Source organism: Lathyrus oleraceus, chromosome 5 (genome assembly GCF_024323335.1).
Source record: "Lathyrus oleraceus cultivar Zhongwan6 chromosome 5, CAAS_Psat_ZW6_1.0, whole genome shotgun sequence".
Lineage (NCBI taxonomy): Eukaryota > Viridiplantae > Streptophyta > Magnoliopsida > Fabales > Fabaceae > Lathyrus > Lathyrus oleraceus.
In genome coordinates this window covers 624,383,392-624,455,480 of record NC_066583.1, presented here as the reverse complement: position 1 = coordinate 624,455,480, position 72,089 = coordinate 624,383,392, and the positions used below count along the sequence as shown (strand labels likewise).

General features: G+C 38.9%; 2 protein-coding genes and 1 long non-coding RNA gene across 5 annotated transcripts; 1 reads left to right on the top strand and 2 right to left on the bottom strand.

Moving 5' to 3' along the window:
• The first annotated feature begins 34,286 nt into the window (after window positions 1-34,286).
• LOC127087234 (uncharacterized) lies at window positions 34,287-35,383 on the top strand. The gene is made up of 2 exons (XM_051028096.1): window positions 34,287-34,504; window positions 34,621-35,383. Exon 2 carries the CDS (start codon window positions 34,645-34,647, stop codon window positions 35,194-35,196), a length of 552 nt encoding a protein of 183 aa, XP_050884053.1. The 5' UTR covers window positions 34,287-34,504; window positions 34,621-34,644; the 3' UTR covers window positions 35,197-35,383.
• Window positions 35,384-35,939: 556 nt separating this feature from the next.
• Window positions 35,940-40,954, bottom strand: LOC127087235 (zinc finger A20 and AN1 domain-containing stress-associated protein 8). Its single transcript, XM_051028097.1, has 2 exons — window positions 40,642-40,954; window positions 35,940-36,835 (listed from the first exon to the last, which is right to left on the bottom strand). Exon 2 carries the CDS (start codon window positions 36,820-36,822, stop codon window positions 36,304-36,306), a length of 519 nt encoding a protein of 172 aa, XP_050884054.1. The 5' UTR covers window positions 36,823-36,835; window positions 40,642-40,954; the 3' UTR covers window positions 35,940-36,303.
• A 1,044-nt stretch (window positions 40,955-41,998) lies between these two features.
• On the bottom strand, window positions 41,999-44,437 carry LOC127087233 (uncharacterized). Of its 3 annotated transcripts, none has more exons than XR_007789807.1 (4): window positions 43,949-44,437; window positions 43,445-43,849; window positions 42,949-43,259; window positions 41,999-42,813 (listed from the first exon to the last, which is right to left on the bottom strand). It is a non-coding gene; the product is annotated as an uncharacterized LOC127087233 (long non-coding RNA). The 3 variants fall into 3 exon arrangements; XR_007789808.1 differs by having other exon boundaries at window positions 42,929-43,259; window positions 43,957-44,436; XR_007789806.1 differs by having other exon boundaries at window positions 43,957-44,435.
• Window positions 44,438-72,089: the final 27,652 nt, after the last annotated feature.

Here is a 72,089-nt window from a genome sequence, read left to right as displayed (position 1 = left end):
CAAGGAGGGGATTACATCTACCGGTTTGTAGGCAGAAAACCACGGAAAAGTAACCAGTCATCATCGGGACGAGCACAAAGGGTTAATTCCAACAAGGGGAGGAAAGTGGGATTTTACAACTACCAGCTAGTGGGTAGAAAACCACAAAGATAGGACTTACAGCTACCGGTTTGGTGGTAGAGGCCAAACAAATTCCGCTGAGGATAAGATGAATGAGTGTCGGTTAGTGAGCGACTATTCATTTATGCCCCAGGGAAGTACAGGAGACAGCCAACAGGAAGCCAATTTAGGATCGATCCAAAAAGGCAGACTGAAACAAGACTCATCCTAATGAGGAAAGAACTCAATAGGGAAAACCCCTCCCAATGTGTGTTGGGAGGGAACGGAAGCAACCGTCATCCACGAGGACGTATCTCAGTGGGGAAATGGCAGGAAAAGATTGACACTTTCTGCTTAAGGGGTAGACTCTACATGGAGAGATCGGACACACCCATATCTGCTTAAGGAAAAAAGACCCAAGCTGGCAAGACGCTAATAATTGGGGAGTAACACTGCTGGGGATACCCACTCGACTGAGGAATCACTTGTTCGGAAAACACCAACCTCTCGACCATGCTGATGAACCCAATTCTGAAGCCGATCCAATGGCGCGATGCTAAACTCTTTCCAACAACCCAATCTCGGCTGGTCACCACGGCCTAGGGCTAATGGATATGCTTGCTATGTTGATGCATGAGTTTTTTCTTGTTTTACACAATGCCCCATGATCATGGAAATGCTATGCACTAATGATGCAATATGCTATGCTTATCTAAATGATGAACGCATAAACACACGTCTCCTTCAGAGACAACACCGGGGAACTCCAGGAACTGTGCTGGGGATCCTATAACCATGTCAACTTCCATCCTGCTGGGGAAAGACAAACTTTTGCTGGGGAAGAACCATCAACACAACCTCTGCTGGGAAGACAACTTCAGACTTGGAAAACAAACACAACTCCGCTGGGGATACAGATATCAGTCTACCACAGAAACCCGTCCAATCCACTGGTAGGATGAACTCTGCTGGAGAAATAAATACTACTCCACTAGGGACGACCCAACCAATCCATATGTAGGAGAATCACTGCTGGAGATGTATTTCAAGAGACCCGCTCCACTCGGGGAACTTGCTGAGGAAAAACCACACCATTCTGCTGAGGAGAACGATCCTAGTGGAGAGAACAACAATAGTGGCGAGAGTAACAACTCTGTCGAGGATGATAGCACGTCATATCATACTGGAGATGAATTCCCACAAACCTTGCTTGGGATAAGCACTCACGGCCACACTGGAGATGATAGCGTCACAAAACCAATTGTTGGGGAACACACCAACGGTCTACAGATAAACTCCACTGGGGTGCTCCCGAGGAAAATAACTGTCAGGCGCTCAGCAGGGATTCTCAACTGGGGAAATCCGCAAGCATAGGCCTGCTGGGGAGAAGCAATCCTTAAATCTGCTGGGGAAAGAAGGTACTGTCCACAGGTATCTCTGCAGGGGAAAATAATTCTGATAGCTTCAATACTGGCTTGGGCTGGGGACGTGACAACCTTCAGGCTTGCTGAGGAGACAACGATCTCGAATCTGCCAGGGAGATCACACTCTTAATCCTCTGGGGAGATACAGCCTGTTTGACGGGGGTGTCGGTCGACTCGTCGAACACTGGTATCCATCATCCACCCATAGTGTTGACTTTCCACTTTTAAGAACTCTCAGACTCTTCTGGACTTTTCTGCTCCATCATCTTGTATTCCAAATCTCGTCCGTACTCCACGGAGGTTTGAACTCTTGGGATTCAGACAAACTTTCCAATCATCAGACTTTGAAGAGTCTTCTTGATTAACTTTCCAGGACCGTCGTCGTAATCCTTCACTGTCTTTTCACCGTTCAACTATCCCCTGCCCCTGGTTGGACTCTGAGGGGATCTCTTGTCAAAAAGGTTCAAATTACCACTGGTAAGTGAATGAAGATGTCTAACTGCACTTGCACCAGAGGTCGTTAGATAAAAAAACGTGCCCCAGGTATGCCCCATGATAAGGCTCAAACAGCACTCTACTGGGGATGCCCCACAATAGAGCTAATAGGGACTTGGAGGGAGAAATGTTGCACTACTGGGGACATGAAGATGAACATCTTCAAACAACACTGCGTCGGGCAACTTCACTGAGGAGAGACCATACGAGGTTCTGCAGGACAAAGATACAGTCATGCTCGAGATACGAACAATTGTCTTATCTGTTGGTAATCATACCACCCTTGGGAGAGCACTGTGGGTCTCCTCAGTATCTTTCCATCATTGTGAAGGTTCACTTTGTTTAAGAACAATTTTGGGAAAAATTTGTTTATTTTGAAAACAATGATACTTTATCAATTAAAACATGCAAAACATCTGTTGAGTTGAAACAAAATAAGAGTGCAAATAATTGGATAAAAGCTCAAATTGATGTGATGGAATGGTAGTCTGCAAAGGGCGAGACTCCATAGATCTGTACAAATTTGAAATCGGTGATATATATTGGAGAGGGCTACATTGAACATAATGACCTTTCCTCTACCATTCTGAATTTTCGATGTATTCAAAACTTCAGTCGACGACAAATCGAGAATTCCTGACGGATGACAGATATAGAGCACAGTCTTGTCAAGATGCAGTTACTTGCCAAATCCCTAATTTTTGCCTAGATTGCCCCAGTGTGAGGTGCTCAATCTAGCGGGATGCAAATTCTTTTTTCAATGTCTCTAACTTTTGCCTGGATTGCCCTTTCGGGTTTTCAATCCACCGAGACGCTCCTTTTTGCCTAAGTCGCCTTTTGGGGTGTTCGACTTAGCGAGCTTTTGCTTTTTTGTCTTAGGCGAAGTATTTCTTGACTGCATCGGGATTCACAGGACGAGTGAACTTCTTCATCCATTGTAGTAAGTGTTAAAGCATCGCCTGAAAAGGCTCTCTTGACAACGTTCGGACGTTTGTAGCTTGTGAAGTCCACTTGCCCCTGGAATCGGGTGCGAAAGACAAGACTTTCCTGAGCACGAGGTCGCCTTCTTGGAACACACGAGGATTGACCTTCTTGTCGAATACTTTCATCACTCTCTGCTGATATAACTGACCATGACACATGGCAGTTGATCTCTTCTTTTCGATCGAATTCAGCATCAGCCAACTTGGGACTTTGAGGGTGCTATTTTTTTTTGTTTCTTTCTTTCTTTTTCTTTCTTTGATTTGGATTTCTTTTGATTTTGCACCCTCTCTTTCTTTTTTCTCTTCTTTTTTTTTTTCTTTTCTCTTTTTTTTTTTTTTTTTTTTTTTGATGCCCCAGTTGGTTGTTCTGGTGATTCTCGAGATGCAGCTGAGTGATCTTCTTTTCTTGCTCAAGAAGTCGGGAAATCTCGTCAGGAATCCCTTCAACATCATCTTCGTCCGCTTCGAATACAGGGAATTCAAAATTGGGAGATGACGTCCGATCATTATGTTCAATGGGTTTGAGAAACAACCTGCATAAAGATTTTGATATGAAAAGCTCTTTGAAAATCAAACAAGACAATCGTCATGCAGATGAAAAGATTGCTTTTATTCTTGTTTTTAAGGTTTTTTGTGATCACCAATTTCATGCAAAAAGCGAAAAGGGAAAACAAATGGAAAAACAAATGTTTTAACATGAATTATTTGAATGAAAATATCATTGCACAAAATGTTGCTAACAATGTCATCACTTCTCCTTTTGGCATGGGAGAAGGGTTTTTAAACAAAGTGATTATTACAAGGACTTATGAACAACTGTAGGAACGCCCACAGTGACCCAATTGTGATAGATCCCACCAGGGATGACAACTGTCAGTATTTCTTGCATTAGCAGCTTCTGCTCTCTGAACAACTCTTCTGAAGAAAAAGTCGGCGCCAGCCCGGGACTTGTTATCTTCAAGCTTGATTAGCATTGGGACCTAAGTCTTCCAAAATCAGAATACCTGACCTCACAAGGTCTTGAACCTTCATCTTCAGCTGGAAACAACTGTCCACATCATGACCAGGAGCACCCGAGTGATACACACAATGTTGTTCAGGCCTATACCACCACCGAGGGTTGACGGGTATGGGTGGCGGGTCTCTGGGAGTAATCAAGTTCCGCTCTATCAACGAGGGACAGAGCTCGGCGTAGGACATGGGGATTGGATCAAAAATGATCTTCTTCCTCTCATTACTCGTACTGGCTTGCTGGGAAGCCTGCTGCTGAGGACGATGTTGTTGATGCTGATATTGCTGAGTTGACCTTCTCTGCTGTTGTTGAGGTTGAGTTGCTGGAATAGTCACACCAACAGCCTGACGATACTGTCCTCTGTTCACACTCCTCCGTCGGTGCACAGCATTTGTTTCAATCTCTCCCCTTTTGGGTGCCCCAGAGGATGGCTTCTTAGTACTCGAGGAACTTGAAGAGCCAGGATGGCGAACCGGAGCGCGGGTTGCTCTGACATTAATAGTCTTTGCGGCAAGAGGCCGTTCACTGATTCTGATCCCCCTCAATTCATCACCCACGGCATAATCATTGACGAGAATAGTGGCAGCAGCATTCTCATGAACGGGTACATCCACTGGTGGAGCACGGTGGACCGGTAGAATCACGGCTTCCAGTCTCTGGGCTAAGGCACGCAGCTCCTCTTGCCACTGAACAACTCCTTGTATCTTTGTCATGAACTGGGCCATGTTTGCCTTCATCTCAGCCAATTCTGTCTGAACCTGGTCCATAATCCTCTGATGATTCAATCTGGTTGAGTAGCGGTGTGGACGACAATCAGCAATCCTGTCTCAGTCAAAGTGAGAACTCTCTCCCAAACATGTCTACGATGCAAGGATGTTATGTGCATGATATGCATGATATGGGTACTATTTTGTCATGAATGATCCTGATAAAGGATATGCATATGCAAGTTAACTTTTCTTTTTCATGCATTACTTTTTTTTGGAAAATAAACATGCTATGATGCAAACGATGCAACACGACTGGTCAGGCTGTGCGTCTCAAGGCACAGGGTCAAAGCTTCGGCTTGAACTCTGATCACAAACATCTGAAACCCAAAGTCAATCTGATCAACTGGCATCTGAAACCAATCTGAGGAACCAAGTCACCATAAATCCGACTTGGGGAGTTCCGAAATAAACGAAACTGGAGATTACATCACTATCATCACAGGAACATCCATTGAACGGATGACAACCAGCTCCTCTGAACAGGTACTTTCAAATTCAACCCGGGGATCCGAAATAAACGGAACCCGCTGATAAACCACGGACAGAACTCCGGCGTCCCAGAAATAAATGTCCATAATTCACAGTCACCATCTGTACCGAGAGTCACCAACTGTACCTGTTAAAATGATCAATCCCCCCCACTCACGGGTGTCATCTAGGCCAGGGTAAGGTCGAGAGAAACGCAGCATAAATAACCTTTCGCAGAATATCATCCTGTGCACACCCGATGTATGCACCGATAATATCCCACCAGGGTCTGAACTGCTCGTGATATCAATGTTCCGCTAAGTGGCGCCATACCACCCGCTTCCCATGAATCACTCTATTCCTAGGTTTCCTAGATTTCACTCATAGCCTGGGTATTGGGCCTTTTACCTCGAGTAACTCCCACCCCCAAACAGAGAAACACAGACAGCACAGCAGATGAATATGAATGAAATGCAAACATTAATGCAAATAATAAATGCAAACAATAAATGCACATATATACAATGAATGCAATAAAAAAACAGCACAAAGCAACCAAAACCCTAACCTAGAGAGCGCTAGGAGAGACTCGCTCAGGGAAGATGGACCAGCATAGGTCAACTTCTCTATGATCCCCAGCAGAGTCGCCAGCTGTCGCATCGCGCGAAAAACCGGCGGGAAAACAAGAACAACAGAGCCGCCACCGTGCGTTATTTATCCCAAAAGAGGGAAAGGAAACGCTCAGAGTAAACCTGGAAAGAACATGGTCTCGCGACCAAAGAGAATGGGTTCGGGAGTCGGTTATGCGAAGGGAAGGTATTAGCACCCCTACGCATCCGTAGTACTCTACGGGATCCACGCACGATAGGAAGGAATATTGGTTGCTAAACACTGCTCAAACACACACACACTGGCTGAAAGAAACGCAAGAGACTGACTGAAACTGACTCGGCAGGATACCGCATCCTGGGCCTACTTAGTCTATCAGGCATAGACATCAGAGTCGAAGTAGTTCGGACTGGGGAGACAACACATGCTCGCTAGGATATCGCATCCTATGCATACGTATCTTCTCGGACGAGAGAAGAATCAGAGCATTCGTAGCTCGGCTGACACGCGCACAAACAAACAGACAAAGGCAAACGTGGAGCCCGAATGCCAATCACTGGACTTACATCAGCATCCGAACCAAAACACACACAAGAAGGCAAACATGGAGCCTGAATGCCAATTGCTGGACTTACATCAGCATCCGGACCAAAACGCACGCACATTGGAACCCAAATGCCACTCGATGGACTTACATCAGCTTCCAAGCACACAACAACAAACAAGTTAGTAGGGAGTCGGGGACTCGAGCCTATAACTGTCAAGCACACACTCAAACAGACAGACAACAAATTGCTAAGGAGTCAGGCACTCGAGCCTAGCAACTGTCAAACAACACACACAAAAGAAAAAAAAGGGCGCCCGGAGAGATCAGCTCAATCTCCTGCCTACATACTTCATCTGGTGTGAAGATCAGGGCGATGTAGTTCCCCTACGGAGGGACACAGGACTAGCCTAACCAGATAACAGAGGGAGACACAACTAGGGAGACTACGACTCGAGCCTAGATGTTATCATGCAAAATCATCCCTAAGTTAAGGTTTCTAGCTAACTGGCACAGGGAGCCAGCCTATCCTAGACATGACTTGCACAGGAAGCAAGCCACACACTCACTTAACTTGCACAGGAAGCAAGCCAAACAAAACCTAACTTGCACAGGAAGCAAGTCTAAACTAATCCTAACTTGCACAGGAAGCAAGTCAAACAATCCTAACTTGCACAGGAAGCAAGTCAAACAATCCTAACTTGCACAGGAAGCAAGTCAAACAATCCTACAAGCACAGATAGCACACACTATACACAAACAAGTGGCTCAAACAAGGGTTAGGTTTTAGTCAAGGGGTCATATCAACCTCAACAAACAAACCTCTGGAACTGGGTGGATGTTGCTCTTAACCTTGACATTGAGAGCCAAGGTGAAGCAGATGAAAGGTGAGTGAAGATAAGACTTCACAGCTCTTATCCCTGGCCTGGGAGAGCTCAAGACAAGAATGTGTGGGTTCAGAAAGTGGGAACCCTTCTACACATTTAAGACTGACTCAACTGTGCAATTGCACAAGATCTTGGGTTTTTATCTGTAATGCATCAACACAGTGGTGTGAGCAAAGCAGATGACACACTGAATAGTGGGGGATAGATTGCATATCCCTACCTTCCACCAATTGCCTCTTCACTTAGGAGGTCTTTGACTCTATGCAAGGACAAAATTAAACAATCACAAACATTGCCTCTTAAGGAGGACTTCAGACAGTTGCCTGGCCAAGTAACAGGCCAGGTCTTCCAGACTACATGAAGAAGAGGAGACATACCTCAATGCAAATTGCTTATACAAGCAAAGCAAAGCAAAGTTCACAAGGAACTAAAAGCAACTAAAGTACCTGAAATCAGTCAAGCACAGTTAGTATACAAGTCAAAGTTAAATCAAAATGAAACAGACATCAACCAGTTAATCCGGAGCAAATGGATGTGCAAGGCACAAGGCTTAAGGCATGTGAGCCAAGCCACCTACAAAACAAACAAGTTAGACAATGATATTTAAGCAAGCTCAATCAAAAGAATTGGTCTCAATGGCCATTTGATGGTCAACCTGAAAACATGAACTCAAAGGTGAGTAACAGGACCACTAGGGCAAGCCTAGGGTCCAAAATGAATGAGAAAGCCAAAACAGCAAAGGGAAAGCATCCAAAATCATGTTCAAACAATCAAGGAACAAAACCAATTGGGTTCACATTCATATCAATCACTATCATCATTTCATAAGCAAAAGAAGTCAAAGCATGGCAAATGAGAGCTCATAGAAGTCAACAGCAAGACTTGCATCAAAACCAATCTTAAACATTTCCAAAAATCATCAAATAAATCATGATCAATCACAACCCACAGCATGGTAAGCATGTCAAATTTCATCTCATTTGGACGAGTGGAAGGCAGTCAATGAAAATCAGAAAGTCAAAGCCAATTTGAACATGCTCAATGAAGTCAACCAAACATGCATCAACTTAGAAAAATCATAAGTCAGAGATGGTGTATGATAAATGAATGGGACTAAAACCATGGCAAAGATGAGAATGTCTAGTTATCACATATCAAATTTCATGTCCATCCAATAAAGTATGAGAATTTCACAAATGAAATGGGAACAAGTGTCACACAAGGTCAACATTTTGGCTAAGCAGGGGAGAAAATCTCAAACAATTAGGAAATGCCACAAATAATTCCAAGAAAATTCACATGTAAACTAGACATACAAGAGTAGGTTCATGCAAAATATTTGGGTCAATTAGAGGTCAAGAAGCATGGCTATGAAAATCATGAAGTTGGACATCAACGGTGTGACACAAATTGTCACACCCTAATTCAAAAAATCATAACCCTCAAACCACAAATGATAAATTCACAAACTCTACACCAAAATCACCATGAATGTGTCTAGTTTGAGCACAAAAATTTTGGGAGCCATTGGATACATTCTCATCATTTCACAAATGTTTTGGCAAAGTGTACAAAATTTGGTCACATGTCACAAACCCTAGCAACATTTAAAAACCACTCATCCAAAAATTCTGGAAAAATAATGATAAAAAAGTAGAGATCATGATGAACACAACACAAAAAACCCCATTCAAATTGGATCAAATTGGGCAATTTATGATTTTTGGAAGTTCGAGTATCAAAGGGAAATAAAATGAAGAAATAAAATGAATTGATAAAGCAAGAATGGCATTTTGGTAATTCTTGAATCCACTTATTGAAGTGCTGCCGTTTTGGCCCAGGAATTGGAATGTTATGATTGGTTGGAGGAAGAAAACCATGCATGCACGCGTGAAATGAAGGAAAATCTGGGAAAATGTATTTTGAAAAACTAGGGTTTCAATGAACAGTGCTCATCCATCCCTCCCAAAATCGAATTTCACAAACTTGCCCAGAAATCTCAATTGAGGACATCAACATGATCAGCAAGCAATGGCAAACAAGAATCTATCATTGGTTTTCATTAAAACACAAGCACATTCATGAATCGAGCATAAACATATTTCATCACCAAACTTGTTTTCAAAATAACTTCATGCACACACAGCCATTTTCAAAAATAAGAGCATCATGGCACTCAGCATAGAAAGACCTATCCAAAGCATGTATCAATTTGACAAAAGAGGGAGGTCGAATTTTTACCAAATTGGGAAGGCAGATGAGATGCAATGGCTGTTTGATGCTTTTGAAGTGAAACAGTTGAAGCTTCAGCTATGCCTTGGTGAATGATGAAGATGCTTTGGCTTGTGGATGCTTGGAGTGGAGTTCAATGCTTGACTGTCATGGAATGGTGGCTGCAAGAACAGTGCTGCAAGGAGCTTTTATAGGTGGAGCAACATGGTTGCAACAGGTCCACAATGTTGCTTGGACATTGTTTTAAGCCAGGCAAAGTTTGTTCTTTGGAGGTTTGACAGGTTTCTTTGATAAATGCTAAAGTGAGGTTTTTTGGAGAGTGATTTTCTGTGCTATAAGGCTGCTACTTCTGTTTACAGTAGCAGGAAATCATGTCCTGATGTGTTGTTTTTGTGGCAAGGCAATGTCTTGGTTCTTTGATGTTTAGACTGATTTCTTGCAAAGGTGTCAAAGTGAGGTTTTTGGAATGAGTGATGTTGTTTGTGCTATGTTGGCTAGCAGGGTTTGAAAGCACAATGCAAGGCTCAGGTTTAGTTCATTGTGAGCTTTGACAGTTTTTTTTTGGTAAATGCAAGTGAGGTGAGTTTGAATGAATGAGTGAAATTGGTTTTGTGATCTGGCTGCAAGTAGTGACTGCTCATGACAGAAAATGATGCCTTTACCCTGCTGTCTTGTGGTGCTGTTAGTGAGGTTTGGCCATGACAGGAAAATGAGGAAAAGGCATGTTGTTTTATGTTGCTTGTGGTTTAGAACTGAATTTGCAATTTTGTCCAAAATGCCAAATGAGAGAGAGTGAGAATTTTAGCATGAGTCAATTCTGTATTGCCATGTGTTTTTTTGATGGCTGCTATTTAGAATTTCAAAATGATGAATAGGTGTACTGTTATGCAAAACCAAGCTCAGTTCATCATGAGTTTTTTGGCAGACCTTTGAAATACAACAGCAAGGCGCAATTTTTTGAGAGAGTCCTGTGCAATGTGGGCTGCTGCTGCTACTAGTGTCCTTAATTGACAGGAAAATGATGAACAAAACTCTGCTGGACGGTACAAGGCATTGTTAGAAGTATGGAGTGGAAGTGTCCTTTTGTTCCAAAATTTAAGCAAGCAAGGAATGGCTTTCTTTTTGCTGTTGGTCTTAGGCTGCTACCTGTGCTTCAATTGACAGCAAATGATCATGAAAATTTGCTGCTAGAAGTACCAAGCATGGCAAGGTTCATGGGAGTATGGAGTAGCATGGTGAAACTTGTACTTTTTCAAATTTCAAGCAACTAAGTAATGGCCTCATGTACTGCATAATTTGACTTGGCAAACATGTTTTAAATGATATTTCTGAGCTGTTCCAATTGGCCAAATGTTAGAAAAATGTTTATATCAAAAAGTCAAACATTGGTCAAACTTGCATTTAAATGAGATAGGTCAAAAAATGCCATTTTGATTGGTGAAGTTTTGGCTCATGAAATTTATATTTTTGGAAAGAGGGGATCAAATGTGACTTGTAGGAAAAAACCCCACCAAAATTGGCCAAATGGTTTGAGAGATATGGTCCTTTGAAGTTCAAGATTTTCTGAAATCGATTCGATCATAACTTGCCAACCACACATGGGAATTGAGAGTTCTTGGACTTTTTGGAAATGGGAGAGCAAGATCTTCAACTTTCATGTTGGGCAAAAATTCATTTGAAGCTTGTATCATGATGTAAGTTTGAGGATCAAGACTTTCCATTTTTGGTAAGTTTCCGTTACAGGTCCAGTTTCCATTTTTGGAAATTTTTGCTCTGGCTTCAAATTCTTCCATGATGGTGTTTGACATGATGTATGAGGACTATTTGGCCATGAATAAACTCTCTCAAACCATTTCCATTCATCAAATCACTGATTAAATGGACAGTTGACCAACAGTTGACTTTTAGGGTTTCTGACTGTCTGCTCATTGACTGATGACTTCCAAACCCTAATTCCTTGAGAATTTGACTTCAAATGATGTCCCAAGTTGTATGAACTCTTGATTATTGATCATGGTGCCCAAATTCCACAAGAATGGCCACCATCCACTACTTTGACTGACTGTTGACTGTCTAGGGTTTTTGACTGTCTGTGTATGAACTGATGACCTCTGAGCCTTCAACCCTTGACTTGAACACTTCAAATAGACCTTCAAGTCCTGTGAACTTGTTGGACCAACCCTAGGGCCTTGGCTCTTTGAGAAACACCCTTGCTTGCTTGGTTGACTGATCTCCTGATCAGTTTGACCTAATTCCTTGATTGGCTTGCACTTTGAGGCAAAAAAGGCAATGCAATGCTATGCAATGGACCATGATATGCTATGACCTAGTATGAAAATGTTTGTACAATGATAGGTGCAAATTTGAGGTGCTACAGGATCAGTCAGAATCGTCTTGTTCAGAAGGAAGGAAGCATGGAGAGTCTGAGGACATATGGGGTGTAACCGAGTTGGAACTCGATGAGATCGTGGATTTCACGTTGCCATTAGGATTGATTTTTCCTTTTGTGCAATTACCTCTTTTCAGGAATTGCTTCCTTTGTATTGCTCATTTGAGCCACACTTTTTTCAAATCAATAAAATGCATATTCAGTCAAATAATTTTGTTTTTTGTTTTCATTACCGCTTTGATTGCAAAAACATCCAATATTTTTGATAAAGAATGTTGCATTTTAAGACATACAGGTCCCTTCCAATGCATGTTTATAAGATGGAAAGCTTGAAATCTTATTTGGAAGGTTGAGTGACCCAAGTGTTGAAATCTTGACACGCCTGGGGCACGGTTTTATCTGACGATCTGTTTTGCAGGAACTGTTAGGTATTTTTTTCACTCACTTGCAGGTTGTGATGTGGAAGCTGTTGATGAAACAAATCCCCAGAGAGTTCGCTCAGGGACGAATGTATGAAAGAAGGACGAAGACGTTGAGATGTACGACGATCCTTGATGATAATCAAGAAGACTCTTCAAAATCGGAAGATTGGAAAGTCTGTAGAAATTCCCCGCAGGGTCCAGTCAGGGACGAATGAATGAGAAGGGATGAGGAGACGTCGAGACGTACGACGACCCTTGGAATTAATCAAGAAGACTCTTCAAAGTCGGAAAATTGAAAAGTATGTATAAATCCCAGGAGTACGCTTTCCGTCGAGCGCGGAGCGATTGGGAATACAAGATGATGGAGCAGAAAAGGTCCAGACGAGTCTGGGAATTTTCAAAAGTGGAAAGCTGATACGAGATTGGGAGGTGGATACCATGGTTCGATGAGTCGACGGGTGTTCTGTACCAACTTTTCTCACTTCCCCCAGCGAGGTCCCCAAGCAGAATTAGAGGACCAACTCTCCTGCAGATCCAAGGTCTGTGACTTCCCCAGCCGAGTTAGGATGGTTATCCTCGGCAGGTAAACGGTGTTTCCTCAGCAGCCAGGCCAGAAGGTTGCTAGTCCCCGAGTGGAGCGGGTTTCATTGAAATATATCTCCAGCAGTGTTCATCCTACCAGTGGATTGGACAAGTTCCCGTAGCGGACGGATTTTTGCATCCCCAGCTGAGTTGATTCTACCTATGGATTGCATGGGTTGTCCCCAGCGGAGTAGCATTCGTTTCCCTAGCAGGGTCAGGATGGTTATCCCCAGCAGGTTTTAGATCGATGCTTCCCCAGTTGACAGAACTGGAGGTTGCTGTTTCCCAGCGGAGTATCTGTGAGCATTTCCCCAGTGAAGTCAACAGGTATCTGTGAGGATTTCCCGAAGCAGAGTCAGGATTGATATCCCTAGCAAGTCAAAGGTTGTTGTATCCCCACAGAGTGGTGGTGGTGCTTATCCCCAGCAGTTCCTCGAGCGGATTGGGTGCAAAGGAGGTTCTTCCCCAGCAAGGGTTGCATTTTCCCAGCAGCAGTGCTATTTCCCAGCAGGGCGGAATCGGAGTATTGACGAGTTCCTCAGCAGAGTGTCTCGTGCTCCTCAGCAGAATCCCTTGAGGGGGACATTTTTATACATGCATCATGTAAATAAGCATGGCATATTGCATATAAAAATAAATAATCGCGTAGCATTTCCATACTTATGGAGCATTACGTAGAAAAATCAGTCATGCATCATATTACAGGCACAAGCTAGTCTCAAGCTGTGGTTACCGTTTGGGAGGTGATGTTGCATCAAAGTTTCTGTCGAGCGAGGATGGGAACGATAATCCAGAAATTTCCGGTGTTCAGACCGAAGTGGTGTTCAGGCCAGTTTTCCGGTGTTCAGACCGAAGTGGTGTTCAGGCCAGTTTTCCGGTATTCAGACCGAGGCGGTATCCAGACCGAAGTGGCATTCAGACCAATTTCCGATCTTCAGATCGAAGAAGTTTCCGACGATCAGGTCGATGTACTTATGGCATTCAGGTCAATTTTCCGGTGTTCAGACCGAGGCGGTATCCAGACCGAAGTGGCGTTCAGGCCAGTTTTCCGGTGTTCAGACCGAAGTGGCGATCAGGCCAAGTTTCCGGTATTCAGACCGAGGCGGTATCCAGACCGAAGTGGCATTCAGGCCAATTTCCGATTTTCAGATCGAAGAAGTTTCCGACGATCAGGTTGATGTACTTATGGCATTCAGGCCAGTTTCCGATTTTCAGATCGAAGAAGTTTCCGACGATCAGGTCGATGTACTTATGGTATTCAGGCCAGTTTTCCGGTGTTCAGACCGAAGTGGCGTTCAGGCCAGTTTTCCGGTATTCAGACCGAGGCGGTAAGCAGACCGATGTGGCATTCAGGCCAATTTCCGATCTTCAGATCGAAGAAGTTTCCGACGATCAGGTCGATGTACTTATGGTATTCAGACCAGTTTTCCGGTGTTCAGACCGAAATAGTGTTCAGGCCGGTTTTCCGGTATTCAGACCGAGGCGGTATCCAGACCGAAGCGGCATTCAGGCCAATTTCCGATCTTCAGATCGAAGAAGTTTCCGACGATCAGGTCGATGTACTTATGGTATTCAGGCCAGTTTTCCGGTGTTCAGACCGAAGTGGCGATCAGGCCAAGTTTCCGGTATTCAAACCGAGGCGGTATTCGGACCGAAGTGGTTTTCAGACCAAGGAAAGAAAATTCCGGGGTTCAAGAAAAGAAAAAGAAATGACAATCCCCAGCGGATGTGGTGATCAGGCCATGGTTATCCCTGTGTTGCCATTTATTTTGGTATCCGGGTCGACTGTTTCGGTATTCAGGCCGGCTTTCTCCGTACCAGACGGATTTCTTGTTCAGAGGTTGTTTCTACGCCGATCCTGACAGGCATCGTTAATTATTTTCTCATCAGAGTGCAAATTATTCGTCTGTTCTTGGTATTCAATCACTCTTCATCCTGATCATCTGAAAGCCGAGGCTGTTCATATCGACAGGTTCACAGTGGATTGAATAGGGGCAGCTGTAACACCTCAAAATTTGCCCTCCTCTCTTGGGACTAGCATAACATATTACAAATCATTTTTAGGTCATTAGGCATTGCATATTGCATATCATGTGGTTACATTGTGCAAGTCATCCTCACAAGTCTTGATCAGGAGATGAAGAGGTTATGTGCAAGCTAGGGTTTCAGTGGACTGGTCATTAATCATCTGAGGATGTGGAGGTCCAAATTAGGGTTTTGTGATTCTCAAGGAGATTGGTCTTCATCTTGTTTGAAATGATTCATCATCATCATCATGGTTTGTCATCATCAAGTGTTGGAGCATATTCCTTGAGATTAGGGTTTTGACCTCTGGTCAACCCTAATCAGTTGCATTAGGCCAATCAGGGCATGATCAGGAGATGGGGTCTATGATGTATATGGGGATCATCTCATGGTTGTATTGAGGTTATTGAGGCTAGGGGTTCATCCTTGAGCCATTTCATCAGAGAATTGGGGCTCAGCTTGATCAATGCATTGCCAAATTCATCTATCAGTTGAAAAAGTCAACTGTGGTCAACTGTGCTTGATTTTATGGATTTGGAGGTGGAATTGAGTTAGATACACTTCATTCATGTTGGAACAAGTGTTATTTGACATGTCAAAGCTTAAGAATGGAGAAAATAAAGTCAGGACAAAAATTGCCAAAAATAGAAAGTGACTTGTAATGGAAGTTTCCAAAAATGGAAAGTTTTTGACCTCAAAATTACATGTCCAAGGAAGCTTCAAATGAAAATTTGTTCAACATGAAAGTTGTAGATCTTGGTCTTACCTTTCCAAAAAGTCCAAGAACTTGAATTTCCCATGTATGGTTGGCAAGTTATGGTCCATTCAATTTCAAAAATGACCCTTAATCAAAGTGGCATAACTTCCACATGGAGTGTCCAAATTGAGTGATCTTTTTATGTGCAAACTCCATTTGACATGTAATTTCATGGTGCATAATTGGAATTCATCAAAAATGGTCAATGCAAAAAGTCAATTTTCAAGTGTACAATTAAAAATCCAAGGGCAAAATGGTCCAAGTTGAGAAATAATGGGAATTTTGGCATGGGGATTTTTGCAACACCTCACAAATGCAAATTAGAAATGGTTTGAATTGTCATAAACTTCCAAGGTCCAATATTTGGTTAGGCCATTTTTAAACTTGCACTTGAAATGCATTTTGTGGCATAGCATAGTGAAAATGAAAAATACAAAACCAATTGCCATGAGACAAGTTGCAACACATCACAAATGGAATTTGGAGAGTGTGTGAGCTGTCATACAGCTGTCATGGGCCCCAGGGTAAAAAGACATTTTTGCCCTTGCTTTGTAAATTGCACATTAAGATAATTACATCATTTTGGTTAATTTGTGATTAAGGAATGTGATTAAGTGGAAGTATAAGAGCTTAATTGTAACTGAATTTGATCACAATCACAATTCTCAAAGTTCATAACTGATTTTCCCTCCATTTTCTCCCAAATTCATCAAAAACCTTCATCACATTTTTGACCAAAACTCCATCAATTCTCAATGAAATTGCAAGATTCTTGATGATTCAACCTCCATAAACCATAAGCTTGGACTGTTTTGAGGAATTGAAGCAAGAAAGTGTCCAAATCGCAACTGTTCACATCATGCTCAACAATGGAATTTGAAGATTTCTTTCATTTGGATCAACTTTGAGCTTAGCTACAAGTTCCAATCAACTTCCTAAGCCTTCTCCTTGATCTGTTTTGGACTTTGGCATCAAGAAACACGCGCATCCATGGCGTCCATCTCCAAGGTGTGAAAATTCGAATCTCGTTATTTCTTAAATTGTTATATGCTTTTGAAAGATTGTTCAACATAGAATACGATGCAAGTTGTGGTTTGTGGATTGGTTGATTGTAGAGAGAGATATCGCGTTTTTTAGTTTTGATGTCAAACCTTTAACCGCTCGATCCGTGAGATATAGTGAGAGTTAGGCAAAATCGTTAGCATATTTGTGATCTACATGCTTAGACCTTTCCAACCATATAGAGTTTGGGAATTTTGGTGAGGATTTGAGCATAACCGAATTGGAAGGTTGAAGAGCTATGAACACGATGATGAGCGTCTCAATTCTGGAAAATTCGCTCCAGATCCGTGTCGTGTGTTTCTGTTTTGAAAAAGCTGTTTCCCTCCCAAAAACAACCAATCAGCGCGTGACAGCACATTAATGTGCCGCGCACCGTTTTGCCTTGGCTAGTGATAATTACGAATGTGCCACTGGACCTAATAATTTCATTTTAATTCAAATAACACACTTAATATTTATTTCATTATTTAACAAAACTTATAAAATTCATAAAAAATTAATTATTAATCCAAAATTAGTGAGAGTTTTTTTGTTGGATCCCAAATTCTCTCTAGTTTTTTATAGGCATGATACCTTAAGTTGTGCATGGAGAAATTTTGACCTTGCCTATTGATCTTTGACTTGTGTACATTTTTTGCATGTTTTGCCATTTTTAACATGGAATGCTCATACATTTAAAGAAATGATTGAAATTTTTTGTGCTTATTCTGGACATGTTGATGGTGATTTCCATGTAAAGTTTATGATTTTTGGATACCTGGTGTTTGAGATATGATTTTTTGAATCTAGGTGTGACAATTTGTGTCACACCTAGCTAGGTCAACTTTCTGGTTTTATTTGCATGACCTAGGATTGTTGAATTGCTCTAATTTTTTGCATGAATGATCATTGATATGTCAAGATAACATGTGATTGTTTCTGGAATTTTTGGTTGCAGTTTCAAATTGATTGATAATTTTCTTCACTGTTGGTTCATTTTGCAACATTGTGTGACACATGTTTGTATATCTTTTGTGAAATTCTCATATGGTTTTGGATGAATGTGAAATTTGATATGTGGATTGTGGACACATTATAGGACATCATGGTTTTAATCCCATTCATTTCTAATATGTTGTCACTGTTTTATGAATTATGGAAGTTGATGCTTATGTTGATGTCTTGGTTTGGCTTGAATAATTGTGTCTGGATTTCTTGATTTTCATTGACCTACTTTCTTTTGTCCAATTGAGCTGAAAATTGACATGCTACTTGTTGATTGTGTCCTGTTTAGGTGTGAATTATTTGAGGATTTTTGGAATTGTTTTGATATGCTTTTGATTGAAGTCATTCTGTTTGGACTTTTGGTGTTGTATTTGACCTAGTTTGTACCAAATTGTGCATGAAATGATAATGGTGAAGGATATGAGCATGGGACCAATTGCATTTGCTTTTGAATTGTTTTAATGTGATTTTGGTTGAATATTACTTGCTGTTTAGAATTTTTATCACTTTTGGACCCTAGGCTTGGCCTAGTGGTCTAGTTTCTCACATTTGGTTTGACTTTTCAGGATGAAATGCACAATGCTTAAGGAGATTGCTTCAAGTCAATTAAATTGAGATTTGTTTGATGTTTGAGAACTAATTTGACTTTGTTTTGTAGGTTCTGAGGCTTGAGCTTGGGCTTATAGCTTGCACTTATGTGCATTAACTTGTGTTGCATTGTACAGATTAACTGATTAACAATTTGTTGTTTACTGTTTGTCTGTCTGAGTACTGATGATACTTGATTGATTTCAGGTACATTAAGTTGCTTACAGTTCTTTAAGAACTTGCTTGCTGCTGCTTGGTTTTTAAACCACTTGAGGTAGGACTTCTATTCTTCATGTAGTCTGGAAGACCTGGCCTGTTACTTGGCCAGGCAACTGTCTGAAGTCCTCCTTAAGAGGCGATGTTTGTGGTTGTTTACATTTGTGCCAAGCAGGTAAAGACCTCTATGAGGCAATTGGTGGATCAAAGGGATATGCAATCTATCCCCCACTATTCTGTGAGTCGTCCCTCTGCTCACACGGCTGTGTGTTGATGCATTGGGACACAAACCCAAGATCTTGTGTTGTTGCACAATCGAGTCAGAGTCTTTGAGCGTAGAAGGATCCCTCCATTCTGGACCCACGCTCCTTTGTCTGAAGCTCTCCCTGGTCAGGGATAAGAGCTGTGAAGTCTAATCTTCACTCACCTTTCATCTGCTTCACCTTAGCCCCGCAATGGCAAGGTTAAGAGCGAATACTACCCATGTACAGATGACTTGCTTCGGCAGTCAAACCCATTGTTTGAGCCTCACTTGACTGGTTATAGTGTGTGCTATGTGAATATTTGCTTGAAATGCTTGTTTTGATCTGTATGCTTGTATGCTTGCTTTCTTCCTGGATAGGATTAGCTTGCAGTTGTGCAAGTAGGTAGAAACCTGAACATAGGGTAATGATGCATGACAACACTAGGCTCGAGTCCAGCTCCCTGGTAGTGTGTCTTCCCTTGGTTTCTGGCTAGATTTTCTTTCCCTTTCGGGGGAACTACATCGCCCTGATACTTGTTCCAGACGAGGTATGTAGGCAGGAGGTCGTGCGAGACCTCTCCGGGCACTTTTTTTCTTTTTGTGTGTGTTTACTTGTCATCTGTTTGTGTGTCAGGATATGGACGTAAGCCCAGCGATTGGCTGTACGTATCCTGATTGTGTTTGTTTGGTTCGGAAGCTGACGTAATTCCATCGAGTGGTTGTCGGGTTCCCTGTTTGCCTATGGGTGTGTGTGTCTTGTTTGGCGTGCGTAAGCCGAACTACAGTGGCTCTGATTCTCGTTCCAGACGAGATATGTAGGCATAGGATGCGATGTCCTATCGAGCTCCCTTCTCTCAACCCCACCTGCGTTCCCCTGTGTGTGTGTGATGTTTAGCAACCTTTTCTTTCCTTAGAACGTGGATCCCGTCGAGTACGACGGACGTGAGGGGTGCTAATACCTTCCCCTTGCGTAACCGACTCCCTTACCCTTTCTCTTTGGTCGCAAGACCATTTCCTTTCCAGGTTTCTCTGAGCGTTTCCTTTCCCTATCTTGGGATAAATAACGCGCAGTGGCGGCTCTGTTTGTGTTTTTGTTTTAGCCCGCCGATTGTTTTTCGCGGATGCGACAGGGAGGCCCATTATAGATTTCACACGTGATGGTCTAAGCAGGTTGAATTTGAGCTACCTGTTGAATACTTATATTCATTGCTTTCAATTTCTTCTCTACTTCAGCAGCGACCGTATCTTCCAAACGAATTTTATTTGCTTCTACTTTCAAGTCAATGACTCCTTCAGGTTTGCTTGTACACCTATCATATAATTCCAGATGCTCATTTGCGGCTATCGCTTCAATGATCCTTTTAATACCGGTGGCTGTTGAGAAATTTGTTGAGCCACCGGCTGCTGTATCAATTAACTGTTTTGTCTTTATTTTCAGCCCATTCACAAACATATGCATTTGTTTCGTCTGATCCATATTATGAGTTGGGTATGCTACCAGGACTCTTTTGAATCTTTTGTAGGTATCTCCCACAGACTCGCCATCTTTTTGTTTGAAGTTCAAGATTTCATACCTTTTTCTCAGAAATACTGATGCGGGAAAATACTCATTTAAGAAAGTTGTTTCCATCTCTTCCCATGATGTAATACTGCCAGCTGGAAGAGAGTAGAACCACTCTTTCTCCTCTTTAGATAAGGTGAATGGGAACATTCGTAACTTTTTTGCTTCATCAGTATGACCATCAATTTTCAAAGTGGTACTCATGGTCAGGAATCTCTGTAGGTGCTTGTTGGCATCTTCATTAACCTTTCCGATGAAAGATTTTCTCTCAAGTTGATTGATTGTGCTAGGATGCAGTTCAAAGTTCGTCACATTCACCGGTTGTTTGACAATGGTTAATCAACCACCTGGCGCATTTGCACCTCCATAGTCACCTAGGAGTCTTTCCGGAGGTGGAAGCGGTGGAACTGGAGGAATTTCAGCATAGTTTCTTTATCTGAATCTGAGTGATCGGAGGGAACTTCTTCTTTGGAATCTAAGCTAGCGTTTCTGCGTCTCCGGTGAAAGGTTCTCTCGATTTCTGTGTCAAAAAGAAATTCTACTGAAGGCTCTCCTCGCATACACAGATTAGTTAATTAAATTATATAAATGACAGAAAAATAATTTTGTTGCAGAGCAACAAAATTTTAATTGAACTAAAAATTAAACTCTATATTTTGGCAATCCCCGGCAACGGCGCCAAAAACTTTATCGGAAAAATAGCAAGTGTACTATTTTGCCTATTATAGTAATAACGGGTAAATTCCCCGAATGTCGATCTCAGGACTGCACGTTAATATCGAGTTCAAATTATCATTCAATTAAACAAAAAGTATGATTTGGGTTTTTAGATTCAAAATTATAAAAATAAAGGCAAAGGCAAATAAGGATGAAAATAAGGGTCTGTAAGGTAAGAGGAACAATACCATGGAAGGTGTATGATTTATCCCTGTAACAACTCCGAGTCACTATTGCATCAACAAATATCAATTACTACCAGTTCTCAAGGGTATTTTCTCCCAAGTCCTTGGTGAGAAAACCTTTAATCAATTTACTCTAATTTCTATGTCCATAGCAAATTAAGGTGAAGTTAAGCTTTATAATATCAAGAATACTCTGGTTCATATAGGGTATCCCTAGTCCTAGGTGATATCTACTATAGAGTAACCTTATGAAAACCTTATCAATGGGGGTCCAGCCTAATTGGTAACCATAAATCAATCTCGATTGGTCCGAAAGAGAAAGCAATAAACACATCAAAAGGTTACCGTAAAAATAATATTATAAATGCAAATGTAAACTCAAATTCGTTACAATTCTAAATCAGGGACATCTACTCATATTGTTTAAAACAAATGCAAGATAAAAATTACACATTACAAGTAATTGGATGACTTTGATCTTCAATTGCTCCCGCTCATGAAAACCTTTAGCTCTCCAAACTCCTCGTTCTCTGTAATACTTGATTGCTTCACAATACTGTATTTTGCCATCTTCCAATATGATCTTTTCTTTGGTAGAAGGTTCTCTTATATAGTGAAAATTCTAAGCAATAGATGGACATGTCCAAAAATCTCTCTGCAAGCCCGATAATCAAAAGCCCGATGAAAAGGGAAAATTTTGGGCTTGGGTTGACACGACCCATGTCAACTGACAATGGTGGCCGTGTCAGCTGACTCTGGTGGCCGTGTCAGCTGACTCTGGTGGCCGTGTCAGCTCACTGCTTCACTATGAGGCTTGACACGGTATGGAATAAGGCCTAACATGGGTCGTGTCAGCTGACACGGCCGACCGTGTCAGGCTACTGTTTTTTGCTTCATTCTCCTTCTGCCTGACACGGCCCGTGTCAGGTGACACGGGTGGCCATGTCAGGCCTCCTGTATCGGGATTTTTCCATTCCTTTGCTTGTCGGGATTCCGTGTTGTCTCGCTCTAAGTTCCTCGGTTCTTCCACCTGGACATGTTGGACAAAAACACAGACATTCTACGCATAAAATCATGAAAATATAAAATAAAACTGACAATTAATAAAATTGCTTAAATAACTTACGGGAATGAAAATTAACTTTAAAGGTACCATAATGCATACACAGTGTCTCAAAATCTTTGGTTTCTTGTCAGATAAGCAACGAAAATATAGTGAAAATGGTGACTGATCATGATCCCTCATTTATATGTTGGTACGTAGGCATAAGACCGAAGGTCTTGTAAAACACAAAAATATAATAAATGAGAAGGGCTCCAACTTGGATAAAATCAACAAGTATGCCACTAGCTCTCACAAATAGAAAAGGAGCAAAATTTTCACACAATACCATGAGGAATAGGAGACTTGCAATCTCACTTACAAAAATGCTATTACCTTTGGGATAAATTTAGCGTTATGTTAAGCAATCGTAATTGGACTTATGTAGAAGTCACAACTATCTGAGGCTAGTTAATAATAATTTTTGTGTTAATGCATGCTAGAGACAAGGTATCAAGACCAAGCTCCTAAAGCATACCACACACAAGGATAAGAGGGGATTTTCTTATCTCAATCAAGCTCATGTTGATTCATCTGACACAAGGTCATTGATGAATAAACTAGCTATTGATCCATAAGAAGTCATTGGCTAAGAAGTGATTGGAAAAGAAATGAGATAAAGATGAAGAGAGGAAGAGAAGAGGATCCCAAATTGGTCAAGGGATGAACCTCACTTAATCAATACCATTCATTCATCTTGAGGGATGAAATTCAAACTTCATCAACCCCCTAAATCCAATGGTATTGACCAAGTCAAAGTCCAATTCAACCAAGATCAAGGCCAAACAGAAGTAAGGTCAACTCAAAGTCAAAACAAAAGCTCACCAAAGCATTAAATCAAATAAACCAATTTTAAACAATTTTAAAAAATAAGAAAATAAATTTTTAAAGACCAAAAACCTAAAACCCCTTCAAAACACCACATAAATGGCCAAGGGATTTATCATAGGTCAAACAAGGTCAAAGGACCATTGACTAATTTTTTTGACATTTTTCAAAAGTCAGAAGTAATTAAGAACTAATTAAAACAAGTTAAAAATCACAAAATCACCAAAAACATCAAACTCAATCCAAAAATTAATTTTTCGTGTTGGTCTCATAATTTTTGGATCAAAAATGAATTTATAATGAATTTTGGAAGAAAATGCTATTTGAAAATCATTTTAGAAAATTAAAAATAAAACAGAAAAACATGGGCCATCAGATCTCCCTCATTAATTAAGGTGGCAGATCTGATGGCCACAACCGCGCGTTTCACCTGTTAAAAGTCAATGCATGTACATGCTTGGTAATTAGAGACAATGGTCAATATTAGAACATGGAAGTGAGATCCAAGGGTGAGGGAGTTGCCACAATATCACCAGAACCCTAGCTCTGGTCATCTTCTCCTGTAAGACTCACCGGACTGGCAAGATCAAAAACTTCCATAAATTGATGGATCATATACAATTTTAAAGAGAAAATTGCAAGGATCACGAATATCACCTCCATTTTTCCCATCTCTCACTCTATAGTTAGAAAAATGGAGATGAAAATCAAGGTGTTCAACCTGAGTTGCTTCAATTCAAGCTCAAAATAACTCAGGAACATTGCCTACATTGGTAGGACTTCAACCATCACAAAATTGAGTCCAGATCTAGAATATTGAGGGAGAATCGAAGAGATGAAAATTGAGAAAAATCACCTTCATTCAGAAGCTTTTGAGCTTGAATCTTGATGCAATTGCTAGTGCTTTCTCTTCCTCTTGCTTGCATAAGCTTAATGGAATGAAAATGACAATGAATCCTTGGAGTTTTTGTTCACAATCTTGAGTTGAACAAAAATACGATTTCAAATGAAATATTCAAATTATTCTTTGTTCTGAGGTTATGGAGTTGGCTAGCAAAGTCGGGGGAAGGTCCTCTTTCATTCTCAGCCAATGCACTTCAATTTATAGGTCAAGGCAATGCTTTCCACACCTTTCCAAATTTGAATAAAAAATGAGTAACCTTTGGTGCATGGACGCATGGGTGCATATCCAGGCCCAAACAATGATTGGAATCCACTCCAATTTGTGCAAGAAAGCTACTGAAGTCATCTCATGAGGCCATGCAAATTTGTACCAAGTTGGAGTTCAAAACTTGTCAAATTAAGCCATGGAAAGAACTCATGCACAAGTGCCTCATTCTTCATCCAAATGAAGTGATCTTAGACTCTTTGGAAATATATCATCATGAGGAACAACTTTAATGCTTGGACTTTTTCCATTTGAAGCTTAGAACATGGAGAAAGTTGGTCTTGAAGTTGGGAGAATCAAACATACTTAGAAATTTTTCAAAGTTATAAGTCAAATGACCTCTCTTTCCACCCAAAATAACTTTTAATGTGAGGTTCGAATGAATTTTGTTCCTGCTACAAAGTTGTATACCTTTAAATTATATTCAATTTGACCATAACTTTGGTAGCATTTGGAGTTTGGATTATGGAGTTATGAATTTTAGAAGTTGAGGAATTTTGCTTGTTCAACGATGAGGACCAAGATGGACATATAATGTTTCCTCGTGGTACATGACCTTTCAAGTAGAATATGATCTTTCTCAAAGAAGAAAAGTTGAATAATACATCTTGAAATTAATTGTGAAACTTAGATCATATTCATATCATAAAAATTGAGGAAGTTATGGTTCTTAGAAGTTGACATTCTATCTAGGGCACAAACAAAATGACTTATAATCTTTCACCATACAAAATGACTTTCCAAGAAATTTAGCTCTTGAGGCCAACATGAAAGATGTTTAGAATATCATAAAGAGTAACTTTTATCTTGGAATCATTTTCATATGATAAAAATTGTAGGAGATAGGGTCTAGGAAACCCTAGATTTGACGAGTTGACTTCTCTGGTCAACTTCCTTGAATCAACTTGCAAACTTGAAGTTTATTTGCTCTTAAAGGCTCATGGAGGATCATATATGCTTATGATGATGGAAAATAAAGTATTCCTTGATATCTTTGATCAAATGTTGAAGAAACTTATTGAGGAATGCACACAAGATGCCTAGATGAAATAGGGCTTCCTTGACAAACAAGCTTCAAACTCTTGAAGAATTCTTGATCAAAATGACAAATAAAGCACATGGGGATCCATATATGATGTTTAGAACCAATGTAGACATTTTCTTGCTTGATCTCTTGCATTGAGGGTCTCAAACCCTAGTTGTGGGCTTGGTGAGGCACAGATGGACACACACATTACCTACAAAAGAAACAAAGCTACACTAGACATATTTTTTGTATTTTGGTTAGTAAACAAAAAAAATAAAGTATGATACAATTAAATATGCTTGGTGATCTCTCCCAATACAAACCCGGTTAATGATAGGTGATAAGAATATCAAGGTGTGATCCCAATGCCAATGCAAAGCTATGAGATGGCTTAAGGGATCTTAGGGGTCAAAATTGGGGTCTTACAAATTGAACACACCGAATCCTAATACGAGGACCCCTATTTATACTAAATCGACAATAACAGTAACAAACGGTCCTCTCTCCAGAGAATGACACATTCTCGCCTGCATGAGTTTCTCCCTTCACAAGCTTCCACGTGTCCTTCAAGAAACGGATAAGGCTAAAAAATAGTTAATCAACCTTATTTCAAATTATTTTGTCGAAGTCATTATCATACAAGGTCAAAAATATTCTAAGTCCTAGAATGATATCACCCAGTAGAAATGAAAAACCTCTTCGTCAAATCTAGTCGAAATCTCATCAAGATTTTCTTAGTCGAACTCGACTTATCTTCTCCAAATATTTCCTTCAACTTTTCTTTGACATCTTAAATCCTTCTTAGCATCGAAATTCCAACTAACAATATGTTACTTCACACATAAGATGGGGTGAATTATGTGTTTCAGAAAAACTTGGATTTGAAAATAAATTAGGATTAAAAAATATCATTGGTGATCATAAAGCCTAATTCTCTATCTTGATTCGGAGGAATAGGTTAACTAACCACCTTGTGTGTCTTTGACCGTTTAAACTAGCTTTAGAAATTGTTTGACTTCATGCATTGTGTCGCATCCGCGAAAAACAACCGGCGGGTTGAAACAAAAACAACACAGAGCCGCCACCGTGCGTTATTTATCCCAAAGAGGGAAAGGAAACGCTCAGAGTAAACCTGGAAAAGACATGGTCTCGCGACCAAAGAGAATGGGTACGGGATTCGGTTACGCAAGGGGAAGGTATTAGCACCCCTCACGCCCGTCGTACTCGACGGGATCCACGCTCTAAAAGAAAGAAAAGGTTGCTAAAACAAACTGCTCAAAGAATACACACACACACATACTAACAGAACAGGTGGAAGACGGAGGAAGGTAACTCGGCAGGATATCGCATCCTGGTCCTACGTAGTTTGTCAGAAACAAACATCAGAGTCAACATAGTTCGGGACAAAGGGGAAACGTGCTCGATAGGATATCGCATCCTATGCCTACGTATCTCATATGGAATGAGAATCAGAGCTACCGTAGTTCGGCTCACGCACGCCAAACAAAATGAAACACACACGGGAAACCGACTGCCAATCGCTGGACTTACGTCAGACTCCACACAAAAAGTGGCAAACATGGGACCCGAATGCCAATTGCTGGACTTACATCAGCGCCCGAACCAAACAAACCCACACTGGAACCCGAATGCCAATTGTTGGACTTATATCATCTTCCAAGCACACAACAACCAAACAAGTTAATAGGGAGTCGGGAACTCGAGCCTATAACTATCAAGCACGCACACAAAAACAAACAAACAACAAGTTACTAAGGAGTCGGGAACTCGAGCCTAGCAACTGTCCAACAAACACACGCAAAAAAGAAAAGGTTTGCCCGGAGAGATCTCGCACGACCTCCTGCCTACGTACCTCATCTGGTATGAGGATCAGGGCAACGTAGTTCCCCTTAACAGGGGAGAAACTTTCTCCTAACCAGAGACTGGGAAATGACAAACTAAAAGGGAGACTGACTCGAGCCTAATAGTTATCATGTATTCCACAATGGTCCTAGGTTGAGTTTTCTATCTACCTGCACAGGCAGCAGGCTAATCCTAAACAGGCAAAGCAAGGCATACAAGCACAAGCAAAACAAAGAAAACATTCACAATTAGCACACACTATATACAGACAAAGTGGGCTCACACAAGGGTTAGGCTGCAAAAGCAAGCCAACTGTGATGGGTGATGATTTGCTCTTAACCCTAACATTGAGAGTTAGGGTGAAGCAGATGAAAGGTGAGTGAGGATGAGACCTCACAGCTCTTATCCCTGGCCAGGGAGAGCTTCAGACAAAAGAAGTGTGGGTCTAGAAAGTGGGAACCCTTCTACACTTATGACTCTGACTCAACTGTACAACTGTACAAGATCTTGGGTTAGTACCCCAATGCATCAACATGTAATGTGAGCAAAGGGATGACACATTGACTAACAGGAGATGGATTGCACATCTCTTTTATCTGTCAATTGCCTTAACAAAGGTCTTTTCCTGCTTGGCACAAATATAAACAATCACAAGCATTGCCTCTTAAGGAGGACTTCAGACAGGTGCCTGGCCAAGTAACAGACCAGGTCTTCCAGACTACATGGAGTTAGTGATGCTATACCTCAATTGGTTAATCAACGAAGCAACAGCACAAAGCAAATTCACAATGAACTATAGCAACTAAGGTACCTGAAATCAATCTAACATGATAAGTACACAACTCAAACAGTTAAACAGACAGACAAGTTAACAGTTAACTGTACACAAGCAATGCATCAAGCAAAGCACAAGCCAATGCTCAACACAAATGACTTAGCAATCACCTACAAAACAAAATTAATGTTAACCAACATCATTCACATGAGCAACTCAAACCAAGTGAATTAATTCCTCCATGCCATATGCCTTTTGTCCTGAAAAACAACTCAAACATGAGAAGCAAAACCCTAGGACAAAGCCTTGGGTCCAAGAGGGAGAAATATTTCTAAACAGAACATGAAAATTATCCAAAATCAAGTTCAATAAATTTAGAAACAAATCCAAGTGGTCTCATGCTCATATCATTCACCATTTTCATTTCATGAAGCATTTAAGGCAAAACATGTCATTTCAAAGCTCATTGGACCAAACAGAATGCATCAATCCAAATCCAATCCAAAACAAATCAATATATCCCCAAATAATTCATGGCTAAACAGCATTCATAATATGTCAACCACACCAAATTTCAAGTCAATTGGACAATGGGAAGCAAGTCAATTAAATTCATCAAGTCCAGTCAAGTTCAAACAAGTCCAAACAAGGCACAATTTCATGTATCAACTTCAAGTAAGCATAAAACAGTGTAGGAACATGATAAATGCACCAAACCAAAACCATGGCAAACTTTAAGGTGTCTAGAATCACTCCACAAAATTTCAAGTCCATCCAATACATATCAAGAATTTCACAAAACATATAAAATCATGACTCTCAAAAGGTCCACATTTAGTCAAACAGAAAGGAAATTCTCAATCAAATTGGAAATGCATCCAAAAAATCCACAAAAATTCATAAATGATCTTAACATCCATAAGATACAACATGCAAAATTTCAGCTCATTTCAAGTTCACATGGCATGGCAACAAAAATCCCTAAGTTGGACATGAAATGGTGTGACACAAATTGTCACACCTCTAATGATTAGGCCATATCTCTCAATCCAGGAACTCAAAAATTACAAACCATATATCAAAATGCTCCTCCAGATGTCTAGAATAAGCATGCAAAATTTCAAGAATTTATAATTAAGCATCATCATTTCATGATCAAAACACCAAGCAATGTGCAAGGAAACATATGTTCATACAAACCCTAGGCCATGCCAAAATTTACACGTGCACAATTTCCACAAAAATCACCAAACAGTACTAGACAGGGCAAGGATCATGGTGCAAAGAATTTCACATCAATTGGATTTATGGTTATGGAGATATGAATTTTTGAATGTAAGGAAAAAATAAAAAAACAGTGAAATGAAGCATGTGAAACATGGATAACATATGAAAATAAATGGCAAGGCAATATGTGGACTTGGCGTGGCAAGGAATCGAAGCGTGTTCCATGCGCGCTACAAAACTACGTCGTTTTGGCCAATAGTAAGTGAAAATAAATAAAAGAAACGCGTGCTCCAGGTATCGAACCTTGGACGTAGTGGTCACAGGCGTTCTCACTAACCGTTAGGCCAAGGAGGCCGCGCTACAGTGTGACTAACACCAATCAGCATGTAAAACACGCGAAATGAAGATCAAACAGCCAAATCTGGAAAAAATTTCAAAGGTTCATCATGTTCTTCATACATTCATAGGTCCAAGAACAAATCTCCACCAAATTGGACAAACTTTATATCAACGGAAAGGTCTTTCAACGTACATCATGAATCCATAATTATTTAAGCCTAATTCCTCATGATTTAAAAAATTCGAATGCAAACATGTTTGTGCACAAAACTTCAAATCATCATAACTTCCTTGTTTCTCAACCAAATTTAGTGGTTCAAATTGCAGAATTCTCTACATCCAAAGATCTATCTAAAGCATCAAACAAATTCAAGAATTATTGAGGTCGAAAAATCACCTTCAATGATGTGCAGTTGTGAATTCGTGCGTTTTCCACCTTGTAATGCCAAAACAGATCTTCTATGATGCTTGAGTTGATGAATGAAGCAAGTCTTGGATGTTAATTGTGCACGATCTTGATGAAATCTTGAATTGCCATTGTTGCACCTCACTTTAACAGTCCAAAATTTGGCTTGGAAATGATGAATCCTTGCTTCAATTAGCTTCAATAATGCATATAGATGATGAATGGATGAAGATCAATGCAAGGTTTATGCAAATTTTTGGAAAAAAAGTGAGAGAGAAAGTGAAGAGGTTTTTGAGATTTTCAGATCTAGAATGAAATTCTGTTATGATTCTGATGAAAACAGTTACAATTATCCTTTTATATGTTATGTTAATGATGTTTCTAATCAAGATTAGTGCTAATGAAATGGATTAGTGAAAATGCATTTTCATGCTAAATGCCAATTTGGTCATTTCACCTCACTTGTGCCAAACCAATATAACAGTGGAATTTCTTTGTTGCAGCAAATTTCAAATGGCATTTGTGAGCTAGTGCAAAAGGAATGGAGTGAAAATAATGAATATTTCTCAAAAACACCTTTTTCCCTCCCTTTTTTAAATTAAGTCCACTTGAAAAATGGACTTTTTATGTGATGATTTTTGATGAAATGTGATGATGGATCATGATAGTACATGTCAAATGGAGTTTGCTCAAAGAAACCTCACTCAATTTGGCCAAATGGTTCAAGAGTTATGCCACTTTGAAAATCAACTTTTTTGGACAATGATCAATTCATAACTTGCCAACCACACATGAGAAATTCATGTTCTTGGACTTTTTGGAAATGTGAGAGAAAGATCTACAACTTTCATGTTGGACAAAATTTCATTTGAAGCATTTTTGGACATGTAATTTTGAGGAGCAAAACTTTCCATTTTTGGCAGTTTTGAATTACAGGTCACTTTCTACTTTTGGAAAGTTTCCATCTGACTTTATTTTCTTCATTCTTGATGTTTGAAATGTCAAATGAAACTTGTTTAGACATGAATGAAGTGTATCTAACCCTCTCCCACCTCCAAATCCATCATTTCAGGCACAGTTGACCACAGTTGACTTTTCTGACTGATAGATGAATTTGGCTATGCACTGATCAAGTTGAGCCCCAAACTCCTGATGAAATAGCTCAATGATGAAACCCTAGCTTCCATAAGCTCAATATAATCATAAAATGATCCCCATATCTATTGAAAACCTCATCTCCTTGCCAAGCCCTGATTGGCCCAATACAACTGATTAGGGTTGACCAGAGGTCAAAACCCTAATCTCAAGGTATCTGATCAGACATGATGAATCTCCTGGTGATGACAAAACCATGATGATGATGATTTACCATTTCAACCAAGATGATGATCAATCTCCTTGAATCATGAAACCCTAATTTGGAACACAACCCTCAGATGGTTAGTGACCAGTCCATAAACCCTCAAGCTTGAATACATCAACCTCTTTATCTTCTGATCAAGACTTAGGAAGATGACTTGCACAATATTTCCACATGATATGCAATATGCAATGCCTAATGACCTAAAAAATGCAATGCAATATGTTTAAGCTAGTTCCAAGAGAGGAGGGCAAATTTTGAGGTGTTACACATTGTTATCATCAAAACTAATTCAAATATTATTACTATTTCAAATGTTATCATCATCAAAATAATGACATCATCGAGACGATGTATTTGCTTCTTAAGTCTTATGATTCATAAGATTTTTTATTATACCTGCAAGCACATGGTGTACTATGCAAATGTAAGCTCTTTGATGGGAATTTCAAATACCCTTGAACCTTATGAAATCATGTGTGTGGGCATAGAGCAGCAGGTTGTGGTAGTTGCTTTATGACTTTTTGTCTTGACCATCTTGCATTGCTTTGCCAAGGAGATAAGATAGATGAAGAGAGATTTAACAGTTTCTCTAACATTATCTCCATTATATACCTTTCTAGTAGCTTTATTAGTCTTGAGCCAATCTTCAACCCATGTTCTGAGGGAGTCCTATTTCTCTTTAACTCTAGAAGGGTGAAAAAGTGAGAGTTTATTTCCTCGTATCATTAACCATTGTTATAAAATCGTTATGGAAACCCCTTATGCCAGCTTTACTTGTGGTTAGGATGTTAGCAGAGGTAGAATATGAAGGTAATACGATTTGAATATTGATCGATATCCCTTGAATTAGTTGTTTTATCCTTCAGGTGTCTAAAGATTGTTGCATGCAAGTTTGATTGAGTTTTGAAGTTTCAGATGATACATAAAAGTTTTTATGATTGAGTAGATTCGACAAAGACCGTGATAGTCTTTACCGGTTTAGGAAAAATAGATCCTTTTATTATAGGTGTCTCTATAAACAAACCATGTTCTTCACGAACATCTTTTTCAAGATCAATAATTGTTATAGTTTCTTTTATTATAGGTGTTTCATCAAGCACTTGTTAGAAATTCACAATGTATGTTATATAAAAAATTTCACTTTTAAATGAACCTTTGCTAAATCAACTATTTTTTAAGCATCTTTGCTAAATCAACTATTTATGAAGCACCTTTGTGAGTAGTTGACATTATCAAACTAAAAGTTGCATCCTTATACCATATGGTATATGTTGGCCAATTAATTCTTTATATTAAAAACCCTTCAAAGAGAGCTTTTGACACACGTAAGCTAATGAACCAAGTAGAAATTTTATCAATTAATTTTAAGAATCAAACAGATAATTTATTAGGACAATCTCAAAATAATAAAATAGAGATTTTATCATAATAATCACAAAAACTAAAGACTTCATATAAAATAATCATTGAAGAACACTTAAACACAAATAGGAATATAACTGAAAACTCTGAGAAATATTTTTCACCAAAATATAAAAAGGATAGAAGAGAGAATATAAGAAGAAGAAGAAAAAACAGTTCGTGGAATTTTTTAATGCTCAAAAAATAATACAAATTTTGGTGTGATTTGAAATAAAGAGAAACCTCATTTATATAGGAAATAATATATCTCAAAAAGGAAAATGGTCCATTGATTTTTTAATGCTCATAATTGATTATGTGTTATGTCTAACTGATTATGTAGATCAAATATGAGAGGTTTTCAAATTTTTCGTCACTAATTGATTATAAGCTCTTAAGCGATTAGGAGAAGTTACACAAAAGATAATCAATTAACCTTAGTGTACTAACCGATTAACCATATTGTGAATAACACTCCTAAAGATTTATTCAAGATAATAACCAACTAGTTACTTGCGTAAAACGTTTTAAAGTAATTTTGTAAAAGCATGGAGGCTTCAAATTTATTTTTATGTGAGTATTTCTTTAGTATCTTAGGAGATACTCTTATACTTTAACAATACATTATTGATCACTCAGATACAAAATTAAGTGAACTTTCACACTTGTCTCATTCACACCCTTGAAGTTTCAAGATGTCTTGTTAGATTCACCATTAATTCAGCACTTTATTTTAGATTTGACTTCTTTTATCCGGTGAGTCTTGATATAATTTATTTGATATATATCATCATCAGAGGTCAAAGACTCCACTAAACGCCACTTGACATTAGGTGTTGTCAACATTAAAACCACCAAAAAATCATTTGCTACTAAGATCATCTACAGGTGACTATAATTGCAAACACGTAGCTCTACAACTTTCATCTTAGCATTTTTATCAAAACACTTGTGATTTTAATTGGAAGAGATCTGATCGAATCGTGAGAGATCTGATCGAATCGTTAGAGATCTGATCGAATTGGAATAGGTCTAATTGTGAAAATTTATATGAATCAGAAGCCGATTCCCACAAATGGCATCATTGTTCCGTGGCGGAACTAGAATTGTTGATGCAGATTCTTGATGCGGTGGTACAAGCTACTCAAATACAATTGTGCGGGATGGACCTGAAAGGTTAGCACAACGCTAAGTCAGACAATGAATAAAGGGATAAAATAAATTATAAATATAATCACACATTTTTTCTACTCAAATTTAAATACAATATGTGACAATTGAATCTCTCCTATATTTGGCCTGTAATCGACACAATAGATGACAATTGAGCATCTCTAGTATTGGATATAAAAAAAAGTTAATTTATTTTAAATCATAATCTTTGAGTTGAATCTAATATAATTGTTAAATTAATTTTTTTATTCAATTAACCATTAAATTAGATTCTATTAAATGGTTATGATTTGGAGTACTAAAATAAAATATTTTTGAAATAAATTGATCACCACTTTTATATATTAAATTATAAAAATTCTATTAAATCTTTTCTTTTCTTGCAAAAGAAAACTTTTCTTTTCCTTACCTTACCTTGATTTCCTCTCACTACTTGTCTTAACCAAACAAACAACTAGAAAATCTGCGGCGGCGAGAGATGCAGTAGAAAGCGGTATCACAAAAACAACCGACCTCCTCTTTGGGCCAGCCGGCCACCACCAGCTCAATACTCAGCACGTTCTTAATTTCATATCCGGTACGCTTTCATTCCATCCGATTATGCTCGATCCAATCGAATCATCTCTTTAATCTCTCACAAATCCTTTATTTCAACCGTTAATTCAAAATCTGAGTCAAATTATCTTCCATTAGGTTAATCAATTTATCGGCATAACAATGGTGAAAGCTTACAAACAAGAACACGTTTATAAGCATCCATGGGAACGAGTAACATCAGCATCATGGCGAAAATTCACCGATCCAGAAAATAAAAGCGTTTTATCGCATATTCTAGATGTCAACACATTGAGCACAAGCCTCGATTCATCCTCCGGGAAGCTTTACGCGACGCGCGCTATAACCGTCCGTTGTCCGTGGCTAGTGCGGAGAATTATCGGTGAAGATATTTGTCACTGTGTTGAATCAACTGTCGTCGATGCGAAATCGCGTTCGATGATGCTTAGTTATAGGAATATTAGTATGGAGAAGTTCATTGAAGTGGAAGAGAATACTCGGTATGATCCGCATCCGGATAATCTGAATGGATGGACTGTTTGTAAGCAGGAAACTCGGATTCGGATTAAGCCGTTATCGGCTTTGGCGTCTATGGCGGAGAAAGTTGAGCAGCGTTGTGCTGATAGGTTTCTTCAGAATAGTGCTAAGAGTAGGGATGTTATGGAGAGGATTTGCAAATATCTTGAGGCTGAGTCTAGCTCTTTTTCTGTCTGATTCTAAAGCATTGAGGTAGAAGTGATTATCTGTAATGGCTTATGTGGTATTTTATTGGAAAAAAATGTTCAATATAGATTAAAGATAAGAGCTGATTTGAATTTATAGAGAATGATGTTTTTCATTTTCAAAAGTGTAAGAATAAGTGAAGTTTGATATAAAATTTATTATGTTCTTAAGGCATAAACTTGTGTTTATCTGTTTCTTTGAGTACTATTAGCAATGGATGTTGGTTTGTTTTCCATGATTTTGATTATTAGTTCTTTACTCGCAACCTCTAATTCCTTGTAACCCTTAACTTTCTAAAGTACTACTACTGCACTATAAAATTGATCCAAAAACACATTTGTTAGTATATATTTACACGCTTACCATAAATTCAACTCTCTTTTAAGCCACTTGACTGGTATTAAAATAAGGAGGGAATGAATATATAATTCAGACTTTACATTAACTATTTATAAGAGATATCTTGAAATTTTAAAAAATTTAGAAATATTTTTAAAATACATAATTGAAGCAATATAAGTTATTTTCAAAAAAGTCTCCACTTTTTTCATATAAATTGAGAAAAGTGACTACTATACTATTGAAAAGCTCGGTTTACCCCCTGCGTCTCACTTCCTCAATTTTGCTTTTGAAATCAGCAACAATAACTTCTTTACTCAATAGTGAGAGGAGCCAAGCAATTCCATAACATTGTTAACAAGAGAAAAATTCAATGATAGCCATAAAAACCATAATAATATACAATCTACTCATGTCTATGGATCCTTCATAAATCAACTGTCAATTGCACATACCATTTTGACATGTACTATTACAGAGATATAGATAGGGAACAAAATAAAAGCCTTATAATGCTTACACCACCATCTTCCACCAAACTAGCAGAGATTTAAAGACTTAAAAAACACCGGGGCATATATTTTCGCCAATCACATGAAATATGCAGTCTCTCAAACTGCAGAGATAATACTCCAAGTCCCCCATCACATATAAAAATATAATAACAACATCAATAAAATATGCAGGAAACTCGGATCATCCCATGATGACAAAGAGCATAACAGCAGCTCGAGACATGAAACTTTTAAGACACCAAATCTATATCTTGTCAAGCTTCTCAGCTTTGACAACCGGGTTTGCTTTGGCTATCGCATCCCGTCCGGCAGTGCGGTAGTCAAATGGACAGTCATGCTTGTCTGAGTAGCGATGTACAGCACAGAAAAGGTTACCGCATCGACAATTAAATCCTGTCAAACCAACCCGCTTATTGCAGTTGGTGCACCGTTTAGGACCATCCTTGGGCTTCTTCTCCAGACTCTCCTCTGAGCCGGAAGCAACTAACGGTTGTGCAGAGATGGTTTTGGGCTCCACTGAATCAACTGAGATTTCCACATTGGCGGCAATAGCGGGTTCAATTCCACTGCTGCTTGATGAACCATTCATAATGTTCCCAATGGAAGATGCTGCAAGTGTTGCCTGCTCCTGTTTCAGCATCATGTCTTTGTGGCACTTAGAGCACATGTTCATGGTAGATGCGCTTCCGAAAAATCCACAGTTGTTGACGCACAGCATAGGACCTTCAGGGGCTGCTTCGCATCCAGTCTGGTCATGGTCCATCTTTTCCAACTTTCTGCACCAAGGAAATTTAAGTACAAAACCATCTAAACATAAATAGGTCACAAAATTATTAAAATATGTCTTTTTGAGCATATAAACGTCCAATTATGCATATTAGCCACTTAAATTTTATACTAGCATAACCAGCACCATTACCAGATAAGTATCTATGAATGGGCCAAATCAATCTTGGGTCAAAACATGCCTATGCAAAAGCTCACATAAACAGATAACTCCCAGTTTCTGGAGTCAAAACTTGATTCTAGAGAAAGCGCACACACACAGATAACTGGAGTCAAAACTTGATTCTCGAGAAAGCACACACACATATAACCCCCAGTTCCTGTAGTCAAAACTTGATTCTAGAGAAAACGGGCACACACACACACAAACACAAAAGAATAGAACACACACACACAAACACAAAAGAATAGAGGAATGAAACACTTTCATGTTGAATTCATAAAAGAACACATAAAAAATCACAAGTGTGATCAATCAACTACAATACCTCAAACAAACAAGATGGCAAAATTAGTTAACAAAATTGTATCCAGTGAACTTTTCATAAACTAATATACAACTCCTTCCTTCATCAAAAATATATCAACCTTATACAATAAGTGGGTGTTCGCTAACTGTAACAAACTCATCAAACAACTCATTAGAAATCACAAAGACGCAATACACAGAAATCCTATCACTCACTACACACAACATAAAAGATATCAACAAACACTAGAAAACCTGCCCAAGATGTTATTAATAACGGAAAACAGTGAAGCATCCTCGTACTTTTGGTTCATCATTTAAATCACAACCCTTATCAGATCATATAAAATAAAATATCATTCTTCGAACCATCAGAACATTATTACACCAAACAACATTAAAATCAAGATCATTTGAAAAAAAATTAATCTTAACAAAAGGAGAAAGCATTAGAAAAAACATGCAGTTTACCAGTTGAATAACATGAAGAAAAAAAATGTTCCATCAAAGAGGAAGTTGTGGTAACAAGCCTAAGAACAGCTCTTAAGCCTGCAGCAAAAAAAACTAGAAAATGCAAACCTCTAGTAATAAAAACTATAATTATTAAGTTCTTATAGCAGTAAATATTTTCTCAGCATGCATCACAAGGTCTAAGCTGTATTCTTAATCTTTCAATTGAGTTTAGTGCAGAGTTTATTTGTTCATAATAATCTAATGATTACAAAACCTACCAGTAATAGAGTAAGGATGAATATCAGTGGTTAAATCAGATCAAATGGACCAACATTTTGATAGAATATGGTGTGTTAGGTCTAAAAATCACAATTTCCTGAATACAGGAGGCAGTATACAAATCAAGAATTTTAAGCAAAATTTGATAAACCCTAAATCCCTTGAAATTTTATTTTGACCTATTATCTAATTTCAACAACAACAAAAAAGTGTAGTTCTTATTATTCCAATAAAAATACCGATTCTCAAACATTGAATCCCTCGGATCGGAGACAGAGTCGATGAGCTTCGATCCATTTGGCACAAGCGTCTTCTCCGTTCTCCACGATGCACTCATCCCGAAGCCTCTTCGTGTCTGGACAAGCACAGCAGATTTTCTTCTTCTTCGGCGCATTCGACACTTCACACGCTGTTGCTGCTGCTGCTGTTGTTGTTGCAGTCGCTGTTGCTTGGTTCAAAGAGGAGGATGGAGAGGCGGCGACGCCGTGTGTTACTGTTGTTGTTGCCGCAGTCGCTGTTCCTTGGTTCAAAGGAGAGGAAGAAGCGGCGACGCCGTTTTGCACTTGCGCGGCACCCATTAAATCTTCTCTGCTAACAACCGTAAAATTAACAAGTAAATAAGAATGGATTAAGAAAAATTTAAATGAAAAGTGGATTTTGAGGGTGAAGAATTAAGAGAACAAGAACATTCATTCAAGGGTTTGAAGAACCTTTTTTCAGTTTGATCGCTTTAAAACGTCGAAACGGCAGGGTTTGTTGCGTTTGGGTTGAAGAAGCTCTTTTCTAATTCTTTTCTCTATGGTTAGACTTTTCTATGGTTAGAATTTCCAGACAATCACGCAATCACGATATTTATGACGGTTTGGTTTTATGAGAAATGTAAAATAGACAAATTTTAATTTTATTTAATAATTTTAAAAATACCGTTTTAAATCACAAATGTCGGATCTCGATGGGACACTTTACAACACATGATTGAGTAAGTGCTATTTATGCATGTGTATAACACAATCATTTACTCCCTCCGTTCCTTTATAAGTGTCACTTTCTTGCAAAAAATTTGTTAAACTGCAAACATGTTATTGAGTCCCAGAACCGAAAATTCAAAAAAAAAATTATTACAAAATCAATAAGCCAACCCCTACGTAAATCTGCATGTATAACCAAGAATCCCTAATTTTCACCTCAACCTCAGAACTCAAAATCCTCAAAATATTTTTATTTATTCAAAAAATAAAACTTTCAAATTTTTTGAAAAAAAAAACCCTCAAATTATTAAAATATGTCTTTTTGAGCATATAAACGTCCAATTATGCATATTAGCCACTTAAATTTTATACTAGCACAACCAGCACCATTACCAGATAAGTATCTATGAATGGGCCAAATCAATCTTGGGTCAAAACATGATCTCTTGAACAAGGAAAGAACATATAAATTGTGTTTTGATTCAGCATGCCTATGCAAAAGCGCACATAAACAGATAACTCCCAGTTCCTGGAGTCAAAACTTGATTCTCGAGAAAGCACACACACAGAAAACCCCCAGTTCCTGTAGTCAAAACTTGATTCTAGAGAAAGCGCGCACGCACACACACAAAAGAATAGAGGAATGAAACTCTTTCAATGTTGAATTCATAAAAGAACACATAAAAAACCACAAGTGTGATACCTCAAATAAACAAGATGGCAAAATTAGTTAGAAAAATAATATCCAGTGAACTTTTCATAAACTAATATACAACTCCTTCCTTCATCAAAAATATATCAACCTTATACAATAAGTGGGTGTTCGCTAACTGAATCAAACTCATCAAACAACTCATTAGAAATCACAGAGACGCAATACACAGAAATCCTATCACTCGCTACACACAACATAAAAGATATCAACAAACACTAGAAATCCTGCCCAAGATGTTATTAATAACGGAAAACAGTGAAGCATCCTCGTACTTTTGGTTCATCATTTAAATCACAACCCTTATCAGATCATATAAAATAAAATATCATTCTTCGAACCATCAGAACATTATTACACCAAACAACATTAAAATCAAGATCATTTGAAAAAAAAATAATCTCAACAAAAGGAGAAAGCATTAGAAAAACATGCAGTTTACCAGTTGAATAACATGAAGAAAAAAATGTTCAATCGAAACACAAACACAGAAAAACAATAATAAAATCAATATGCTGCAAACATGTTATTGAGTCCCAGAACCGAAAATTCAAAAAAAAAAAATTATTACAAAATCAATAAGCCAACCCCTACGTAAATCTGCATATATATAACCACGAATCCCCAATTTTCACCTCAACCTCAGAACTCAAAATCCTAAAAATATTTTTATTTATTCAAAAAATAAAACTTTCAAATTTTTTGAAAAAAAAAACGAAAATATTAGGAAACGAAAGCTTCATGCCGATCTACAGGATCAGAATCGTATATCTCAGATAATAATCATGTATTCACCGAGTTCAAAAAAATGATTAAATTAAATAACCAAACAACAAATGAAATCAACAATTAAAACAACAATAATCAAGCTGATGACGATTTGAAAAGGAAGAAGATGAGAAATGGAACCCTAACCTTGATGGATTTGGGATCGACGAGGAGAGAGAAAGCGAAACCGGAGAAGGAGAAGAGGAGAGAGAAAGAAAATTGAAATTAGTGTTGTCAGTGTTCTGTTTCTCTTTCTCTTTCTCTTCTCTCCGTTTGAAAAAGTTTCTTTCTCTTTGTTTTGCCAACGAACGTTGTTTACTGATTGGGGGCGACGTGGGTAATCGTTATTGGGGGTGGGGTTTTCTTTGCATTTCCGATTTTGCCCTTTTTGGAATTCGGATTAGCGGTTTTAGTAGGGTGGCAATGTTTTGGGGAAGTGGGTAGGATGGTCTACCTAAATCATTTATTGAATGATTGTTACGTTAATTTTAGTTAAGTGGAGGATTTGGTGAGGGAAAGGTTTTTATTTTTCGAAGGATGAAATGAAACTGTAGTTTTTTTGTTTTTTATTCCAAAAAGAAAAAGAACTTTATTTTTTTTTAATAATAGGAATGAAACTTTTTGGGGAAGAGTAAGGTTCATTATGTGAAAATATATGTAGAATTTTTTATTAAAATAATATAGATTTTGAAAAAAAAATCCAAAATAATTCTGTTTTAATTTTTTTTTAATATATTTCACTTTTAAGAGGAAGTGTCAATCCAATTGACGCCTCCTCTTAAACTTAGAGAGGAGACGTCAATTTGATTGGTTAGGGCACATAGTGCAGTCAATTGAATTGGCGTCCATGTGTATAAATTAAAGGGATGCGTCAATTGGATTGTCACCTCAGTATGTTTTGTAATTTTTTTAAAAAAATAGTCTACATGCGTCATACCCCAATTTTATCCGGGCAATTCAAAACTTTCGGATATGATGCATAAACTCAAAGCTTAAGTACCTCACTGCATCCAAGCTTCACAACCCCCAATCATGTCTAAATTTATTTGAACAACTTCACAACCTTAAAACCTTCATCATTCATGGTTTATTCTCATTTGCACTGATGGATTTAAGCATTCACTTGCTCATAATCATTAACTTTTTTTCAAGATAATTTCAAATTTTATGTTAATTTTAAATAAATAAAAAAGGTTGGCTTGGTTGTTTATTTGAATCCCAACACTAATCCTAATCATATGGCTGACTTTTCATTATTGGCCATTGAGTTTTCCATGATTACATGATTATTACAATGCAAGCTTTGGTCACTTAGTAGCATTTCTTTGGTCAATCATAATGGCCTTCATGACCGTGCGACGCAGGCATTTTTGAGGGCCATTTTAGGTCTGAACTTAGAGTTTGGTTATGATAGGAAATATTTGGTCTGAAGGAACATAGAATGTCGTTTGTGGCAGGCCAATGGTTAAAGTTGTCTCAAAAGTAATTAGAAACAGATTAAGAGTTCAAAGAAGAAAAATTCACATTTCAAAGTTAGAATCCTGTTATATCAGGCTGTTTACATATTAACCTTTAATACAGTTACTCAGTCAAGCCATATCATACAATTGTTAAGGTAAATTCATTACAAGAAGTGAAGCAAAATCCTCAGCTGTCTTTTGAACTTAAAATGACAGATTTCAAGAAAACTCCAAGCTTTTATCCGAACTCTATTTGACCATTCGCATCAGACCGACTGGAGTTTGTAAAAACCCTATGACACGCAATCTTCATCGACCATGTACTTGTATCCATGACAGCAATCCTGGAATGTTTTCTTTGTCAATCCAGCCACGGATATCAGGGCCAAACCGGCTTCCTAACAATCCGCATAACTTCAAACAGAGCTTTGTCTTCACATCTATTTAGCGGTGTTGTTGAACCTACTGCTGAGGAGCGTCACCCAATATGAATAAATTCGACTCAACATTCCAGCGGAAATTCTGGTATACCATTTGGCAGTAACAACATGTCATCACATCAGGAAATGAGATTTTGATCCTCCAACCCCTGTGGGATCCCTACAACCAGAACAGCTGGTGCAACTAGTTGTGACTTTTCTTGAGCAGCAGAGACATTTGGGAGGCTCTACGAACACGTTTGCAATGTATGATCCCAGGCAGAACATAGTTAATAAGTATAAAACCTCATTCAGACCATCATATGCTGTAGAAAACAACCGGGCAAAATCAGGACTCTCGACATCTCAGTTTTGGTCATCACGGACTTGCTGCAAATCCTACATGCACACCAGCAAACATTGCCAAACCAACATACAACCTGCAGGAATCAACCAAGACATATCAGTTAACAGAACCACACTGCTAGAAGACCGTCCTGCATTAAGGCAAGAGTGAGTTACAACCAGATTTCTTTTTTAAGAATAAAGCAAAACCTGCATTGAAGCCAACAAACCTAGCCTATGCAGTTTTCGGATCAACCCAAATCAAGGGCTATAAGAAGCAATGAGTTAGCTCAAAGGTAGCGATGTCGTCAATACCAACTCAACAGTCATAATAATATGTGCCTCGCAGAGCTCAAAACAAAAAAAACTTAAGCCAACAAGACATGAGGAACTAATCAACAATGGATTGATATTGTAAGACGGAACAGTACCACCAAACGCTGCAAGTTCTACGGTAACATAAGCCAAAACACAAAAGCCACTTTCACAACCAAGGTAGTGAATAAGAATTCGTCATGCCACCAAAATGAATCCTGCAAGTCTGCGATGAACAAGCTTAACATGATAAGCAAGAAAAAGCATAAATCAAAGCAAAGCATTTGTATGAAAGCTAAAAAACCAGCAGAACGCTCTGAAGTATTTCAAACCAGAGATAATTAGAGTCAAGCCTCAGTTAAAGTTAAATTTTACAACGATAAAAATTGAATTTCTACCACAAGCATTTACCTGTCTTACAGCAGTAATAATCCAAGAGAAATTTAAAAGAGGGGCCACGCATCATGGAGGGATTCCACTACCAACAAACTCGCCTTACCACCTGTTATTAAGGGACCACCAACTCTGAGAAAAATCCTGCTACCTAACGGAATGATTCTCCCAAAAATTCGCCAGCTCATGAAAGAGGAATGAGAAACCTCGTACCTCCAAAGCTCTATATAAGGACCCTCCATCGTTAGGGTAGAAGGACCTAATCCGAAATTTTTTAGCACCGTCACTCTGCTGAAATCTTCCCCCAACCCTATCAAAAGCTCGAAAACCGTGAACTACTAGGAGTTTCTTCTCGAAATTCTGAAATAGTTGAGCTAAACCTCATCATTCCAACAGCCACAACAAAACCAGAAACAACAATACCTAAAGGAGGAACGGAGAAGGAGACGGAAGATCAAAGACCAAGCAAACAAAGGAAGAAACTTGGAACAAACACACAAAAGAAGAAGGATAACGCCATACATACTCACCGAAGGTAGTCGTGGTCGTCGGACCTTCGCCGGAGTTATGATCATCCGGTGAAATTTCTTTCCTTTTGCTTGATAATGCTTCGATGTCATAGTTGTTTTGTAGATCCCATAACTCTCATGCTTCAATTTGTGGATCTTAGTTGTTGATTATGGTGTAGAAAACGGTTTAGAATCTAGGTTAAACAAGGTTCATATTTGCTGATTTAAGATCGCGATTGACTAAATCTAATTGAGGGATGGATCAAATTCAGTTTTCATGTTTAGGTTTTGATTACTGGTCAAGGTGAATATCAGTTTGTGTTAACCGATCGCTTCTTCTCTTAAAAAGAAAAGAAGCGAAGGTTGAAGCTGAGAAAGAAGAAGAAGGCGAGTGATTTCAATTTATGGACAGATTTTTTAATAGTAATGTTATATTCAATACTGAGTCAATATCACATTTAGTTTCCATCTTGGTAATAGCCTGCGGTGTACTAGGTCGCTGCGTTGCTGTATTATTATTTATTTAAAATTATTAATAACTTATTTTTTTTCGAGGCATAAATCTAGGGGTAATTTATTACTAAGTGACCATTGGATTTTGTTGGGAAGACGAAAAAGAATCACGGGAGAGGTTCATTCAGCATTATTTTTGTTTTATTTTTATTATGAATAATGGATTAAGAGTTGGATTGGGCCCAACTCGAATGGGCTTTATGCATCATTGGGAATCTGTTATTCCCACCCCCAGCTCCCAACAACATTAAATAAGCCTCATGTCTATATCATTTTTTTTTACTATATTAGCTAATCAAAATTATTTTAATTAATCATTTAATCTTGACCAAATTACTTTTTTCGACTAACTCTGTTTTAGGTCGAATCCAAATCTTTTATCCATATACTCTAAGAGATTTATTATCTAAATTAATCTTTGAATGAAAAGGAGAATACTGAGCATCCGCTTCATTATCTCTCGATTGTTCGAATAATTGGCGTACGCCATATTGCTCGGATTTTCGTCATTCAACTAAAAACCCTAACAAATACCAAATTCAAATCATTTTTCAAACCATTCAACTTCTAAAAGATTTTTTCTCTTTTAAAACATAAACTTGGGATGAAAAGGGGATAGCAAGCGTACGCTTCACTATTTCTCAAGCACTTGAATAATTGGCGTACGCCATATTGCGCGAGTTCTTGTCACCCGATTAAATCTTAAATCATCCAAATTCAAATCATTTTTCAAATCAAATATAATTTCAAAAGATTTTTCTCTTTTAAATATAACTTGGGATGAAAAGGAGATAGGAAGCGTACGCTTCACTATTTCTTAAGTACTTGAATAATTGGCGTACGCCACATTGCGCAAGTTCTTGTCACCTGATTAAACTTCAAATCATAATATTTCAAATCATTTCTACAAATCCTAAACCCCTTTTTAATATAAATCTCCGATGAAAAGAGGATAGGAGGCGTACGCCTCATTATCTTTCGATTATTCGAATAATTGGCGTACGCCACATTGCTTGAATCTTCGTCATCAAACTTAAAACACAAACGAGTAAGCTCAAATCATCGACAAATCCAAACCTACCAATCCAAAATTCAAACTATTTTCGTAAATCACATACAACATCTAAACATATCTTTTACAATTTAAACCTCGGATGATAAAAGATGGGAGGCGTACGCCTCACAGCCTCTCGATTATTTGGATAATTGGCGTACGCCATATTGCATAAATTATCGACTTCCGATTAAAATACGCTAAATAAACTTGGATAAAGGAATAGGTGGCGTACGCCTCGTTATTCTTTGAATAAGCAAGTAGGAGGCGTACGCCTCACTACCGTGCGTATTCAACATCCACAAACAAACTTTCAAAATAATTCAAACGAAAAGGGAATAAAAGGCGTTCGCCTTATTACTCCTCGAAAGAATTGGACGATTGGCGTACGCCACATTGCTCAATCTTTCGTCGTTCTTCAAAGCACCTTAACAAATCAAACCTAACTTCTCGCCCCCGAGCGATCGAAACCCAAACATATCAATTCAACTTGTCACCCCCGCGTGACCAAAACCCTTTCAAAAAGAACACTGTCAATCCTTTCTAATGCGCACAACAAACCAGGGCTAGAGCCTCCACCGAGAGTAGACAACGCCAACGTTTAGCCGTTAGAACGCCGACCTACACAGTCGTTCATCAAAACAAAACCCACCAAATATTCGTAGTAGCCCGAACTACGAATGCTCTGATTTCCTTATTGCACTATAAGGATACGTAGGCAGGAGATTGCTGTATCTTCGCGAGCACACTAATAAAAAACCTCTCATTTCCCCCTTCTGAGGTCTTCATCCATATCTATCATCAATTCTAATCACTCGAAGCAAGCAGATAAACAGTCAATTAATAGTCAAATAGCAAAATCATACTAAAAGGTTCCCGTTGAGTACAACGGACGTAAGTGGTGCTAATACCTTCCCCTTGCGTAATCGACTCCCGAACCCGAATATGGTTGCGACGACCATTATTCTTATCTATAAAGGTTTTCTCGATATTTTCCCATTCCTTCATTGGAATAAATAAAGTTCGGTGGCGACTCTGTTTCGAACAACATCTTTTCCGCATCCCATCGCGAGGGATCGCATTATCATCATTTTTGAGGTGCGACAACATGATACATAATTTCGAAATCGGACCAATTCATATTAATAAAATTCTCGTTTACACAAAAAAGACTAATGTTGATGATCGGGATTACCTAATCGACCTCCTGTCCCACATCTCCTAGCTAGCCGAACCTGTGGCCCTAACCTACATTGATGATTCACCACAGGTGTTTGAGCATCTAAGGGCCCAGGAAAATCACTATCAACTGCATGAGATGACCTATTGAGATAATCGGACAAATCAGCGTAGTCTTGTGTATGCATCGAAGATGTACCGTCATAGCTGAGTTCATGACCCATGCCAGGGTAGTTGGATTGTGTTTGACTTGTTGGTGGGCGACCGGGACGATTGAAGGGATGCATTGGTATGAATGGTGGGTCGAGGAAAGGTTGGAAAGATTGTTGTGGTGTTTGGTAGAGATAGGGTTGTTGTAGGTTTCGGTTTTGAGATGTTTGGGCTTCTTGGCTATGGTAGGAGGAGGGATGGTTGGTGTTAAATGATCGTTGAGTGTTTTGGCTAAGGCGGTTTTGGTAGGGTGATGTGTTGGGTGGGAAGCGATGTTGGGTCTCTGGTTGATGATCTAGTTGTTGTTGGTGGTACGGGGTATGCTCTTGGTATTGTGGTTGGGTGTATGGCATGTTAGGATTGTATGATTGTGTGTCTGTGGAACGAAAAGTTTGACAGATAGGGGGTTGTGTGTAGTCGGTCTGACAATGTTGTTGGGGGTTAGATGTTGAGGCGTCTGGTGTGTAAGTTACCTGGCGTGGATCGTATAGGTACATATTGTTAGACTATGGCACGGATCTAGAAGGGGGGTTGAATAGATCCCAATTAAAAACTTGAGTCGGCGCTACCAATTTGAGAGAAAATTGGTTTTGAAAATTGATTTTGAATGCGGAAGCGGCCGAGGAAAATTTTAGTCTAAAACGAACCGTTATTGGAAAACCGGATATGCGTTAAGCTAATGGATTAGAGATAAAATGAAATACTAATCACTACACTATTTGCACACTCAATTGATATATTTCACTAACTAGCAAGCCTAGTTCCAATGATCCAAAATACCAAATTTAAACTGAGTGCAAACTTAAGACAACTTTGGCTTATGCAAATTCACAAACACTTGGTGTGCATACACTCCAAGAGATATTTGAGTTGAGTAAGTAATTCAAATTTATCTAGTACAATATACTATTGTACTTTGTATTCAAACAGCAGTTTTAGTTTCTTACTCAACTTATATCAACGTTTGGTAAAATTGCTTAAACTAAAATCACTTAATTTTTAAGCTGAAAAGCACTTATGCAGAAAATTAAAGAAGACAGAGATTTGATGAGGCAGTTCCCCCGCCGTCCTCGCTTCGGGGTACGTCTGCCCTCAATTCTAAAATTAGAATTGAGATGATTAATTAGATATCACCTGTGAAATTTAATCGTTTATACAAGGATTGCAAAGCATGTAAACAACAGAACTTCCAATGTGTTGAATGATGCTTCCTATCCTTGCTCCTTGATTCAAGATGAATCAAGACCTTCGATCGTTGTTGCTAGACCTCCGATTCCAGCCCCTTTGTTGAAGAATCTTCCGTTCTTCAAACCCTCGGCCCGGCTGATCTCAAACACAACGAGTCGAACCCAAATCCTTCACTTCAATGCCACCGAATCCGCTACTAGACTGACGAAGACTTCCTCTTCTTAATCACCTTCGCTCGGCTGAATATTGATGAAGCGATTCGTCCAAAAACCCCCAAACACAAACCCGTATTGGAGGACAAAACCCTAACGGTTTTATTCAAGAAAGAACCTGCCACAAGCTTCAACTCGAACTGGATTCTTCGATCACAGCTTCGAACCTTATCACCTTTAATCGATCACGAACCACATCAAAAGTAATTGTTTGCAGATGATGTGTTGTGAAATGTTGAAGATGAAGATGATGAGTCTTGGACACCTTTTTCACTCTTTCTTGTTTCCTTGAACACTTGAACTCAAATTAGCAAATGTTGGTTAATAAAAGTGTTTTGACTTCTATATATAGTAACTGACAAAACCAATCAAAAATAACAGAATTTCAAACAGTGGAAATAACTCAGAAAACTGAGTTTACGCACGAGCGGTCGACCATAGGTCGGCGTGCGCTGAGCCGTGAGTGATGCGCCAACCCCTATGGTCGACCCATGGTTCCATGCGCTGACCCAGGATAGCATCATTATGCTATGCGCTGACCTCTGGTCGACTCAAGGGATTTTTGCGCTAACCCGTGAGTTATGCGCCGACCCTTATGGTCGACGCAAAGAAGCATGCGCTGACCAATCTTCAGTTTAGCTGAGCTTTGCGCTGACCCGTGAGCTTTGAGCTGACCCCTATGGTCGACTCAAGGCCTTCAAATCTGCATAAAACTGTGTTTTGTGATTTTCATGCATTTCGTCATGATCACACTTTGTCCACATATGTTTTTAATCATTATAATAGATTTAGACAAACGTAGAAAAGGATATGATGGGTAATGTGTTGCATTTGTTTGTAGACGTGCATGATGATCTTTTGTCATCATCGAAACTTGCGATCGTATGTTGTCTGACTCTTTGTCTTTACATACTCCCCCTTTTTGATGATGTCAACCTGTATAAATCAACGTGACAAACAGCATGCGGTATTGACACATTTTGCACACTCCCCCTTTCTTTTGTAATCTAAGGCTATCTGCAGAAAGCGACTGTTAGTTGTGGGCATTTTTGTCTGCCTGCTTTGTGCACTTTTCTCCCCCTTTGACAACATCAAAAAGAGAGACAGAGTGATTATTCAAGATAATAAGGAAATTTCACAGGAAATAACATAAACAGATAATAATAACACACCAATGTCATTTCTGAGCAATAGTCATTTATTAAGAACAAGTAAAACATAGAAATACATTCAAAATAACAATCAAACTACAAAGTGCATGTGAATGTCTATGTCCTAGTGGCGGTGTCCTAGATGATAACAAATGCCCGGGTTTTTGTAAGGGTCAGCCAGAGATGAAAGGTATTCGGTGACACCGTTCAGATGCTTGAGACTCTCGTCGATTGACTTTTCTTGAAGTTCAAATGAAGCCGAAAAGGTTGCAAACCGGTCATTCATGCTTGTAGAGAAGGAGTCGAGACGCTCATTTTGGGCTTGAAGTTGCTCGTTGATATGAGCATAGCGCTCATCTTGAGCTTGCATGAAGGACTGTTGAGCGATCTGCATATTGCGCATCATATCCAACAGTTCTGAAGAATCTGCTTGCTGTGGAGGGGACGGAGGAGATTCTTCCTCATCTTGGTGATACGGCTGGTAAAATTGACGTTGAGTTGACCAGCCCGTATGTTGCCATTCACCCCAGCCACCCTAGCATGGAACATCTTCTTCATTTGTATGCGACTGCTGAACCCAAGCCGAGCCGGAGTAGTCATGAGTGTCAACGGGTGGAGGACCATCATCTCCACCATTGTGATCAAAATCGTGCCTGGCTTCTTCTTCTTCATTTTCTTCTTCATCTTCTTGTTCTTCGCTTTCATCACTGTCATCATCTGCAGGAACATTTGCTCTTCGAATAAACTTATACATTCTCCGCTCATTGCACCAAAGATATCCCATCATAGACATAGTTTTTGTGCTGAACTCTTTGTCAGATGAGATGGAAGTGTACGGGAAAGACGGATGATTAACGTTGGCGGCAGTGAGAACCTCTTGAATGAAGGATCCGTAGGCAAGAGCCGTTCCTCGTCCGGAATCACGTAGCCCAAACATTCTACTGGCAATGTAGTACGGCCAGTTGATTTTCATCTTATGTTTCAGAATGTAAATCAGATGAACCTCGGCCGGTTCGACTCTGGAGAGACCGCCCTTCTTTGGTCGCAGGATTCGTGAGACAACCCACTGAAGAATCCTTTCTCCGGCTTTCAGCTTGCCGGCAGTGACAGTTCGTGGGAACGCGTCACTGTTCACAAACTGATCAGGATATGGTCGTCTCAGCATGTTATTCAATGCACTCTTAAACTCGTAGCCATCTATGTGGTGAGAGTCAGTTACCTCAGGTAGAGGGTTTCCAGCATTATCAACAGACATATCAAAATATTGGTTCCAGATATTTGATTTAAGCGGTACCTTTGTCGGACCAATTCTAGAGTGAAACTTGTGCCCGCGAAAGTTGTCATGAAGGGCGGCATAGAACACTCGAACAAGGTCTTCATTGTATTTAGTATTACATTCCAAGAAGTTGATAAAGCCCTGATGCTGCAGCAGAGCCAGGACTTCAGGAAGGTGCATGCGTTCAGCGGTAAGTTTGTAGAACGCATGTTGTTGCACAACTCCTCTTTTGCCGAAATCTTTGTTGAAGGCTTCGACGCGAGCGGGTGGAACGAGTGATACAGCAGATATGGGGAGAGATGCGGCGAATGATTCTCAGGATCTCTTGCCCGAAGGTCTGCGTGATGTGGAAGCCATTTGAGCAAGTTTGAAACTGAGTGTTTGGGTATAGAGAGAAGGTTTAAGAAGGGTTTTGAAAGTGATTCTGCTAGAGAGAGGTTTCTCCCAATTTATAGTGGAAAGGTTAGGGTTTTGGGAAGATGGAAGATCAAGGAACAATAGCCACTAGGTAGATGCAAGTTACAAAGTAGTGGGTAGTTTGAAAGGTGATGGAATGTAAATGCACACTTAATGATGATTTTTGAATGGGAATGCATGAAAAATGATTTAAATTTTTCTGCAGAAAAATGAAATTTTCGAGCGATGCGTCGACCATAGCCCTGTATGCGTCGATGCATACTGTTTGGTTTTTGAGAAAATGCAGAAATTATTTAAGCGTGCGTCGACCATAGCCCTGCTGCGGTCGACTCATACAGTCCAAATTTCAATTTTTCACTATTTGGCACGTGCGATGACAGGTTTGATGCATAATTAACAATAGATACAGCAATAAACATCCAAAGAGAGAGATCATATAGATATATATAAACAACATCATTATGAGATATAACTATTGTAGTCATGCGATTTTGCAGAGAGAGAAAGAGAGAAACAATATCACCTAAATGCCGGAGTGACTTAGTGAACGGTAGACTTGTGCTTACAACAACATAGATTTGTTAGAAGTACAAGATTAAAGTCTTATATGGAATAAGGTAAAACAGCAGATTATAGTGCCCGTTCCGAAATATCGAGAATGTCAAGTTCTCGGCGGATATGAAAGAAAGGTTCAGTGGCTAGCGGCTTTGTGAAAATGTCCGCTAGTTGATTTTCAGTATTGACATGTTCAAACACAATGTCACCTTTCTCTACATGATCCCGAAGAAAGTGGTGTCGTATTTCGATATGTTTGGTGCGAGAATGTAGCACAGGATTCTTGGTTAGGTTAATGGCACTTGTATTGTCACAAAAAATGGGAATACGTTCAAGTTTGAGGTTAAAATCCAATAGTTGTTGCTTAATCCATAGGATTTGGGCACAACAACTACCGGCGGCAACGTATTCCGCTTCGGCGGTTGACAAAGCAACAGAAACCTGTTTCTTGCTATGCCAACTGACCAAAGAGTTTGAAAATAAGTGACAAGTGCCACTGGTGCTCTTCCTATCCGATTTGCAACCGGCAAAGTCGGAATCGGAAAAACCTACCAAAGAACAATCATTACCTTTGGAATACCACAGTCCATACTTCGGAGTACCGGATAGGTATCGAAGTATTCGTTTGACGGCTTTTAAATGGGATTCCTTGGGACATGATTGATATCTTGCACACATGCATACGCTAAACATAATATCGGGACGAGAAGCAGTAAGATAAAGGAGTGAACCAATCATACCTCTATACCATTTTACATCTACTTCCTTACCGTCTTCATCTTTGTTCAAGTTGGTACACGTAGGCATGGGGGTGTCTATGGCCTTAGCTTTTGCCATGTCAAATCTCTTGATAAGGTCCAAACAGTACTTTGTCTGGCTCACGAAAGTTCCTTCTTTGAGGTGTTTAATTTGCAGACCGAGAAAGTATGTGAGCTCCCCCATCATACTCATCTCGAATTCGCCCTGCATAAGGTCAGAAAACTCTCTCACAAGATTCATGTTAGTAGATCCAAATATGATATCATCTACATAAATTTGCACTAATATCAAGTGCTTTCCTTGACGTTTAATGAAGAGGGTTGTGTCAACCTTTCCTCTTGAGTATTTTTGATCGAGTAAGAATTTGCTTAGTCTCTCATACCAAGCTCTAGGAGCTTGTTTGAGGCCATACAAAGCTCTTTTTAGTTTATAAACATGATCAGGATACTCATGGGATTCGAAACCCGGAGGTTGTGCGACATAAACCTCTTCATTTATGTGAGCGTTAAGGAACGCACTCTTGACATCCATTTGGAATAGCTTAAAGTCTTTCGCACAAGCGAAAGCAAGGAGAAGGCGTATAGCCTCGAGTCAGGCAACCGGCGCATAAGTTTCCTCATAGTCGATGCCTTCCTCTTGGTTATACCCTTGCGCGACTAAACGCGCCTTATTACGGGTTATTACCCCGTTTTCGTCCAGCTTGTTCCTAAACACCCATCGGGTGCCGATTACTCGATGATCTCGCGGAGGAGGGACGAGGTCCCAAACCTCATTTCTGGTGAACTGATTAAGTTCCTCCTGCATTGATAAAAACCAGTGTTCATCGAGTAGAGCTTCTTTAGGGTTTTTAGGTTCCATCTGCGAAACGAAAGCAAAGTGATAACAGAAATTACTTAGCTTAGATCGAGTTGTTACACCCTTTGAGATGTCCCCGAGAATGTTGTCTATTGGATGGTCTTTGGAAGACTTCCAAGCTTGAGGGAGATCATCGTTTGAAGGCGGATGAACTACCTCGGTTTCTTCACGGTGTACATCTTTGTCCTCCTCAATTTTGACTATGTCGGGTTGATCAATCCCCGGCTCGCCACCTTTGAGTATGTCTTCGGTAGATGTACCTGCACCATGAAAAACATTACCCTTTCCGACGTTTCTCGGATTGGATTCATCAAAAGTGACATGTACAGACTCTTCTACAGTAAGTAATCGTTTGTTGTATATTCTATATGTTTTGCTAGATTGAGAGTATCCGAGGAAGATACCTTCGTCGGCCTTGGAATCGAATTTCCCTAAGTTTTCCTTTCCATTGTTCAATACAAAACATTTGCAACCAAAGACATGTAAGTGAGAAACATTTGGCTTTCGCCCTTTTAAAAGTTCATACGGTGTTTTGTTTAGAATGGGGCGAATGAGCACCCTATTCAGAACGTAACAAGCCGTACTAATGGCGTCAGCCCAAAAGTATTTCGGTAAGCCACTTTCATTGATCATTGTTCTTCCCAATTCTTCCAAAATTCGATTTTTACGCTCCACAACCCCATTTTGTTGAGGAGTACGTGGAGCGGAGAAGTTATGATCAATACCATGGTTACCGCAATATTCTTCAAATAAGTGATTTTCAAACTCACCTCCATGATCACTTCTAATTGCAACAATGTTTGTATTTAGTTTATTTTGGGAAAGCTTAGCAAATCGTTCAAAGGCGGCGAATGTGTCACTCTTACTTACTAAGAAAATAGTCCAACAAAATCGAGAAAAGTCGTCCACTATTACGAAACCGTAATAGTTTCCTCCTAGACTTTTAATCCTAGATGGCCCAAATAAATCCATATGGAGAAGCTCGAGAGGTCTCGTTGTTGAAACGATATTTTTGGATTTAAAGGAGATCCTCGTTTGCTTCCCCTTTTGACAAGCATCACAAAGGTGATCCTTGGTGAACTTAATTTTGGGGAGACCTAGGACTAGATCTTTTGAGACTACTTTGTTAAGTAAGTCAAAGTTAACATGTGCTAAACCCCTATGCCATAACCATGAATCTTCACTCATTGTTACAAGGCATTTGTCACTTGTTAACGATACTTCATTTAAGTCAAGCATATAGACATTGTTCACACGAAGACCATTAAACATACTCTTCTTATCATCATTATGTACAATTTTGCAACAATCTTTTGAAAACGATACATTATATCCTTTGTCACATAATTGACTGATGCTAAGTAGATTGTGTTTAAGACCTTCGACAAGCAAAACATCAGAAATAGTAGTAGATGAGGGATTACCTACACTACCTTTACCAAGTATTGCTCCACGGTTGTTGTAACACCCTTCTAAATACCCCAAATTATTATAATTAAAATAACAATATATTCATCAGAGTAATTATGCCCCGAAGGGTGTCACACAATCATTTCATAAAAATCATTAAAATATCCTGTCATGCTCATTTATTTAATCAAAATAAGGTTCTTTGCATAATTCGCAGCGGAATAAAATTCAACTCAATGTAAAACATGTAACACAATACATGTAAATCATCAACAACAATATCAAATCAATTAAGACATCCCCTCCCGATGTTACATCTATCAGAGCATGACCCATAAGAACTACTCTAGACTCCAAGCATTAGCTTCTACTCAACTCATTTCTCGTTACCTGAAAAATAGGCGTAAGGGTGAGTTCCTCAATCAATATAACAAGCATTATAGAACAACATGTAATGCTAAGTAATTAACACATTAATTCACCCTAACCAGACTACACACTCAGCAATGGCAGTATCCGTTCAAACATCATATTCAACAATAACATATAGCATATATATAATCTCAACCATACTCAACATCAACAACACAACACACAACACACATATAATACTGGAATACATCCATTCATATTATATGCCATACATTTATTATGCAATGAGACTCTATGCATGCGGTACCGACTATTTGTGAACATATAGTTCAACCTCACCGTCCAAATCCAGGCACGGCTACCAAGCTCACTAGTCCCACTCATTTGAGACATAGTGACTCACTCACTAATTCCTCACCATGGGAATTAGCTACCACCCCAAATGGGCCATGAAATGCACGCTAATCACCTAGCATGCAAACATCAACAACAACAATCAAAATGATTTACTCACTAATTCCTCACCATGGGAATTAGCTACCACCCCAAATGGGCCACAACATGCATGCTAATCACCTAGCAATGCAACATCAACAATAATCAAGAATAGACACATGCTCACACTCTAAGCCATAATACAGTCTATTCACACATGTATACATTCACATCATCATGTATACCATCACACATTATCAACATAATTAATCACAAAAGCATATCATATCATGCCACATAATCAAACACAGTATTAGCACACTCTACTAATACCTATACCACTCAAAACAACGGAAATTGATTCCTACAACATCATATCTCAGCTAAGTACATCACTCAGCCTAAACAACCAAAAACTGCACAACAACAGTTCAGGAAAATCCCAACTCTGCCCATACGCGTACTGCCCATGCCATACGCGTATTGCCCAAACCTGGCCAACTCCATACGCGTAATGCCTACTCTCTTACGCGTATTGCGCATTTCCTCGCCCAACTCATACGCGTACCACCTATCCCATACGCGTACGCTACGCGTAACAACTTCCCATTACGCGTACCAACAGAGACCAATTCACGTTCAAAATGCCATCTTTTCCACCCATACGCGTAAGGCTTCCCCCCATACGCGTACCAACATCTCATACGCGTATTGCCTAGTGCCATACGCGTATGACCAGAGACCAGAGCTCTCAGATCTGCAATGGCTTTCTCTGCTACGAGACCTATCCAATTCAACCTTCTACAGTCCAAATTTCACACACAATTCATTCATATCATCTAACACGAATCATACACTTTCGATTTCACAATTTTCTAACCTTTCTACCTCTAATTCCTACGAATTTCGTCAATTATAATCCAAATTTTCGTTCATCTCCAAAGTTCACAATTCAACATATATCATCCAATCAGAGGCAAAACAATGGTCTATTACTACCCAGTACATATCATTCCATAATACCCGTTAATCGATGATAAACCCCCCTTACCTGAGTTAATCCGGCAGCTTCCGAGCTCCAAGCTTCTCCTTCCTTCAACCTTCGTTCTCTGGCTTTTTGCCCTTTCTGCCTCTTTTCCCTTTCCACGTGAAAACCTTTTTCCAAAAAATTGGGACTTTTTATTATTCCAGCTTATATACTCCAATAATATTATTCCACTAAATAATTATCCCAATAATTATTATTCCAAAATAATAATAATAATTCAAATATTCTAATTAAATTAATAAACATATTATTAATTTAATTTAAATAAATACATATTATTATCGGGGTGTTACAACTCTCCCCCACTAAAAGAGTTTTCGTCCTCGAAAACATACCTCAAGCGAACAACTCCGGATAAGACTCCTTCATCTGGCTCTCCAGTTCCCAAGTCACATTGCCGCCTGCTGGTCCTCCCCAAGCTACCTTCACCAAGGCAATCTCTTTACCCCGCAACTGTTTCAACTCTCGATCCTCGATTCTCATAGGTGATGTTTCAACAGTCAGGTTATCTCTCACCTGTACATCATCTACTTGGACTACATGCGACGGATCATGAATGTACCTCCTCAACTGAGACACATGAAAAACATCATGCAAACTTACAATCTTCTCAATATACAACTCGGCTAGCCTCTCTAACGGATAATCCATTCTGATCGGAATGAAATGAGCCGACTTTGTCAATCTATCAACAATTACCCATATAGCCTCAAAATTCTTACTTGTCTTCGGCAAACCAGAAACAAAATCCATACTGATACTATCCCACTTCCACTCTGGAATAGCCAACGGTTGCATTAGCCCAGACGGCTTCTGATGCTCAATCTTTGACTTCTGACAAGTCAAACAGGAATAAACAAAACTCGCAATTTCTCTCTTCATTCCCGGCCACCAAAATAACTTCTTCAAATCATGGTACATCTTCGTAGCTCCAGGATGAATACTCAACCCACTACGATGTCCTTCTTCAAGAATACTCTTCTTAAGCTCAGTAACATCCGGAATACACACTCGATTACCAAATCTCAAAACACCATTCTCATCAACTCTGAATTCACCACCTTGACCTTGATTCACTAAAGTCAACTTATCAACCAAAAGCACATCGGATTTCTGACTCTCTCGGATCTCGTCCAAAATACCACTTGTTAACTTCAGCATGCCCAATTTAACACTATTGTGAGTACTCTCACACACCAAACTCAAGTCTCTAAACTGCTCAATCAAATCCAATTCCCTAACCATTAACATAGACATATGCAATGATTTCCGACTCAACGCATCAGCCACTACATTTGCTTTACCCGGATGGTAATTCAAACCAAAATCATAATCCTTCAAGAATTCTAACCATCTCCTTTGTCTCATATTCAGCTCTTTCTGATCAAACAAATACTTTAAACTCTTATGGTCACTGAAAACTTCAAATCTTGATCCATACAAATAATGCCTCCACAACTTCAGAACAAATACCACGGCTGCCAACTCTAAATCGTGCGTCGGATAGTTCTTCTCATGAACTCTCAGTTGTCTCGAAGCATAAGTTATAACCTGCTTATTCTGCATCAACACACCACCCAAACCCAACAATGAAGCATCACAATAAACCTCAAACGGTTCCGACGAACTCGGTAATATCAGAATAGGAGCAGTAGTCAACCTTCTCTTTAACTCTTGGAAACCTTCTTCACACTTTGAGTCCCAAACAAATGCTTGCCCCTTTCTAGTCAACATTGTCAACGGTAACGCCAACTTGCAAAATCCCTCAATGAACTTCCTATAGTAACCAGCCAATCCAAGGAAACTTCGAATCTCAACAACAGACTTAGGAGCTTCCCACTTAGATACCGCTTCTATCTTAGAAGGATCAACAGCAACACCACCTCTTGAAATCACATGACCAAGAAAACTAACTTCTTCTAACCAAAATTCACACTTAGACAGTTTAGCAAATAACTTCTTTTCTCGTAGAACTCCCAAAACCACTCTCAAATGCTCAGCATGCTCTTCTTCAGATTTCGAATACACCAAAATGTCATCAATAAACACTACTACAAACTTGTCCAGGTACGGATGGAAAATCCTATTCATATACTCCATAAATACTCCAGGCGCATTAGTCACACCAAAAGGCATTACAGAATACTCATAATGTCCATACCTCGTTCTGAAAGCAGTCTTCTGAATATCTTCAGTTTTCACACGTATCTGATGATACCCAGATCTCAAGTCTATCTTGCTGAACACACTAGCACCAACCAATTGATCCATCAAATCATCAATCCTCGGTAAAGGATACCGATTCTTGATCGTCACTTTATTCAATTGCCTGTAGTCCACACACAACCTCATAGTACCTTCCTTCTTCTTAACCAATAGCACTGGTGCACCCCACGGTGACACACTCGGACGAATGAATTTCTTATCCAACAGATCTTCCAACTGACTCTTCAATTCAGCTAACTCAACAGCAGACATACGATATGGAGCCATCGATATCGGTCTAGTACCAGGTACCAAATCAATCGAGAACTCAACTTCACGCTCTGGCGGCAATTCATTCACTTCTCCTGGAAACACATCAGGAAAATCACACACCACAGCTAGATCGCCAATCACCAGTTTATCTTTAGCCTCCAAAGTCGCTAACAGCATAAACAACTCTGCCCCATCTGCTACTTCCTCATTCACCTGCCTCGCTGATAGAAACAAACTCTTTCCTTCTTCAATCTCAGGAAATATCACTGTCTTATCAAAACAGTTGATAGAAACTCGGTTAAACACCAACCAGTTCATACCCAGAATAACATCAACCTGTACTAGTGGAAGACACACAAGGTCTATCCCAAAGTCTCTACCAAAATACTCAAGGGACAACTCAGACAAACTGAAGTAGTAGTTACTGAACCCTTCGCAGGAGTATCAATCACCATACTTCCAAGCATCTTAGATATCTCTAACTTAAGTTTCACAGCACAATCCAAAGATATAAAGGAATGAGTAGCACCGGTGTCAATAATAGCTACAAGAGGAAAGCCATTAATAAAACACGTACCTCGGATCAAACGATCATCTGCAGAAGTCTCAGAACCTGATAAAGCAAAAACCTTGCCTCCTGACTGATTCTCTTTCTTCGGCTTAGGACACTGTGGACTGATATGACCCAACTCTCCACAGTTGAAACAAGTCACAGTCTTCAACCGGCAATCTGCAGCTAAATGACCACCTTTTCCACACTTGAAACATTTCTTCTCATTACTGGTACACTCATGGATACGATGTCCAGCCTGACCACATCTGTAACACTTAGCAGGAGCACTAGAGTCTCCCCCACTAGGCCTCTTCATCCCACTCTGTCTCTGAAAACCTTTGCCAGCTGCATACGGTTTTCCACGGTCATTCTGACTCTTACCTTTCCTATCAACCCTTTGCTGATAGCTCTCTGCTCTAGCCTTGGAATCCTGTTCGAAAATCCTGCAACAGTCAACCAAATCAGAAAACACTCTAATCCTTTGATACCCAATCGCCTGCTTGATCTCGGGACGCAACCCGTTCTCAAACTTCACACATTTGGAAAATTCCCCAGCAGCCTCAGCATAGGGAGTATAATACTTCGACAGCTCTGTGAACTTAGCAGCATACTCCGTAACGGACCTGTTACCCTGCTTCAATTCTAAGAACTCTATCTCCTTCTTTCCTCTGACATCCTCGGGAAAATACTTCCTCAGAAATCTCTCTCTGAACACAGCCCAAGAAATCTCAGCATCTCCAGCAGTTTCCAACTCAGTGCGGGTAGCAACCCACCAATCATCAGCTTCCTCTGACAGCATATGTGTACCGAACCTGACCTTCTGGTTATCGGCACACTCAGTCACTCGGAAGATCCTCTCGATCTCCTTCAACCACTTCTGAGCACCATCTGGATCGTATGCTCCCTTGAACATTGGAGGATTGTTCTTCTGGAACTCACTCAGTTGACGAGCAGCTCCCATTCCCACAACATTCGGATTTCCTCCAAGTACTCCAGCTAGCATACCCAGAGCCTCAGCAATTGCAGCATCATCTCTACCTCTTCCAGCCATCTCTATTCTGAAAACCCAAACAAGCTAAAACAATAAGTACTGATAGGGTCACACAACACCTATCCCGTACAGGGGAAACAGAATAATTACGACTCGACACGACCGACTATGCTCTGATACCACTAATGTAACACCCTTCTAAATACCCCAAGTTATTATAATTAAAATAACAATATATTCATCAGAGTAATTATGCCCCGAAGGGTGTCACACAATCATTTCATAAAAATCATTAAAATATCCTGTCATGCTCATTTATTTAATCAAAATAAGGTTCTTTGCATAATTCGCAGCGGAATAAAATTCAACTCAATGTAAAACATGTAACACAATACATGTAAATCATCAACAACAATATCAAATCAATTAAGACATCCCCTCCCGATGTTACATCTATCAGAGCATGACCCATAAGAACTACTCTAGACTCCAAGCATTAGCTTCTACTCAACTCATTTCTCGTTACCTGAAAAATAGGCGTAAGGGTGAGTTCCTCAATCAATATAACAAGCATTATAGAACAACATGTAATGCTAAGTAATTAACACATTAATTCACCCTAACCAGACTACACACTCAGCAATGGCAGTATCCGTTCAAACATCATATTCAACAATAACATATAGCATATATATAATCTCAACCATACTCAACATCAACAACACAACACACAACACACATATAATACTGGAATACATCCATTCATATTATATGCCATACATTTATTATGCAATGAGACTCTATGCATGCGGTACCGACTATTTGTGAACATATAGTTCAACCTCACCGTCCAAATCCAGGCACGGCTACCAAGCTCACTAGTCCCACTCATTTGAGACATAGTGACTCACTCACTAATTCCTCACCATGGGAATTAGCTACCACCCCAAATGGGCCATGAAATGCACGCTAATCACCTAGCATGCAAACATCAACAACAACAATCAAAATGATTTACTCACTAATTCCTCACCATGGGAATTAGCTACCACCCCAAATGGGCCACAACATGCATGCTAATCACCTAGCAATGCAACATCAACAATAATCAAGAATAGACACATGCTCACACTCTAAGCCATAATACAGTCTATTCACACATGTATACATTCACATCATCATGTATACCATCACACATTATCAACATAATTAATCACAAAAGCATATCATATCATGCCACATAATCAAACACAGTATTAGCACACTCTACTAATACCTATACCACTCAAAACAACGGAAATTGATTCCTACAACATCATATCTCAGCTAAGTACATCACTCAGCCTAAACAACCAAAAACTGCACAACAACAGTTCAGGAAAATCCCAACTCTGCCCATACGCGTACTGCCCATGCCATACGCGTATTGCCCAAACCTGGCCAACTCCATACGCGTAATGCCTACTCTCTTACGCGTATTGCGCATTTCCTCGCCCAACTCATACGCGTACCACCTATCCCATACGCGTACGCTACGCGTAACAACTTCCCATTACGCGTACCAACAGAGACCAATTCACGTTCAAAATGCCATCTTTTCCACCCATACGCGTAAGGCTTCCCCCCATACGCGTACCAACATCTCATACGCGTATTGCCTAGTGCCATACGCGTATGACCAGAGACCAGAGCTCTCAGATCTGCAATGGCTTTCTCTGCTACGAGACCTATCCAATTCAACCTTCTACAGTCCAAATTTCACACACAATTCATTCATATCATCTAACACGAATCATACACTTTCGATTTCACAATTTTCTAACCTTTCTACCTCTAATTCCTACGAATTTCGTCAATTATAATCCAAATTTTCGTTCATCTCCAAAGTTCACAATTCAACATATATCATCCAATCAGAGGCAAAACAATGGTCTATTACTACCCAGTACATATCATTCCATAATACCCGTTAATCGATGATAAACCCCCCTTACCTGAGTTAATCCGGCAGCTTCCGAGCTCCAAGCTTCTCCTTCCTTCAACCTTCGTTCTCTGGCTTTTTGCCCTTTCTGCCTCTTTTCCCTTTCCACGTGAAAACCTTTTTCCAAAAAATTGGGACTTTTTATTATTCCAGCTTATATACTCCAATAATATTATTCCACTAAATAATTATCCCAATAATTATTATTCCAAAATAATAATAATAATTCAAATATTCTAATTAAATTAATAAACATATTATTAATTTAATTTAAATAAATACATATTATTATCGGGGTGTTACAGTTGTTGTCACCATAAGTTACATATCCCTTCTTCTTAGCCACAAAGTCAATGAAGAGAGATATGTCACCTGACATGTGCCTTGAGCATCCACTGTCGAGAACCCATCTTCTCTCGGTAGTCTCGAGGCATTGTACCTGTGACAAGATAATTAACAAGAGAAGGTACCCAATTGCTTATTGGGTCCTGAGTGGTGAGGAACAAAATGATTGCATTTGGGCATCCATTGATAAATGCCTTTAGGAACTAAAAACCTCCTAAATCTACATTTAGCAATGGAATGGCCTTTCTTGCAACAATAGAGACAAGAGAAAGTTGCATTTGGATTACTTTTGCTATCTTCATCTTTTATAACATATTTATATTTTTGATATGGATTAACCATACTTTTTCGAAAATTTGATTTGTCGATAGCAAAAGTAATCTTGGGCTCAAGAGCCTTGTCAAGTTTGGCTTTTAGGTTTCTTACTTCACCTTGCCAAATGTAATAAGTATCACACCCAAAGTTCATCATTCTACTTTTAAGGTCCTCATAACTTGTTTTTGTGCTTTCCACTATAGAAGCTTTAAGTGCCTCAAGTTTCCTTTTGGATTGTTGAATTTTATGTTCCAAATGTGAAAAAAAATTCTTATTTGAGGCAAGCCTTTTAAAGGCCTCTTTCGCTTCATAGTGTAAAGTATCAAAAGCAGTTTGCAATTCATGATGAGACATACTAGAGGATTTTTCATATTTAGCATGTCGTACCTGTTTCTTTTTGTTCTTTTGATGAGCAGAGAGACATAGATTTGCATTTTCATCTTCATCACTAGAACTTTCATCATCGGAGGAGTCGCTATCGCTTTCCCAAGCTATGTATGCTCTCCTTGGCTTTGATGGTTTCTTGTGTGATTTGTATGAATCTTTTTCTTTTGTCTTTTTGTTCATCGGACAGTCCGGTTTGTAGTGACCCGGCTTTCCACACTTATAGCACGACCCTCTAGTTGTTTTTCCTTTTGAGTCATCATTTTTAGAGAACCTAGATTGCTTCCGGAAGTTTACCAAGTTCTTCTCGGAATGTTGGATGTCGTTCTTTCTTACGTAACGGTTGTAGCGTTTAACAAACAGCCCCATATCTTCACTCTTGTCCTCTTCTTCTTCGTCACTCGATGAATAATCACTTTGCTCTTTTGCTTGAGACTTTGAGGAGGAAGTCTTTAGAGTTATTGATTTCTTTTCACTCACCTTTGCTTTGTCTTTCTTATCTTTCTTTTCGTGTTGTTCCAGGCTTAAGAGAACTTGTTCGTGCTCTTGTAGTTTACTGAACAATGTTGTCAAGTACAATGTGGTAAGATCATTTGCCTCTTTGATGGCGGTCACTTTCGGCTGCCATTCCCTGTTAAGACATCTTAAGATCTTATTAGTAGCAATATCATTGGAAACAGGCCTACCAAGTGAATGTAATCGATTGATGAGATGAGTGAATCTCTTTTGCATGTCAGCAATGGTTTCTCCTTGCTCCATGAAGAAGAGATCAAACTCTTGTGTTAGTGTATTGATTCTAGCCAATTTAACATCATTCGTCCCCTCATGGGCAATTTGTAGTGAATCCCACATAGCCTTAGCAGTAGGACAATGGGATACACAATAGTATTCATCTACGCCTAATGAGGAGATTAGGATATTTTTGGCTTTCCAATCATAATTGTATTTCTTTTCATCATCATCGGTCCATTGTGCTTCGGGCTTAGGCACCACTTCGTTGTTCTCATTGGTCATGGTTATTTGAATTGGACCATTGAGAATAACATTCCATATTTTTCTATCTATGGAATTTATGTGCACCCGCATACAGTCTTTCCAATAACTATAATTTTCACCATTGAAAACGGGAGCTCTATTATAAGCCCCTTTAGGTTCGTTAGCCATTTTCTATCAAAGTTATATTTTGAAGCACGGAGTGAACCGGAGCTCCTGATACCACTTGTTAGACTATGGCACGGATCTAGAAGGGGGGGGGGTTTGAATAGATCCCAATTAAAAACTTGAGTCGGCGCTACCAATTTGAGAGAAAATTGGTTTTGAAAATTTATTTTGAATGCGGAAGCGGCCGAGGAAAATTTTAGTCTAAAACGAACCGTTATTGGAAAACCGAATATGCGTTAAGCTAATGGATTATAGATAAAATGAAATACTAATCACTACACTATTTGCACACTCAATTGATATGTTTCACTAACTAGCAAGCCTAGTTCCAATGATCCAAAATACCAAATTTAAACTGAGTGCAAACTTAAGACAACTTTGGCTTATGCAAATTCACAAACACTTGGTGTGCATACACTCCAAGAGATATTTGAGTTGAGTAAGTAATTCAAATTTATCTAGTACAATATACTATTGTACTTTGTATTCAAACAGCAGTTTTAGTTTCTTACTCAACTTATATCAACGTTTGGTAAAATTGCTTAAACTAAAATCACTTAATTTTTAAGCTGAAAAGCACTTATGCAGAAAATTAAAGAAGACAGAGATTTGATGAGGCAGTTCCCCCGCCGTCCTCGCTTCGGGGTACGTCTGCCCTCAATTCTAAAATTAGAATTGAGATGATTAATTAAATATCACCTGTGAAATTTAATCGTTTATACAAGGATTGCAAAGCATGTAAACAACAGAACTTCCAATGTGTTGAATGATGCTTCCTATCCTTGCTCCTTGATTCAAGATGAATCAAGACCTTCGATCGTTGTTGCTAGACCTCCGATTCCAGCCCCTTTGTTGAAGAATCTTCCGTTCTTCAAACCCTCGGCCCGGCTGATCTCAAACACAACGAGTCGAACCCGAATCCTTCACTTCAATGCCACCGAATCCGCTACTAGACTGACGAAGACTTCCTCTTCTCAATCACCTTCGCTCGGCTGAATATTGATGAAGCGATTCGTCCAAAAACCCCCAAACACAAACCCGTATTGGAGGACAAAACCCTAACGATTTTATTCAAGAAAGAACCTGCCACAAGCTTCAACTCGAACTGGATTCTTCGATCACAGCTTCGAACCTTATCACCTTTAATCGATCACGAACCACATCAAAAGTAATTGTTTGCAGATGATGTGTTGTGAAATGTTGAAGATGAAGATGATGAGTCTTGGACACCTTTTTCACTCTTTCTTGTTTCCTTGAACACTTGAACTCAAATTAGCAAATGTTGGTTAATAAAAGTGTTTTGACTTCTATATATAGTAACTGACAAAACCAATAAAAAATAACAGAATTTCAAACAGTGGAAATAACTCAGAAAACTGAGTTTACGCACGAGCGGTCGACCATAGGTCGGCGTGCGCTGAGCCGTGAGTGATGCGCCAACCCCTATGGTCGACCCATGGTTCCATGCGCTGACCCAGGATAGCATCATTATGCTATGCGCTGACCTCTGATCGACTCAAGGGATTTTTGCGCTAACCCGTGAGTTATGCGCCGACCCTTATGGTCGACGCAAAGAAGCATGCGCTGACCAATCTTCAGTTTAGCTGAGCTTTGCGCTGACCCGTGAGCTTTGAGCTGACCCCTATGGTCGACTCAAGGCCTTCAAATCTGCATAAAACTGTGTTTTGTGATTTTCATGCATTTCGTCATGATCACACTTTGTCCACATATGTTTTTAATCATTATAATAGATTTAGACAAACGTAGAAAAGGATATGATGGGTAATGTGTTGCATTTGTTTGTAGACGTGCATGATGGTCTTTTGTCATCATCGAAACTTGCGATCGTATGTTGTCTGACTCTTTATCTTTACACATATCCTCGGCGATGAACTCAAAACCAACTGATCTATACCAAGCCATATAAGTACGACTTAGTTTTTCTTCAGTTGGCATCACAGCGTCAGTTAAGACATGTCATTGAGGTGCTTCCATTTGTGACACTCAGATCTAGCGAAGCTTTGCCATGGGTTGAAGTTCCATTGGTCGTTAACTTTGCGTAGATGTCATTCTCCTAGGTTTGCTGAGGGATCTGGGATGTGTTGAAGCATACCGAACTGCAATTTCACACGATCATTGTTGTGCATCTCCACAATGGTGAATCTTATGATCGGTGTGCATGCAATCCATACGGCTGCGTCTTCTTCGTTGATTTCATGGTCATGATCCAAATTTAGGTATGGACGTCAAATGAACTAAAATGTGAATGTATGTTAGATTATAAACTTGGTAGAAGAAATTAACAAATTATTACGAAATAATTAGGTTATTATCCATGCATCTGTCGGTCGAAGGTGATCCAAGAGATTGCGATACTGGATAATACAGTGTCTAGGACATCTGTTATAACTCATACCACGTGCCGACCATCTACACCATAAAGGTAAAAATATTAGTTAGAGATAATAATCGGTAAAGTAAGTAAATATATACCATTTTAAACAACTTACTTTTGTGCATACGGGAATGTGAAAGGGTTGTTGTTGAGAGGCTAGAGACGGTAGTCTTGACCAACCCCATGCTTTGGGCAAAACAGCACATCCAGAAAAGGTAGATGTGTCTTTGTGTGAATTTTTACACAAAGAGCTATAAAGATAGGCCAGACAAGCGGATCTCCAACTGTAACTTCCTATTCTATCTACATGTCTTAGTAAAGGTAAATACATAACATGCATACTAGAACCACTACCTTCGGGAAATAAAAAAGAACCAATTAAAAGCATAATGTAATACCTAGTTTTTATTATTCGAGCCTCTTCGGTAGAATGCTCATCTAAATGTAAGTTGTTATAGTATGCCTTAAGGCGTGAAAGGAGTATATCTTGACCTCTTGAGTTATCATCTAACAAATTATCATTCAAGAGGTCCATGCAAATTGAATTCGCATAGTTGGTTTTACCATTTACAACTTTACCTTCGATAGGCAGTCTCAATAGCATGTAGACATTTTCTAACGTCATAGTACACTCACCGGTTGGAAACCAGAATGTGTGTGTCTCGGGACGCCATCTTTCACATAACACAAGAATGAATTTATTATCCACTGACCAAGACATTATTTTGCTTATATGTCCAAAACCGGCGAGTTCGACATACGGTTGAATCATCGAGTCCATGTGTACATATTCGTGGACCCGAGTACGGAACCTTGAAACATCCTATAAAAGAAACAACAAAACACGTTACTAAGTTGATATGTTATTAAAAGGTATTCTAGACAAATAACAAAAGAATTAAATGCTTACATAAGTTGATATATTTGCAACTGTTCCTCTGTATGATTCGCCCATTGTGAGGATAGACATCTTATCGGAGATGAAAGGGGTTGGTGCAGATGAAAGAGGTTGTTGAAGATCAAAGATTTGATGTTGTTGAGGAAGTAGTGAGTGCTGGTGTGGGAGAAACGTGAAAGTCTATTGCCTATTTATAAGGTGTGACATGCAAAAGTGTGGAAGCTTGGAAAAATGTGATTGCATGTGCTAGCCAAATAAATTGGCGCCCATGTGCATTTGCTACATGCTAGCGCCAATCAAATTGGCGCCTCCCTAGGCTCATGCATGACACATCTAGATATAGCCTGGCGCATGCATGGATCTGTATGCTTGGTTATGAGGTTTGCATGCATGCAAGACATGGTGTCGCCAAATGGATTGGCTCTCATGTGCAAGCATTGCAAGCAAGCGCTAATTTGGAGCTAGGGCTTGCATGTGTGACACGTGTCTTTCCTCTCTCTTGCATGCTGGATACATCACTTCCGTGTAGCTTGCATGTTTGACACATGAGTCTGAGTTGCTTGCATGTTTGACACTTCACTTCGGACTTGCTTGCATGTTAGACACATCAAGATGTTTACAACATGTTTTTAAGTCTCTAGTAGATAATGATCCAAGTCTTTCAATACTAAATAAGAATCCAAAAATATTTTCATATGTGTTATATTGCTCAAATCTTCTATCAAGTGAGCTAATTGTTTGATCTATAATATATAAGAAATAGTGATTTCAAAAAGGCTCTTCAGCAGACTCAAGATTCAGTTGTGTGGGTTGAGATGAATTTTCATCATAATGTTGTTTTCTATGAATTTGACGTTTTTGAATAATCACACATTTATTCTCCATTTCTTTCCCAATCTTTTCAGCACTAGCCTTAGCATTTACAAATCCAGATTCTATATATTTTTTCAAATACTTTATCAAACCTTTTACTAGTTCTTTAGCCACATCAATACGCATGCCTTTTTTTTGCAAACTTTTACTAATTTCATTAACATCAGTTAACAATTAAACCAAATAATCATAACTACTAAAAATTTAAAGTTTCCAATTTCATGAGTTGCTAAAGATTCGACTTCACTCTTAATTTTGGGATCATTATCTTGTTCAGCTAGTTGAAGTAGTGCTTCTCTTACATCTGAAGTTTGGGATTTAATTACATATACACTATTCACATGACTTTTCCAACGTGGTTGTGACAATGGTTTAATAGTTAAACATTTCACATTGTCTCTAAGAAATTTTCAACGTTTTTTCGAATAAGAAAATACAGTATAAATACGTTGTAACACTCCAAAAAAATCTTTAGCTTTAGCACAAGAATTTACAATATCATAAAGTGTCAAGTTAAGGCTATGACAACCACATAGTGTGTATACCTTGATGTTTACCTTTCTAGGGTCAACATCTAATAATTTTCTTTGTACACCTTGATGTTTACCTTTCATGTTTGATCCATTATCATATCCTTGTCCTCTCACATTATTAATATCTAGACCAAGAGTTTCTAATACATTTTGTAATTCCTCAAACAATTATTGACTTGTTATGTCATAGACTTTCAAAAATTCAACAAAAATCTTTTCAATTTTTATTGGACTTGTAGAAATATCCACACAATGTATAATGAGAGTCATTTGTTCTTGATGACTTACATCAGGAGTACAATCAAGAATCACAGTAAAACATTTATTTACTAAAGCGATTCATTCTACAACTTGTACCAAATAACTTACAGTAAAAATAAAAAACTCTATCCAAATCTTTTGAATAAACAGCCAATTTCTATCTTGCTCTTCTCCATTAGAACAATAACGAATATAACATGATGAGAAATGTCTACCAGAAGTATCTTTAGGATCATTCATAATTGACACATCTCTTTTAGGATCATTTTTTTAGTAATTCATCTCTTAAGTCATTGCTAAGGTTATTCCATCTCTTTTGTGACAGATTCATAAACTAAGGTAAAGTTCTCTGACTTTTGAGTCTTAATAAAAAGTTAGAAATATGACTTTTTAATGATTCATATTCCCTATATCATTATTTTAATTTCAGTGCTCCAATTAGACTCATTAGTTGCTAAAATGATGGATATATTAATTTATTTTATTTTAGGGGAATTAATTAATTTTATTCTATTGTATATTTTATTTAAGGAAAATTACATTCATTTATTAATTTTGACATTGTAGTGCCCCTATAATTTTGTTAGTCATTTTAAAATAAAATAAAATTCTAGCAAGTATTTTCATAATAGAAAATTCTCTTTTAATATATATATATATATATATATATATATATATATATATATATATATATATATATATATATATATATATATATATATATATATATATATATATATATATATATAAAAAATAAAAGTTCGACCTACTCATGTTCCCAAGAGTTTCCTCTTGATATTTCTACTAATAATAAGTCTTGAGCTTTTAAGGATTTAGCCACGAACCTTATATGGATCTATGTGCTTGCAGGTATGATGTCTGTAATGATCTGTTTGATTTTGATGTTAACAACTCTCATAAGAGAAGTCTTCATCAAAATGGTTGTTCAAGCATTTTTGGGTTGGATAATGATAATTGAAGTTGTCATCCAATGTGATCTGTAACACCCCGTTTTTCTACCCCAAAATACTTAACATATAATCAAAGTAAATAAGCACACATATAAACAAAAGAGCGTCACATCGACGTTTTCAAAAACTAAAAGCTTTCAAAAAAACCAAACATCATTCATCATCAATATACAATACACCTGGTCATTTAAAATAACACATTTCAATTATCATGAATATTCAAGAATATGCGTTCGCAGCGGAAAATAATGAATACTCATGTATTTCATAAAATGATCCATGTCCCATACCATGATCGTCTCTCAATAATCTCCTCAAGATAACTAAAACCATATCCAGAATATTTGGCACTATGGCCCCTCAAACCGCAATTTTCAAATAAACATGTCACAAGTAATAACATAATATGTATCCAATCAGATATGAGTTCAATACTACCAATCTACCCCGTGTTACATGACCAGAGCATTGACTCACTACTTAGTCTCTAAAACAAAGCACCGAAGCTCTCCAGCTAATCTCGAGTGAGCTACCGTCCACTTACTTCAGCAATACTACTCTGGAGTATCTGCACGTTGCCATGTAAAGCAACATTCCAACAGAAGGGTGAGAATTCAAATCATTATGAAGAAGTATATAACGCACAATGATTAAATCAACAATTAAAGGAATTCATCACACCTTGTATAACCATGTAAATAATACTAGCCAACATTTATTTCACATGTTTCGAACATCCATCAAAACTCAAGGAGTATAATATTAAAATCCAATACTATATTCCCAAATATACACATAACTACAATTATCACATAATCACATATTTTTCCAAGTTATGTATCCAAACATCACCAAATTCAATTACCATATCTCATACACACATCACAATCACAACAATGCATACACTCCATTATCACATAACTCTAATATGACTCAATGCAAGACATGTGACTCTATGCATGTGGTACCGCAATGTGAACCCAACGTTTCACCGCTTTCCGATTCAATATCTAGAATCCAAGCCACGCTTCCGATCCGGACAAGATAAAAGCCACTACGTCTATTTCCAATTAAGGATCAACGTCTGCTACGCCTATTTCCATTCAAGGATCAACGTCTATGTGAACCCACAGTTTCACCGCTTTCCGATTCAATATCTAGAATCCAAGCCACTACGTCTATTTCCAATTAAGGATCAACGTCTGCTACGCCTATTTCCATTCAAGGATCAACGTCTAATGCCATGTGAACCCATAGTTTCACCGCTTCCACCATGAAGCCGACCATGCCATGAATGAATGTACAAATACCAACACATATACAATTAAGATCATCTCTACCATCTTAACATTCCACATATCACCATAATTCAACTCTATGG

Excerpts from the sequence above, each read along its gene's own strand:
- LOC127087235 (XM_051028097.1), bottom strand. The coding sequence starts at position 36,822 with ATGGACCATGACCAGACTGGATGCGAAGCAGCCCCTGAAGGTCCTATG.
- LOC127087234 (XM_051028096.1), top strand. The coding sequence starts at position 34,645 with ATGGTGAAAGCTTACAAACAAGAACACGTTTATAAGCATCCATGGGAA.